The sequence below is a fragment of the Caretta caretta genome, chromosome 19, assembly GCF_965140235.1.
Source record: "Caretta caretta isolate rCarCar2 chromosome 19, rCarCar1.hap1, whole genome shotgun sequence".
Taxonomy (NCBI): domain Eukaryota; kingdom Metazoa; phylum Chordata; order Testudines; family Cheloniidae; genus Caretta; species Caretta caretta.
Window position 1 is genome coordinate 2,744,848 of NC_134224.1, and position 68,297 is coordinate 2,813,144.

At 56.6% G+C, this 68,297-nt stretch overlaps 3 protein-coding genes across 8 annotated transcripts in view; 1 reads left to right on the forward strand and 2 right to left on the reverse strand.

The window, feature by feature from the left end:
• The first annotated feature begins 2,059 nt into the window (after window positions 1-2,059).
• On the forward strand, window positions 2,060-16,192 carry EVA1B (eva-1 homolog B). 3 transcript variants are annotated; one of them, XM_075121364.1, is made up of 4 exons: window positions 4,445-4,852; window positions 11,202-11,269; window positions 12,616-12,733; window positions 13,022-16,192. In XM_075121364.1, exons 3-4 carry the CDS (start codon window positions 12,667-12,669, stop codon window positions 13,432-13,434), a joined length of 480 nt encoding a protein of 159 aa, XP_074977465.1. In that variant the 5' UTR covers window positions 4,445-4,852; window positions 11,202-11,269; window positions 12,616-12,666; the 3' UTR covers window positions 13,435-16,192. The 3 variants fall into 3 exon arrangements, with proteins under 3 accessions (XP_048681686.2, XP_074977465.1, XP_048681687.2); XM_048825729.2 differs by lacking the exons at window positions 4,445-4,852; window positions 11,202-11,269 and adding an exon at window positions 2,060-2,252; XM_048825730.2 differs by lacking the exon at window positions 11,202-11,269 and having other exon boundaries at window positions 4,449-4,852.
• Window positions 16,193-18,318: 2,126 nt separating this feature from the next.
• Window positions 18,319-42,525, reverse strand: SH3D21 (SH3 domain containing 21). 2 transcript variants are annotated; one of them, XM_048825721.2, is made up of 17 exons: window positions 42,368-42,525; window positions 41,295-41,455; window positions 39,836-39,896; window positions 37,398-37,513; window positions 36,435-36,525; window positions 35,257-35,351; window positions 34,717-34,792; window positions 34,105-34,205; window positions 33,121-33,219; window positions 32,321-32,357; window positions 29,500-29,568; window positions 28,565-28,682; window positions 28,044-28,108; window positions 27,211-27,326; window positions 21,225-21,391; window positions 20,421-20,484; window positions 18,319-19,884 (listed from the first exon to the last, which is right to left on the reverse strand). In XM_048825721.2, exons 1-17 carry the CDS (start codon window positions 42,369-42,371, stop codon window positions 19,774-19,776), a joined length of 1,551 nt encoding a protein of 516 aa, XP_048681678.2. In that variant the 5' UTR covers window positions 42,372-42,525; the 3' UTR covers window positions 18,319-19,773. The 2 variants fall into 2 exon arrangements, with proteins under 2 accessions (XP_048681678.2, XP_074977464.1); XM_075121363.1 differs by lacking the exon at window positions 29,500-29,568.
• An 8,088-nt stretch (window positions 42,526-50,613) lies between these two features.
• Window positions 50,614-68,297, reverse strand: part of THRAP3 (thyroid hormone receptor associated protein 3) — a 78,537-nt gene continuing 60,853 nt past the window's right edge. For all 3 annotated transcript variants that reach the window (XM_048825709.2, XM_048825710.2, XM_048825711.2), the window contains 9 exons: window positions 68,267-68,297; window positions 65,761-66,501; window positions 62,343-62,515; window positions 61,657-61,768; window positions 60,068-60,152; window positions 57,558-57,742; window positions 54,440-54,632; window positions 53,628-53,774; window positions 50,614-52,142 (listed from right to left, as the gene is read on the reverse strand). The exon at window positions 68,267-68,297 is cut by the window's right edge and continues 875 nt beyond it. In XM_048825709.2, the coding sequence (XP_048681666.2) occupies window positions 51,921-52,142; window positions 53,628-53,774; window positions 54,440-54,632; window positions 57,558-57,742; window positions 60,068-60,152; window positions 61,657-61,768; window positions 62,343-62,515; window positions 65,761-66,501; window positions 68,267-68,297 (1,889 nt within the window). In that variant the 3' untranslated portion in view covers window positions 50,614-51,920. The remainder of the gene's footprint in view (window positions 52,143-53,627; window positions 53,775-54,439; window positions 54,633-57,557; window positions 57,743-60,067; window positions 60,153-61,656; window positions 61,769-62,342; window positions 62,516-65,760; window positions 66,502-68,266) is intronic.

Here is a 68,297-nt window from a genome sequence, read left to right on the forward strand (position 1 = left end):
CCACACACTCCTGCTGTTATGGGGGTGTTGGCATGAGGGGGCGCACACAGCCTTGCCCCTCACTATGGTGGTGGCATGCAGAGACCCCATTGATGGATGGCTAGCAGAGCCTTCTTGATGCCTAGATTTCAAGCCGCTCCCAGGAGCTGCCTCTTACTTACTCTGTGCATTACGGTCTTGCGTAGAGGCCTCAACCGAGAGCGGGGCCTTGGTGTGCTGGGCGCTGCACAAAGCCCCAGTGAAAGCCAGGCCAGGCCCTGCCCTTCATCTGTACAGACCGGGGGATGGGGGCAGAACCAGCCTCATCCTGCCAAGGCCTTGGCTCCAGCAGGGAGATGGGGTGGGGGTGCTGTGCCAGACCCCTGCCCCCCACTGCTCTGACGCCAATCCCCTCTCTGAGGGCTGCGGCCATACGCTGGACTCCCTGGGTGGCCAGGTGCAGGCTGGCTGGCTTGGTGCCCTGCTCCCCCCAGCTCTGGCCCTGCTGTTCCTTGCCGGGCTCCTGTGCATGTTAGCGAGTGTGGGGGCTGGTGCCTCTGAGACGCTGGCAGAGCCACCAGTGCTGAGTGACTCCCCCCGAACACGAGGGGTTCCCGTGACTAGGGCCGACTCTCTGCACGGAACCAAGTGGGGCTGGAGCCCAGAGGTTCCCCAGTGGATCCATGTGGGCAGCAGGAGGGACAGAGACCGTTTTAAACGGTCACTGCTTCTCTGAGCAAGGGGCCAGCCGGTGGCCACATGGCAGGAGAGCGGGCTGGAGGAGGGAGCAGCAGGAAGGGCTGCCTTGTGTATGGACGCTGACCAGCCCTGGGACTCGCAGGAGGGGTGAGCTCGGCTTCGGGGGAGGGGGGGCGTTCAGCCCTCATTTGCCCAAGCTCTGCGCCTCGCTGTGCCATGGAAGAGTAAAGTGCCTGGCTAGGAAATCCCTTTGCTGCACCCGCGTTCCTTGCTCCCCTGCCACGACAGCCCTGAAAGAGTTAATCGAACACACTGTGCGACCCCAGGCAGGTGGCCTCGGAGGCGGGGAGGGGACGGGAGGTGTCTAAGTGACTGGGACCCTGGCTCCAGGGTCCGGATGGACAGACTTCCCACGTTCCTCATGCACATCCCGGAAGGCGCCGGACGCAGCCTCCTTCCTTGTCCAGTTTTAGAAGCTGGAGCTGAGCCAAGACCCCTTCCCTGGGCACCGCGGCCAGTCTGCGGAGAAGGGCGAAGGCCGGTGCCCGCAGCACCTTGGCTCAGGCCCAGTGACGGTGGACTAGTGTAGCCACTGTCCCAGCGAGCAGAGCCAGGCCAGCTCCTGCCTTGCTCGCCCTCTCCCAGCCCCGAGGGAGTCGCCCAGCTGGGCTCCTGGGGAGAGGTGGGGTGCTGGCTGCTCTCCCACGCAGGAGTGGTACCAGGCTAGTGCTCCCTCCGCCAGGCTGCGGCTGCTGGCCCTGACACTGTTGCTGAAGGAAGCCAGGGCAGGTGGGCCGAGCTGTGGAGCAGCCGGCTCTGCTCTCGCCTCCCGGGGCAGTACTAGACCTTAGAGGGGCCTGGGGGCTGCGAGCTCCTGAGTGGGGGAGGATGGGGCCACAAGCAGCCATTCGCTAGGGGAGAGGGGGCCGGCAGGGCTGCTCCCCTCAGACTGGGGCCTGTTAAAGGGCCTGGGGGGCTGGAACAGGGATCTGGGTTTGAGTCTCAGCAGCCCGTGTGACTCAGACCCAGTTGCGTATGGCCAGGGGTCCCAGCTCCCAACACGGCCCCGAGGCGCTGGGCCCTGGGGCATCCAGCCTGGGCTGCAGAGAACCTGGGGCGTCCCCTGGAGCAGCCAGCAGGAAAGGTAGGGGAGGTGGAGGGCTGAGGGGTCAGATGTGGGGAAGTATCAGAGCTGGTGGGGATGGCAGGGCTTTGGAGCTGGGGGTTGGTGCAGGCCCGTCTCCTGTACAGGATGATGCACAAAGCGCTGCCTTTGCAAAGTGTTTTCCTCTGGGCCCTGCCCCCAGCTCCCGCCGTCTCCAGGGAGCCAGGTTTAACCCGCTGCCCCCCCCGCCCCCCCCCCGGCTTGCGGGAGGGGGGCTGCCATGAGCTGCTCTGGGGAGCGCTGACCACCAGGCTCCTCCAAACTATTTCCTGTTGCTGCAGCATTAATGCTAAACAGATCTTTCTCTCCCACGTTCCAGCCAAAGTGCAGCCGGCTCCTGCCGCCACCGCGCAGCCCCAGATCCTGCATCAGCCAGGAGGCCCCGTGGCCCCCAGCACCCCTCGGCCCGGTGAGTACCAGCCCCACCAGCAGCTGCCTGCGCGGTCTCCCTTTTGGTCGCTCCTACTCTGGCCTCGGACGGTCCTTTGCAAAGGAAGCTGCAGGGACTAGAAAAGGCATTTGGGAGGGAGCCTTCCTGTCCCAGCGCAGGGGGGGCAGCACGGCCCCCAATGGGTCAGAGCTGGGGCCAGGTCACGGCCCCTTCTATCCTAGCCACCGCCGACAGGATGGGAGCAGATGCCCCCAGCCTCTCATCCACCGTACCACAGGCCCCCATCTTCTGTCTGCGTCCTGGACAGAGGCAGGACAGCGGGAAGGCCTGAGCATGCCCCCATCCCATGCTTCATGCTCTGGGCCATGATACGGGGCCCTTTCCACTATGTGAACGTGTCACATTTGGGGGTACTCCCGTGCACTGCCCACACCCTGGCTGGCTGGCTGGATTCCCCAGCCTGGCACTCCCTCCTATCGCCCCCATTCCCCAGCGCAAGGGGGTGCAAGAAACAGGCTCCTCCTTGGGACGTGCCAAGGAGAAGAGCCAGGAACCAGAATTCCCTGAAGACGACGGTGCCTGGGCAGCCTGGGTGCCCCCGAATGCTGTCTGCTTCGCTTTTTGCCACCTGGTATCAAAGGGCACGGGAGGAGGCTGGTGCGCAGCTCGCCTCTGCCCTGGCACTGCACCCAGCGTGCTCCCCCCTTACCCCAGACAGTCTAGCCCCCTGTGCCCCATATCCGCCTGGCTGAGCAGGTGCCCTGGCCCAGCTCCCCCTGACCTGCTGTCCTCCCTGCATTGCACACCCTGACTCAGTGTCAATCATTAACCAGGTGCTGCCCAAGGCTGGTGAGTGCCACGGCCCCTCCTCCCCAGTGGGGGCCCTGGCAGGTCCATGCTGGACCAGCTACCGGCTGGGCGAGAGCAGGCAGGGCATGTGGGCTTTGGAGAGTCCTGCAGCAGGACTGGCTCCCAATCTAGGGAACCCCTCACTGCTGCTGGTATCGAGCTAGACTTCATGTCCCACCCCAGGGGCATCGAATGCATCAGGAACCCAGGCTGGGGTTTCCAAAAGCACCTCAGTCATCTTGGAGCGCCCTTTGCAAGGGCATGCAATGTGCACGCCACAATCACCTCGGCTGCTGGAACCCCTCCAGAGACTCCAAGGGGCCCCCTACCCCACTGAGCTCCTGGGGGGCCATAGGCAGGTTCCCCATTGCAGGGTGGGGTTCCCTGGGGGCTCTCAGAGCCCTGTGCCAGGGCTGTTGTGCATTGGGAGGGGCCCTGCTGCCTGCGGGGAGCGCGAGCAATGGCCTGTCCAGGGACAGTTCTGCTGATGTGTCACATATTTGCTGCATTTCTTTCCTCATTCCTCCCTGGGTAGAGACATTTCTGGGAAATCAGCTCACCCCTGCCAGGGCCCGAGTGCAGGGAGAGTCGCTGGAGCTCTGGGGGCATCTTCTACCCACGCTCCTTCCAATTCATCCCCTTGACTCCTTCCCCCACGCGTCAGACTGCACCAGTTCTCGGTGAAAACCCTCATCCTGGCTGCAGACTGGCCCGAGGCCAGTCACATGCGACTCTGGGCCATGCCTGGCGGAGGGGGGCATTTTGGGAAGACTGGGCCATGCCTGGGGCCCCGTGTTGGGGCGACTCTGCTCCGTGGCTGGGGCCCCATGTTGGGTGCGTTTGGGCCATGCCTGGGTTCCCGTGTGGGGTGACTTTGGGCCATGCCTGGGGCCCTGTGTGGGGTGACTTTGGGCCATGCCTGGGGCCCTGTGTTGGGTGCCTTTGGACTGTGTCTGGGGCCCCGTGTTGGGATCGTTTGGGACGTGCCTGGGGCCCCATGTTATGTGTTTTTGGGCCATGCCTGGGGCCCTGTGTTGGGGGGACTTTGGGCCGTGCCTGGGGCCCTGTATTGAGTGCGTTTGGGCCGTGCCTGGGGCCCCGTGTTGGAGGGACTTTGGGCCGTGCCTGAGCCACGTTCCAAGGGAGCCAGAGGCTGGAAATTGAGCAAATATCTCAGCCTGGGGTGAGCATTTCTTTGAGGTTTTTGGCTCGTTGGCCCCCGAAGTAGAAATTAATTGGGTGGTGCTGGGCCCCAGAGGCCCCCTGTGCTTCCCCATGCAGTGCCAGGGGATTAGCTCGTCCCTGTTGTGACCCCCCCCCCCCGCCCTCCGAAAGGCCCTGTGGATCCACGGGGCAGTCTGAGCCACAGAGGGTTCCTCAGGGCCCAGCGCCCCCTTTTCCCATTGCCTTTAAATCTCCCCCCTGCTGAGCTTCCTGCCGAGGGGGGGGAGGGGCCGGCCAGGGGAGGGACAGGCTTGCCCTCCCCTCCCCTCCGACAGCGACTTTTCCCGTGGGCGCTGTAGCCCGGAGTCGAACACTTATTGCCTGTTCTCACATCTGGAAGGAAGTGAGCGGCTCTTTCCACTGGCCGCCGGCACTGGGGCGGGGGGCTGGCAGCCAGCTCCCGTCCCGCCCCAGCTGCAGAGGGCCCGGGGAGCACCAGACCGGGGCTGCTCCAGAGCCCGCGCTCGCGGACGGACCTGGGGGGAGCCGGGAGCCGGGAGCCCCAGAGCCGCAAGGCCCCTGCTGTGAGGGTGGCAGCACGCGGGGTAAGCTGGTGCCTGCGACGGGCACCCCTCCTTTCCTTGGCATAGCGCAGCGGGGGGTGTGGGGCCGGTGTGGGGGGCGGTTGGGGGCGAGACCTGCTCCTTAATGTCACGGTCCCAGGTACTTCAGCATTAACCGTTGCCCGATCCCTGGGTGAAGCGACACAGGTCTGCTTTCGCCAGGCCCGGGCAGCCGGGCTGTCAGCAGGAGGCTGGCACCCTCAGCCGCTCTCTGTGCCCGGCTCCCTGGCTGCTGGCGGGTCGCGCCGGGGGTGGCATTGTGTGCGATACCCCTCGGGCCACGGGCTGCTCTTGCTGCCCCCCCGTACCCCCCAGGGATATGGCCTCTGGCTGAGTGACTCCCGTGGCTGGGGTCTCTCACAATGTGGGGCTCTGTTGTGGGCCCCTGGACCACGCTTCCCCCTCCGGGGGCCCCAGAGCTGGGCAGCGCATGGGGCTGTGTTCCTGGAGCCTTGCACGAACCGGGCGTCTCCCTCAAATCCGCCGGCCATATCCCCCCGGGGTTCCCATGTGCAGCCAGGGGCCAGGCCCAGCTCTACTCCCCGCAGGCGGCTCTGTGGATTCCAGCCTGGGGCTTGACCCCGAGGTCCTGCCAGCGCCCCCAGCCAGGAGCCACCAAGTGCTGCCATGAGCTGCCTCCGTGCCCCGTTGTTGGGGCCTGGCAGCTGGGACTCTCCCGCCACACAGCTGGCCCCGCTGGATCGCGCTGTCATGCCGCCCCTGCTCTGGGAGCAATGGGCTGGGGTGGGAAGGGGGGTCCCGGCTGATCCAGCCCCACAGCAGCCAAGAGGCACCCCCAGCCCACCTGCCCCAGCAGCAGGGAGAGCCCGAGGTGTCTGAATTCCCCACACAGTGGAGGGGAAGGGAGCGAGGGGGCAGGGAGCAGAGCAGACAGGGCTGAAGCCACGCCAGGACCAGCTGGTTATCAAGGCCTCAAAGCAGGGGAGGGGGGTCGATTCTGCAGGCACACGGCTGGTGGAGCAGTTGCGGTGGCCCTGGCAGCCTCATGTACCGTCCATGCACCCCGTCCTGCTCTGCCATGCTGCCCGTCAGCCCCATCCCCGCCTTCACTGGCAGCGTCACTGCCCAGCGTGGGGCACCGAGCCCCGGGTGTAATTCCCTGCTCTTAGGTGCAGGAAGGGGCTGTACGGCGGGGCGGGGCCCATGCAAACCAGTGACATTACTCCACCCCACAAAGCCACCGCTGGCCTGTCCGGGGAGGAAGCCAAAGTTGCCAAGTCTCACAAGATAAATATGCCACTCGGCCTTTCAAAAACAAGCCCAGGCCGCCCCAGAACAAGCAGCTCGGGAAGAGGTGACTTGAGTCCGTCCCCCCGCCCTCCCCGGGCCGGCCAGCCACCCCCGGGTTCCTGGTTCCACTTCCTCCCTCCCTCTGTCTCTTCTCCTACACACCCTCCCCACCAGGTTCCCAACTCTGGGCTCCCTCCTCTCTCTGCTCCCTCCCACCCCCTACGCTAAGTAAACACATGGCCTGCAGATAAAGTGCTATGGTTTTAATTTAAAAGGCGAGGAGGGGGAGGGAGAAGTAAACTGGCCCCTTCTAGTTGTATTTAGAAACCTGCCAAAGGCACTCATCAGAGTTTCCCACAGATTAGGTTCCTTTGAAACAAATGGTTATTAAAGGACTAAACTTCCCCTCGTCCAGCCAAACGGGAACTCTGAGCCTTCCTCTTCCCCGCGGGGAGCCCGCCCCTCACAGCTGCTAAGGCCCAGAGAAGTTGTCAGTACAGCATCGAGGTGCCAGGCTCTTTAGAAGGGCAGCAAGACCCGGTCCCTGCCCCCAAAGAATTGACAGTAGGTAGGCACCATACCATTGTGGGCAGATGGAAAGAAGGCAATAGAAAGCCAGACATCTAAGCAGCAAAGTAAGGCGCAGTGTCTGGTTAGTTCCCTAATTTGTTTGAAGTATGTGTTGGGAGGGAAGTCAGAGGACTGGCGGGAAGATCAGGGTTTGAAGGAAGACATGCAGACTGAAGGCGGGCCTGGAGGAGAGAGTGGGTACATGGCAGCTTGGTGCTGAGAGGGGGATCATCCAAAGTGCATGGAGTAAGAGTCGGTTCTCCCACTCCCGTGCTCCTGGTTCCCTCACGCCCAGGGCTGGGGCAGCAGGGGGCTGTGGGAGGAGATTGAGAGGTAGGAGCAGATGGTGGGGGAGAATCCAGGGCTGCAACTGCTCGGGGGGCTGGAGATCAGAACTGAGGGGCCGTCCACAGAGCTGGGGGGCCTCGGAACGGGGTCGCGCTGACGGAGGGGCATGGGCTGGCTCCCGCCCTGCTGGCTCTGTGCCTGGCTCCAGCCCATGTTCCTAGCCCTATAATTGCTCAAGTGCTGAATTCATCCAAAACGTTCAGGGGAAAGAATAGAGGCGTTTCTGTGCTCGGCTGCGGCTGGTTTCTGCATCTGCAGCTCCAGAGCCCCCAGCCAAGAGCGTGTGGTCAGGAGCCCGGCGTCTGCAGATTTACTGCCATTCCACGCATTGTTGGGATCATCCTATTTACTCAGCGCAAGCCAGAAACGGTCTGGGGCAGATCTGGGCAGGGGAACAGTGGTGGCGGGGCTGAGCTGGGAGAGCTGCAGCCTGCTGGAGTATCCCAGGGAGAGCCGCTGGGGGCCTGACAGAGCCACACTTGGGACAGTGGCTTCTTAACATCTGTGTCCGGCTGCCAGCCAGCCCAGGCCAGGGATGCAGGCTGGCCATGTGGTGTCATTTCATGGCTGGGGGATGGGCAGCTGGCACCCAGAGCTCAGTGCATTGGGAAACACTAGTTAGTGGGGCGCCCTCCTGCGACACTGTCATAGCACAGGGAGACAGTTGTGCTCTCTCCCCCGAGGTGGCTGCATTTGGCTGGTGGTCTCTGCCGAGCTGTGTAACGTGCTTGGGGAGCCCTCAGGACGCTGGAGGAGTGCCAGCATGGAGCATCGCCAGCCCTGCCTTCCTGCCACAGGAGTGACCCTCTCCTTCGTTGTCCTGGAGGATGCTGGGAAGGGAAGGCTATTGACTGGGTTATTTGCCTCTGCTCCATATCCACCGAGTAGATGCATGGCGCAGTCAGCAACTGAGCAAGCTTCCCCCTCTTCTCAGCTCTCAGCGTCCCCCTACGGACGGCCCATCGCTCCCCGGCATCTCCGCTGAGAGGCCAGCAAGGGCTGCAGTCAGGGTCAGCTGTGGGGGGCGGGGAGTTGCCTGATTTCCATGGCTGTTCTCCCCCAGTCTGCTAGTGCCCAGCCTTGCCAGGCTGAGGGCTGGTGGGTGCGGTGGGATCGCCCATCAGATGAGGAGGGCAGAGGAATGAAGGCTCCAGCCAGAGCAGGACCTCCTGAGCCAGACTCCTCTGAACTGTGACGCATCATCAAGGGAGGACAGCAGTGCTCCCCCATAGCGGGCAGCCGGCCCAGCCCTGTGCCCCCAGCCAGTGCCCTGGCCAGCACTTGGTGACGAGGGCCGGGAGGCGAACAAGGGAGGAGCCTGGGTTTGCTCCCATACCTGATAGCAGCAGCAGGGTGGGATCCCACAGGGGCGTGGGACCCATTGCTCTCAGCCCACTTCTGCCCTGGGCATTAATGGCACCCTGAGCTGCAGGAAGGGATGTTGGCAGGGCTCTGGGCTTTGGACTGAGAGAGGCCATGGCTCAGCATGAGAGGGGTCCCTGGGCGCCAGCCTCAGGGAACGCACCTGCTGCCTGCTCACAGAAAGCGAAATCCCCAGTTGCTGTAGGCTTCTCGCCCAGCTGCTTCTGGACAGGTTCTCCTAGGAGCCCAGCACACACCATGCACCCAGTTCGCCATGCTCTGCTGGAAGCCTGAAAAGCCAGCCCTGTCAGCAGAGCGGTGACTGCACCGGACTCTGCAAAGCATGACCAGGCCCTTGCCCCAGAGAGCCGACAGCAGGACCTGGGCCAATGGGGAAAGGTGAGAAGTCCTTGCTGAGCTGGAGCCCATGGAGAACGTCAGTGCCCTAAGGCACCCAAGGGCCTGGATTCTCCACCATGTCCACACAGGGGCAGCTGGGAGCAAGTTAGGGTGACCTTGCACCACTCCAGGCTGGGGAGTAGCAGAGCTTGGCTCCACTGTGCCCCTCCGGCCCCCTGCTCCGGGGCTGATGGGGGCAGTGGGATCTGTGGTTCCATCTTTACAGAGTCCCTGCCCTACAGTGCAAGGTCCCCGCTGGCTGTCTCCAGCCGTAGCCTGCAGGAGGACCTGGCTCACCCAGGGAGAGCTGGGGCCAGGGCTGCCTAGGACCTCGGGCCTAGTCGAGGGTTATCTGGGTGCAGCTGGGGAGCGATGGGTCACTCCTGCCCCCGGAGCAGCTCTGCCTGGCACACGGCCCTGGCACTGAGTGGGCTATGTCTGGCGTGGTCTACGATGCTCCCTGTGGAGGAGCCGAGGCTGCCCTGGGCTAGGCCCTCCCTGCTTTCGGCCAGAGACGCCCCCCGGCTCCTCCGTGCGCAGCTCTGTCTCCTGGTAGCAGGCTCGGCGCTCCATGTGCAAACAATTCACGCCATGAGCGGGCCCTGGGTTGTCATGACAACAGCATGTCCTCGCCGTTCCGGTGGGGGGATCGTCCCCAGACACTGGCCCGGCTGAGTGGGGTGAGCGCTCGCTCCCTGTTGCACAGTCAAGAGCCGGGTGCAGTGGGCCGGGGAGGGGTTTGGCACAGCCGCGCCGGGTCATGCACCAGACAGGCCATGATGGGCTGGGCCCCAGCTGGGGTTGTAGGGCGGAGGGGGGGGGGCGGGGGGGGGTTCAGCACAGCTCCCTGAACAGAAGTCTGGGAAAGAGGAGTGGAACTGGATGGTCTAGCATGGGGGGTGGGAGGAACCAGCTCTGGGAGGGGAGTGGGGTCTAGTGGTTAGAGTGGGGGGGCGCGGCTGGGAGCTAGGATGCCTGGGTTCCATTTCTGCCATTGACTTTGGTCTTATCACCTCTGAGCTCTGTGCCTCATTGTCCCCTGTGTGACCTGGGAGCGTGCACTCCCCTGTCCCTGGGGCTAGACTAGGGCGATGCGGAGGTTTGCAGGCTCCTTACGCTGGCATGGAGCCAATCGCTGTAGTTTCGAAGCCCTTCTTAGGTGAGCCTGTAATGGAGTGTTTTCCTCGCATCGCCATCCCCCAGAGGGGCATCCCAGGCTGGGTGCTGTCCTGTCACATCCTGCGGCCTGGGCGTCTCTGCTGAGCTCAGATCCTGCCTGGAGCACTCCAGCACTCAGGTCTGGGGGCGCTGGGCTGGAGCCATGGCTGCGTGGGGCACACGCCCAGAGGGACATTCCTTTCACCAGCCCGTTTCCCGAACTGGGTGTGTGCCCGTTAGCCACCTCCTCCATCAGGGCTGCATTCCTGGAGACGATGGGCCCTGGGGGGGCCTGGAATATGGTCTCACTGTGCTGGGGGTCAGGGGGAGGGCTGGAGTGTTTCCCCTGGGGAAGGGGTGCACCGAGAGGTTCCTTGAATGGAAAACTGGGCCCTAGGCAGTAGTTGTCTCTGGCCTCTGGGCTGCAGCACTCCAGGGTGATGGGCGGCACGGGGAAGCCTTGGCTGGCTGGCAAGGGCAGCTGCTAGGGCTCCCGCTGGGCTTTCCCCTCCCTCTGGAGTCAGAGGCCCTGCAGCCTCCGGCTGTGTCTGCTCTGGATTTCCAGCCTCCCTCCACCCACCTCGCTTGCCCTCCCCCTCCAGCTGCAATGGGTTTGGCTTTGGCTCCTGCCTCTTCCTTGGCACCAGCCGCCCGTTGGGGCCTGTGTTCCGGGAGCCAAGGGGCAGGGGCAGGAGTGGTGCGAGGGGGCTGTCAGGGTCACACAGGGAGCCAGGTGCTTCCTCTCCAAACCTGCCCCCGGGGGGGTGGGTCTGCTGCTCACAGCCGAGCCCAGCGGCTCAGAACAGATGGGCAGGGCCCTGGGCGAGCCGGGGCGCTCCTGCACTAACTGGGGCGCTGGCTTCCCACAGCCCCCATATGCTCCCAGCTTGGTGGTGTTTCCTGCTGCCTCCCAGCGAGGGATCCCCTGCTCAGCGCCCAGCTGGCCCTGCTGCGCTGGACTGCGGGGAAGGCTGGGGCATGGTTGGCCCGAGCACTGGGAGCCGGCCTCTGGTGGGGCTGTGCCGGGGGGGGGCCTTGGCACCATCTGCAGGGGGCCTGCTCCCTGGGCCCAGGATCCCGGGGGGAGGGGAAGTGCTGCCCTGAGCACCCTGGCCCTTGCCTGGTCGTGGGGGCCCCCGTTCGCGGCGCAGCGTCCTGGCTAATCCCCCAGCCCAGCGCGCTGCTCCAGATGCCTGGTGTGCAGCTGCATGGACATAATGGGCAGCTCAGCCCCTCCCCGCAGGCAATAAAACGTGGGACGGCTCCGAAATCGGCTGCAGCTCCTCCAGCAGGGCCTGGCGCCCCGAGCCGGTAAGGACTCCCCCTCCCTCCCCCATGCCCGCGCCTCACTGCCTCCCCCTGTGTCTGTGTGCACCGAGGAGCCACGTGGGCGCCCAATGCCTCCAGCTAATGGGGCCTTTGGGTGCCTGCAGCGTTGGGCTGGCTTAGGCGCCCAGGTCACCTTTGGGGTGCTGCTCGAGCCCCCACGCTGTGCAGAATCCCTCCCGCTCCCCAGCCGCCGCTGCGCAAAGGACACCGACCAGCCCCTGCCTGCAGGCTCTGCTCCTGCCCGCCCCAGGAGACTAGCCCAGGCAGTGGTCTGAGCACAAAGCAGGGAGCTGCTGGGTTCCAGTCCTGGCTCTACGATCGAGGGCTAGGCACTTCCCCCTTCTGTGCCTCAGTTTCCCCATCATTGGCCCAGGGCTCGGGGAGGGCCCTGGGCAGTTGTAAAGCGCTGTGTGAGGGTTAGTTAATGGCCCTCTTGGAGTGTGTCCCGGGATAGTGCGGGTTACATGCCTCTCTGGGGCAGTGTTTCCCTGGCACGACCTATAGGGAGGGGCCTGGACCCAGAGCCCTGGGCAGTGTAGTGGGGAAAGGATTCCCTGTGGGTGTCTGGGAACGGGCGGGGCGGGGCTCGCGCCTGGCAGGAAGAGCTGGGCTGACAGTCACGGGATGGGGCTGGTGGAGATTAGTCCCAGGGTCTGTGCGCTGCCTTAGCTTGTTCCCGGGGGCTGGGGGGTTGTGGGGCTGCAGGCAAGCGCTGCCCTCTCCCGGAGCACCCCACTACAGAGGGCAGTGGGCTGGGTTCGGGGAGCCAGCATCCCAGCTGAGAGGGGTGGGCAGCAGCCGTGCCAACTACAGCCCTGCGTGGCAGCTCTCAGCCCCAGGCTGGGCCATGACCTGCGGTGGCGGTGGGGTGTGTGGACTCATGTGAAAACCCCAGAGATTTCCCACAACCACCGCCCCCCCCCCGACCCTCCGGGGGCGGGCGGCTGCCCATGAGCTGGTGCCTGGAGTGGCCTGGCGCGTACCCGCGAATCGCTCTGGCTTGGCAGGGGCACGGCTGTAGCGAGGCTCCGCTGAGCCGGGCCGGCCACCTGCCTCCCGTGAGGAGCAATCACAGGAACCCGGAGGGCAGCGGCCTGATTTCGTCCTACAACGAACATCACGGTGCCTGGCCCCCGCGGGGGGGGGGCCGATTAAATCACTGCCATCAGGCAGCCCCCACCAGGCCCCGACCTTGGGCGGATCTGCTCCTCAGAGCCAGCCATGGCCCTCCCCAGCCAGCGGCTGAGGGGCTGGAGCAGGGACAGCGGGGTGGGGGTGCCTGGGCAGCCCCATTTCAAGCCCCCCCCCCCCCCCCCCCCGTCTCCTAGGTGCAGCGAGCACGTTGCCCTTCGGCCTGGCGAGAGCCCCCGTGTGCCACGATGGAGACACGCAAGCGGGAGATGGAGCTGCTGAGCAACAGCATGGCCGCCTACGCCCACATCCGAGGTGGGTGTCTGGGGGGGGGGGGGAGATGACCGGGGGGCTGTGCTGCCCACTTGGGCACTGGATGCTCCTGGGGCAGATGGGAGGGGGAGCAGGGCAGGTGTTTAGTGCCCCCCCCACCCCATTTGGGCAGCTGCACAGGGCCATGGGAACTCAGGGCTTGGCAGGCACCAACCTCCCAGGGAGAGCCCACTGGCTGGCTGCCCCCGGGCTGGGCATGGGTGCCAGGCGTGTCGTACCCAGCATGACAGGTCCCTGCGCTCAAGCCCCTCCCCTTTGTTTCCATGCCAGACAATCCTGAGAGTTTTGGCCTCTATTTTGTCCTGGGCGTCTGCTTCGGCCTGGTGTTAACCCTCTGCTTGCTGGTGATCCGCATCTCCTGCCAGCCGCACACCCGCCGCCTCCCTGCCAAGCCCCGGCGGAGCCTCCGGGACGTCAGCGAGGAAGACGAGGAGGAGGAGGAGGAGGAGGAGGAGACGGTTGACAACGTGGCGGCGGAGTCCCCGCTGCCCATCACCGAGATCCCCCTGGAGAACCACAGCCCGGCAGATGGCACCTTGCCTGTCAACGTCTTTGCCTCGGCAGAGGAGCTAGAGCGGGCGCAATGGCTGGAGGAGCGGGAGCGCATCATCCGGGAGATCTGGCGCAACGGCCAGCCGGACATCCTGGGCACGGGCACCGTGGGCAGAGTACACTACTACTGACTGCGGGCACGGGGCCAGGCTGCCCAGCTCCCGGAGCGAGCCTGTGAGGGCAGCCCCCCCCAGCCCCGAGGGTCCCCCCGTGCACGCGCTGCTCTTGGGCACCCTTGTTTCCGGGAGTGCCTGTGAGTCTGGAGATGTGCCACAGCCCTTTGCATAGCCCCTGGGCACTGGTCTGTGTGCGAGCTGGGCGGGGCTCGGCCCCCCCTGAAACGCCCCGTTAGCTGGTGCCAGCCATGCATGGCATTTCTTACTGGCTGAGTGAGGGGCGCCAAGCTCTGCCGAGCAACAAGCTCCTTGAGGAGCTGCTCCCGTTAACTGGCTGCTCAGGACCCCGCGAACGGCGCAGGAGGGGTCGCTCTCATCGCTGACGACGGGGATCCCCCCGCTTCCTGCAGGAGCTCCCTGCCCCCACCTGATCAGGGACACCGCGCATGCCCTGCCAGACTGGCTTCCCACCCTCAGCAAACCGAGTGCATGGGACGGCAGCAAGGCGAGCGCTGACTGCCCGACAAGTCCAGGCCCTGGAAAGGCTCCTCCTGCCGGGGCATGGATGGACTGAGGCTTAGCCAAACCTGGCCACCCCCATGGACGGACACTCCCAGAGCTGGCCACCGTGGGTGGAGGCTTTGCCCCTTCCTCTGAAACACCTGGTACTGGCTGGTGTTGGAGGGACAATGCCAGGCTAGGGCCCCCCCCTCCCCAGTCCAGCCCCCCATGTAGTGCAGAGTGCTAGGTAAGGGAGAGCTTAAAGGCGAGGGGCAGCGCGATCGTTATTGGTCTGTTAGCAGTAGTTCCTGGGGTGCACGTCACTGAGTGTGGGGAGTCAGGGCCCTGCACCCCCAACTTCCTGCAATTCACTGGGACTCTCAGCCAGCCAGTAAAACAGAAGGTTTATTAGACGACAGGAACACAGTCTAAAACAGAGCTTGTAGGTACAGAAAACAGGAACACCCCCCCTTGCCCCTCCCCAGCCAGCTCCAAACTGAAACCCCCTCCAGCTGTCTCACCCAGCCACACACCCTGGCTCCTCCGCCAGCCTTTGTCCAGTTGCCCGGGCAGAAGGTGTCACCTGGCCCCGACCCCCTCCTGGGCTCAGATTATGGGGGGCTGCTGCCATCCTTTATGTGCTGAGTGTCCAGTATCAACCCTCAGTGAAGTCACACCCTTATTTCCCATCCCCATCTAGCATCATTGCAGACAGTAAACTAGTAAAACTCGCATGCAACATTACCAGGTTAATACGCCCTGCTCCGTCACAGCTCGGTTCAGCTGCCCAGCCCTGCCCATGGCTCAGGAGGCAGGCACGGGGACGGGCTGCCCATTTGCTGTGCTGTGACCAGGTTTGCCTTCCTGTGCCACAGGGTGGCGCTGCAGGGGGCCCAGGGCAGCATGGTCCTGTGTAGCCACGCACGATGGGGTCTGTGCCCATGGGGCGCTCCCAGCCCTTGCAGGAGAAGGGAACCCTGCTGACCCCAGGGGCATGCGGCTGTGATGTGACTGGACCCCTTTCCTGGCACTTTCCTGACAGTGCCTGGCCCAGCAGTCTAGCCCCTCGCCAGCCCCTCAGGCAGACAAGCCCCAGAGCTCATGGTGCTGAGCCGCCCAGGGCACGAGCAGCTCCTCTTGGCCACTGGCTCAGCATGGCCTCCTGAGGGTGGCTGGGGATGTGAAAGGAGCCAGGGGCCCAGCAGCTGCAGGGAGGGGGGTGATGAGCTGGTGCCGGTGACTGTGTCTAGCTCTGGTGCATAGGAAGGGAGGGGCAGGGGCTTGGGCCCGTGACTCTTACACTCTGGGTACCCTGTCTGTGCCAGGCCCTGGGGATGCAGCTGACGGCTGGGCTTTCCTGGGGGCTGCTGGAGGCAGAGGAAGCTGCCGTGTGTCTCTGTCACAGGACGAGTTTCCCATGCCCCAGCGGCTCTTAGACCAACTCCAGCTGGGCCATCGCAGCCCCGCCAAGCCCCCGCCTCCCCACATCTGCCTGCAGAGAGACACGCAGCCCTCCTCCCACTCCCAGCTTCACCCCTAGGGCAGCAGGGAGCCTCGCCATGGGCTGTGCCTTCCCCCCCACCCCCAGCCAGCAGTGGCTGGGAGGGGCAAGGGCCAGGGCACGTTGTTTCTCTTGGACACTAGGGTGGCACCATGCGGCGTAGGGACATTGCTGCACCTTGAGCAGTTGGTACGATTCCTTCCGCCCACCCCGTAGCCACTCCCTGGGGAGCTCCTGGAAGGGAAGTCGTACTCGTGCTGCCCCCCCCCCCACTCCAGCTTGCAGCCTGGCACCCAATCAGCCCCGTGGGAGCTCACTAGGGTGGGTGAGGTCAGTCACTGGTGCTTCCCTGGGCAGCAGGGGCGCAGCTCCCTGGTGGGACTGTGAGGCCCACGCTGCCATTCCAGCCAGCTTGGTGGGTGCCTGGCCAGCCTGCCCTCTGTCCCCAGAGCATGGGGCACATGGGGGGTTAGACCAAGCCGGCCCTGTCCCTTGGGGGTTTGCAAAGAACGTTAATTGCGGCAACATGGTGAGGGCGTTCGGCCATCTCTGCCCGGGCCAGGGGCACTGGGGTGTGCGCCCAGGAGCAAGGGGCAGCCCCAAAGCAGGGTTTTCTGCATGCAGTGCCTGGCTCTGGCCAAACGAGGGTCTCGCCGGCATGGGGCCCGTCTCTAGAGTGGCCCTAGGGCAGTGCAATGTAGGCAGAGCTCGCTGTTACCAGGTCAGAGCCCTCTGGCCCTGGAACGTGCTTTTATAAACAGCATGGAACCATTCCCGAGGCAGCAGCATGGTCTCTCGCAGCCCCCCCAGGGCTCGCCCCCCGGCTGCTCTCCCCGGGGCAGCAGCCCAGGCCGGAGCTCAGCTCTGCCTGCTGGGAGCAGGCCAGGAGAGTGCAGGGAGCCCTGCGCTCCGGAGACAGGTTCCAGCCCCTGCGGCCTCCCCACAGCTCTGCTGCCCCCACCCAGGCTTCACCCAGCGCCGAATCACTGCAGGGCAGCCCCCAGAGGCTGGCAGAGGGAGGCCTGGTGGAGGACATGCAGCACGCTGGAGACCTGGGTGACGGTGAGGTGGACCCCAGCATGGCCCTGCCTGCAACAGCAGCAGGGCCTCCAGCCCTGTCCCTGCTGTGCAGCTTGGGTCCACATCCCCCCTCTCTGCGCCTCAGTTTCCCTGGCTGCAGCCTGGGGGTGAGAATCTCTTTCAGCGGCCGCCAGGCAGTAGGTGCAAGGAGTGGTGATGGTCCAGGCATTAGAGCCTGTGCCCTTGGGGGGGGGGGGGGGGGGAAAGATGCCCCAGGGCACCTCGGAGCCCCAGCCCAGCAGAACCGGGCTATGGAGCTGCTCCTGCCCCCATCACCTTGCTCCTGAGCCCGAACCTCCCCCACCCCTGGGGGAACGGCTGTCTGGAGAAACCTTCCCAGGCTCCTTCCCCTCCCCTGGCCCCAGCATTCCTGCTAAAATTAGCTGCTGTCCCTTTCCGGCAACATCTGACCTGCCCCATCAGTCACTCGCTGCTTCCTGCATAGGGGCGGTGCGCGCACGCTACCCGCGGTTCTGGGCTGGCTGCCAGCCGGGTAGGCCAGCCTGCTGTGGTTAGTCCAGCCAGCCACAAGCCAGGGCCATGGGGTGGCTCCCAGCCCGCTGGGGTTTGGGCTGCTTTCAAAGTCCATGGCAAGTTACACCCCCCTCCCCAGCCTCGTGACCCAGGGGCTGCCCTTCGCTCTGCACCCCAGCCAGCTCTGCTGTTCGTTCAGTGCCTTGGGTAAACACCCCAGGGCATGTGGGGATGTGCTCGCTGGAGCTGGCAAGGTGCCCCCCTGGGCTGCCGCCCCCCCCTTAGCCAGTACAAAGGAGTCCCCCCCCTGGCTCTCACTTCCAGCAGCTGGCACTGATCCTGCGGCAGCCTAGAGCCACCTGCCTACGATGGTGCAGTGCCACATGGCACCAAGGGGCTGACCACTCAGCCTGCTGCATGGGAACAGCTGGCTGCCGGGCAGTGAGGGGCTAGGTCCCAGCCCAGCCCTAAGCGGGCCGAACAGCAGGAGCTGTGCTGAGCCCGGACAAGCCCAGAGCTGCCCCTACCAGGCCACAGCCTCGCTGCACGCTCCTGGGGCAGCCCTCAAGCAACATTTCGGCAGCAGCCCCCCGCCTTTGTGTGCGTGGGAGAAGAGCGAAACCTTCCCCTGCCTGAGGACACAGCCCCCGCTCCGCGCCAGCCCAATGTACAAAAATAGCTCATTCCCACCAGGGCCCCCCCGCCGCCAGCTGTAACAGGACCCAGATGTTTTCCAGATGTGCCCTGCTGGCCCCAGGGCGAGCAAGCTGCCAAGAATGCAGAGAAGCTTGTGTCAACCTGCACCGAGCTGATAAACAAGGGCAGGGGGCTGGGTGCCAGGTGGGCCCCCCCCAGGGGTGAGGTCTCAGGGGGGGCAGGGGTACCAGGCTGACAGCAAGGAGGAGATGGGCTCTGCCAAGCCAGGACCCAGGAAGCAGCTTCCTGGGGAGGCTGCCCTAGAAAGGAGGGGGGTGGAAGGGATGCCTGGAGCCTTTGTGGCAGATCCAGAGGAACAGATGTGACTGCCCAGCCAGGAGGGGCTGGCAGGAGCCGGGAAAGCACTAGGACACAGACTGCTCTTTAACCAGGCAAAGAAAACCCAAACTGGCCTCGCCTGGGTATTTCTCACCACCCCGCCCCGGACTGAGAAATACACGGCCTGGAGCTAACCTGATGAGCTGGCCGGCAGCGAGCTCCTGGCTTTCAGGCTGACCTTTCCCCAGCACTTTGCCTGTGGCTGGACTGTTCCAACTCAGCAGGTCAGGGACCGTCTCTCCCCTCAAGTTTGTACAGCGCCTTGCACGTCACAGATGCTGTCAACACTACAGCAGCCAGGCAGCAGCTAAGATTTGTATAAAAATAGTTTATTAAAATTTTACACGTATTTATAAAATAGTTTTTAAAACTTCAGGCTGTCGGCCAGCGGCTCCTGGGGGCAAGGGACATTCACAGTTGTTCCAGACCCACCCCCATGTCAGACAAGCATAGCGGGAACGAAACCACTGCAGAGAGCAGCTCCCAGAGCGAGGGAGAAACTCCCAGTTCTCAGGATTAAGAGGGTCTGGGAAGAGCCAGAGGCATCGGACAGGGCTGCTGATGGGAAGGAGGCTGGCATATATCAAGGGCCACTCCACAGACACCTATGCTCGGTCACATTTGAACATGTGCTCACTAACATGACTAGATTCTAATGCAGACAGGACACAAGTGTTGGGTAACCCTAGGGGTCCAGCCTGCATGAGTTATCACAGGTTAACCAGGATGAGGATTCCCGCCCCCACATCTGGCCCAGGGACGGCTTAGCCAACACATCTGAGCTCCCTAGTGTGGACAGGGCAGGATGCAACATGTTAGCTGGGAGCCCACTCCACAGGGCCAGCTGACCAGGACAATGCAGATGGCTGTCTGCACTAGGGCGAAGTGGTTCCAAACCCTCTTATCCTGGTCTAGTCAGACCCCAGGGTCAGGTGACCCCAGGGCTGACACGCAGCAGACAGGGCTGGGGGCAGTCAGCACAGGGCTTTTTCTCTGGGCGGGGTCAGCATCAGCAGCCCCCAGGGGGTTGTAGGGCTAGGGTCACAGGTGGGCTTTGAGAGTTGTGCTGGGCTAAGAGATGGCTATTCTCCCCACACACACAGAGGGGCTGGGAACAACATGTGGATGAGCACGGCCCAAGGCTGGGACAGGTCAGGGGGGAAGAGGGGAGCCAGGGGCTCAAGACCTGTCTCCAGAGAGGGACGGATGCTGCTTGGACATGGGGCGGCCTCTCCTGGGGCAGGGGGATGGAGGGGCCTCCTTTGGCCTATATGCAGGAAATTCAGAGCTGAGCAGGTGATGGGGCCTGAGGGGTGATGACTGCCCAGCGCTGGCAAAATCCAGGCAATGGCCAGGCCTCTGCACTGCTAGCATGAACACCCTGGTCCCGCTAGGGCATCGCTAACTCCCTTGGCGGCCCCGACTGTTTCCCAGCAGGGAGGTGCCCCGTGCTGCCCATCACAAAGCCAGCATCCCCCAGAGGGTCAGCCCAGCGGGACCCGGAGCGGACAAAAGGCTGCACCCCACCACAGTGCTCATGGGGCTGCATGGCCCAGAGCTCCTCATCGTGCTTCCCCTGAGGGCCCAGTGAGCAGACGCAGCAGGAGATGAGCTGGAGGGGCTCTGGGCCTTCTCCCCACTACCCGGGGCAGGGATCCGGCCTCGGGGTGAACGTACACCAAGGGGAATTAATAGCCAGTGATTCTCTTGCAAGTTTAACGGCGCCAGCAGAGTTTGCAGAGCGGGCCTCTTCACAGTGGACGTCACAGTGTGGCCGGCAGCTCCTCCAATTCACTGCCCAGCATAGCTGCTCCTGTTCCCGCCACGTCTGCTCCATCGAGGGCAGGCATCTGCTTCATGCTCTCGATTTCCACCTGCAAAGGAGAGACGAGTGGGAGCGAAGGGAACCAGGGCAAACCCCAGCCCCGCTCCCTGTGCTGCCCAAACAGGGCGCCTCAGGTTGCCGCTCAGAACGGGCATCCCCGAGCACTTGGTGGAGAGCAGCAAGGCACCCAGGCCCCAGGTTACCGATGGGAAAAGCAGGGTCACCGCAACCATCACTCTTCAGCCAGTGCCCATCTGCGGGGCATCTGGGCACCACACACAATGAAGACGCAGTTGCCCTGCTGCCCCCATCCACAGGCTCAGCTGTTAATCCTCCTACATCCAACTCCGAGCACCAGCTCCCACTCTGACCCACGCCCCTCCTCACGGATGGAGGCGAGTGGGATTTCACTGATGGACACGCTGCTATCGCAGAACTCCCTGCAGCAGCATGATGCAGGTTGGTTCTGGGGGGTCAGCACCCCAGTGACAAGCCTTGGGTTTGTGGGATCCCAGTGAGGGAGGGGCTGGGGCAACTCCCACCCTTGAATTTCCCATGCAGCACCGCGTCCCCAGCAGCTCTCACCTGCAGCACCATGCGCTTGGCCCGCTCCTCCTGCATTTCCATCTTGAGCTCCTCCATGTCCTTCCTGCAAAGGGTAGTTCACACAGCTGGCAGGGGCTGGCTCTCTGGGGGCCCAGGGCCGGGGACTCAGGGCCAGACCCTCAGCCAGCTCCAAGAAGTCACCCCAGGCACATGGGACCCAGGAGCACCCAGCTCTGCAGCCCACTGCTTCTCATGGGCCTGAGTTGCAGAGCCTGCCGGAGGCCAGAGTCCAGGGCCTGGGCTGGGCCCAGGAGAAGCAGGGCCTCCCATGAAGGTCAGTTCCAAACCTATCTCCCCAAGGCCAGGGGATGGTTCCCAGGGGTCACCTGATTCTGTACAAACAGGGCAGGACACTGGGACCTCATTCCCCTTCCGGCCACGGCGCCCTGAGCCGATTCACTGCTCTACCGGGTCACATGGACACGACCGGCCCGTGCTGTTCTGATACGCCGGCCACAGGGTTCTCAGCCACGGCTGGCACCAGGCCTGCCCTGGCCGGTGTTCACCGGCCCCGAGTGTGACACTGCCCACCAGGGTAGACGTGCACACAGGCTGGCAGGCCAGGCCAGGGCCAAGGCTGCTGTAGGCAGTTGCCACCAGCCCAGGAGAGAGGCAGCTCCAAGCACAGCTAGGAAGCAAAGTCTCGTGCTGTCCCCTGGGGATGGGGAACGCTGCATGCAGCTGGCAAACTCGGGGCACTCCGGCTGGCCATCTCAGCCACTGGGGTCAGCACCTGCCAGGGCTCCAACAGCTCCCACCTCCCCCCCACTCAGCCCCACTCACTGGTGCTGCACCCTCATCAGGTCCATCAGGATCTGCAGGGACCGGAGCTCGGCCATCAGCACCTCCAGGGACAGCTTCTCCTGTGCCTTGGGAGGGTCCCCCGGGCTCTCTGGGGGCTGCAGCTCCCTGGCCTGGACGCTGCTCTTGGCTGGGACCAGGGGTGCCTTCTGCAGGAGCAGAACCGATGGGAAACAATCCCAGCAGGGGCAGGGAAAGCCAGTCACCCTTTGCAACTGGGCACCCCCACCTATCAGTCCCAGAGCTACGGGCACCGGGCAGGCGTTGCCCTCGGAAGAGCTCCTCAGGGAACGCAGCAGGTCTCCAGCACCCACCTCCCCACTGGTGCTACCTGGCCTCCTCAGCTGACAGGCTGTGATGAAGTGGGCCTGTTCTTAATGTTTCCTCTGAATAGTGTGGGGGTGCCTCAGTTTCCCCTATGCAGTTCTTAAGTATCTAGGTGGTGGGGTAAGGGTGTATGATCATTGCAGAGCCCTAGAGGGCAGGTGTGTGCAGGGATCTGGACACAGAGAATGGCCGACACCCTGTTTCCTGGCAACTGATGGCCTGGGCCCTTCCCCCCCTGCAAGGTGAGAGCTGAAGGGTTGGAGAACAAAGGAATCAGGTGACCACCTGGCCCGGGAAAGGAACAAAGCCCAGAGGAGGAGGGGCTGGAGGGGTTTTCAGTTTGGGGCTGGCTGGGACATGGAGTGAAGTGCAGACGTGGTTGTCTGGCTCACTGCCCCCCAAAATGGACCCAGCTGAGGGGTCCCGTTCTCTGCGCCTGCAAGCTCTGTTTTAGACCATGTTCCTGTCGTCTAATAAACCTTCTGTTTTACTGGCTGGCTGAGAGTCACGTCTGACTGCGGAGTTGGGGTGCAGGACCCTCTGGCTTCCCCAGGAGCCCCGCCTGAGCGGACTCGCTGGGGGAAGCGCACGGAGGGGCAGAGGATGCTGAATGCTCCGAGGTCAGACCCAGGAAGGTGGAAGCTGTGTGAGCTGTGTGTCCTGCAGACAGGCTGCTCACAGAAAGGCGACTGCCCCAGAGTCCTGACTGGCTTCATGGGGAGCAGTTCCAGAGCATCGCCCAGGGACTCCGTGACAACTGGTGGCAGCGGTGGGATGTACTGCACCCCGTGGATGGTGCTTCCTGCAGTAAGTGACTGGGGAGCAGTAACACGAAGGGGGATTGCCGAGGACCAGGCCTGCTGAAGGCTCAGAGAGGAGCGGTTAACCCCTGGGAGTGTGTGACCAGCGAGAAGGATTGTGCAGTAACAGGGTTCCCCTGGGGACTGCAGCGAGCAGTCCAAGGGGCGGAGGAGTCTGCAGCTCGACCCTGGCAAAAAGGTGGTGACCTCGAGAAGGGCTGGCACACTAGGGGTTCTCCCTGGAAACCGTGGGGAGCGGGCCTGTGAGTCCACAACAACTTGGGAGGAGCGGAGTGATGGCCTGTCACCGTCTCCTTAAGAAGGACATTGTAACCCTGTGCAGAAAGAGAGGGTTGAGCGTTGGAAAGTTCACCAAAGCAGAGTTAATCGTGCAGCTGGAGGAGGATGATCGCTCTAAGGAACAGATTCCTGACCCCAACTGGGGCTATAGCAGGATCTGGGAGCAGCTGGAGCGGGAGCCAGGCATCGCCAAGACTCCTGTCCCCGACCAGACGGGGGTCTTCACGATCGGGTTCCCCATCGGGGGATCGAGACGGACGGGATTGGAGCGGAGTCTGAGAGAGCAAGAGGACCGTGGGAGACAGCGAGAGCCCGAGAAAGAGCTGCAGAAGCAGCAGCAGGATGAACTGGCGGTGGTGGGGCGGAGAGGCCGAGGGGACCTCCCCGGGGTGAGTGGGGATAGATCCCGGGGGGCCAGTTCCGCAGGGAACCTCGAGACTAAATTGCTGCCCCTAGTTAAGGGGGGGGTGTGTGGATGCCACCTCACTGCCTTTGAGCAGGCTGGAGATCTGAACCAGGGGGACCCTGCGGAAAACCCCGGTGTCTAGCTCCCTTGCTGGGTCCCAAGGCCACAGACTCCATCAGCCAGATGGGTGGGGAGGTGGACAGGCTCCCACTCCTGACCCCAACCTATATGTCTGTGTGGAGTTCCCTGGGGTCAGGCCCCTCGGACCCCCAGTGGGAGCGGAAGGGGATGGTCAATGGGGAGACATTCCTGGGGTGGCGAGATCCTGGGACAGAGAGAACTGGTGTCAGACCCTGGGTGGTGCAGCCTCAGAGGCTGAGGGCCTGTGTGAGCTGGGTGAGGGTCCCAGGGACGAAGCCCCTCGCCCTGCCTATGGCCCAGATCCCTGTGCAGACCCAGGAGGGGTGGGGCTGGCTGGCCGTTGGGGTGCCCCAGGACACCAGCTGCGAGACCCTGTTGTGGGGTGACTGTGTCTCTTTGGGACAGGATCCAGGCCCTGCTCCTGTAACTGCCGAGGGTTTGAATTTGAATCCAGGGAACCAATCGGTGGAGAGGGAAATGGTCAGTGAAAATGCAGATGACCTGGCTGGCAGCAGGGAGGAGCCGCTAGGCTCAGGCTACCTGCCTGCCTGTAACCAGACCCCTGGGACTCGGTGGGACAGAGAGATGCTCCCTGCCCCCTTGCACACCAGACTGGGGACTCTCGCTGGCTCTGATGCAGTGAGGAAAGCAGTGGCCTGCCCCCACTGGGACAGCAAGGGCAGTGCTGAGCACAGTGGGAGCTGAGACCCCAGCTGAGTGGGGGGAGACACAGGCAGGGCAGGGGATCTGTGGGGAGTGGCAAGGTGCTTGGTAAGGGAAGTTTGGATGAGCCTAGGCAGCCTTGTGAGCTGATGGCTGTGTCCAGTCAGCAGGGTGGGAAGGCGAGGAGAGTGGAAGATGAGAGTCCCTGGACCTTACCTGTTAGCTGGGTGGAGAATTGGGACAGTGAAGGAAATGGGTCTCTGTCTGTCAGGGGTATTGACTTGCCTATGGAGGGAGCTACCCTGATCTCCAAGCAGTTGTCTGTGACCAGCCTTGTGTGCTGGGACAAAGGGAATGAGATCCCAACCTGTGTGTCTGGTAAAGGAGAAAGTGTGTCCGGCTCTTCTTGGTCTGTGGAGCAGACAGAAGGGGCCTTTCAGCCTGTGATGGTTGAGGGTCATGCAGTTGTCTCAGAGCTGGTTCTGGATTCAGCTAAAGCCCAGGAAGGGAAGGGTCCTAAGTTTCTGTCTGCTCGGGAGAATGGCCCTGTAACTAGGTCGCATCCAGTTAGGGTCTATGTAAAATCCCCGAGACCAGACAATTCTGGTGCTTGTATTTTGCCTGTTGCTAGTGTGTTGTTGGAAAGGGTGTAGCAACTCTGTCTAATCAGGGTGAGATCCTAGCCAGGGCACAAGGAGAGCAGGAAGGTGATGTGATTGTGGAACCTACTGAGGGTGTGGAAACCTGTAGCAAGAAGGAAAAGATTCCTGAACTTGTGTGTGGCAAAGGGAAGGAGAATGCTTCTAACCTTTTATCTAGGAAGTCTGTAAGTTTGCATGAAAGGGGATTGTGTAGGAATCCGCCTGATGGGCCAGAGGTGATTCTGGATGTAAGGGAGACCCAGAAAGAGTCTGTAGTTGCTCAGGAAAGTGTTCCCCTAGAGCAAGCCCTAGGTAAAGAGGGTAAGAGCAGAATTTCTGGGAGGGGGTGAATTGTTGCATAGAAAAGCCCTCGGGAAAGGAATCCTCATGGAGTCTTTGCAAGCAGTTTACTGCCACTGAAGGGTGTGAAAGTGATTTAATCAAGAAAGTTTCAGTTCCTAACAGCCAGAAATTTTCTGTTGTGAATGGATCCACTGACTTTCCTGTTGAAAGATCCAGTGTGGAGAGCTTTGAGAAGGTCTCAGATGGAGTGAAAGCTATTAAGAAAGGTATACCGTCCTATAACCAAGTGGCTGTGTTTGGCCAGCTTGTTGGGGAGACAAGGTTGTTGGGAAAGGGATGTCTCCATGCTAGTTCTGTAAGTGAACAGTATGTGGCCCAGGTCAAGATGGGGGCCCTTAACCAAGAGAGCCCGAATTGCAGCCCTCCAGACTGGAGCTCTGGGAGAAAACCCAATCCCAGTTTGACCCCCTGGGGTTTTGGGGTGGCCAAAGGGCATGGGCTGCAGAAACCTTCCCACATGCAGCCTGCTAGTGCTATCGACCACCCCCGACCTAAGGGAGGGCGTGAAACTGGAAGGGCCTGGTGTAACTCCTACCAAGGAACGGGAGAGATGCTGGGGCATCCATGGGAACATTGGTGGCTTCAAACTTCCCCAGGTCACCGGGTAAAGTGACCCCGCTCAGTTCGATCTCGAAGGGGGGAGAGATGTGACGAAGTGGGCCTGTTCTTAATGTTTCCTCTGAATAGTGTGGGGGTGCCTCAGTTTCCCCTATGCAGTTCTTAAGTATCTAGGTGGTGGGGTAAGGGTGTATGATCATTGCAGAGCCCTAGAGGGCAGGTGTGTGCAGGGATCTGGACACAGAGAATGGCCGACACCCTGTTTCCTGGCAACTGATGGCCTGGGCCCTTCCCCCCCTGCAAGGTGAGAGCTGAAGGGTTGGAGAACAAAGGAATCAGGTGACCACCTGGCCCGGGAAAGGAACAAAGCCCAGAGGAGGAGGGGCTGGAGGGGTTTTCAGTTTGGGGCTGGCTGGGACATGGAGTGAAGTGCAGACGTGGTTGTCTGGCTCACTGCCCCCCAAAATGGACCCAGCTGAGGGGTCCCGTTCTCTGCGCCTGCAAGCTCTGTTTTAGACCATGTTCCTGTCGTCTAATAAACCTTCTGTTTTACTGGCTGGCTGAGAGTCACGTCTGACTGCGGAGTTGGGGTGCAGGACCCTCTGGCTTCCCCAGGAGCCCCGCCTGAGCGGACTCGCTGGGGGAAGCGCACGGAGGGGCAGAGGATGCTGAATGCTCCGAGGTCAGACCCAGGAAGGTGGAAGCTGTGTGAGCTGTGTGTCCTGCAGACAGGCTGCTCACAGAAAGGCGACTGCCCCAGAGTCCTGACTGGCTTCATGGGGAGCAGTTCCAGAGCATCGCCCAGGGACTCCGTGACACAGGCCAAGGACAGAATGGGTCCTGCCAGCGAAGCTCCCCCTTGGGTGCTCCTTGCAGGGCAAAGCCATGGCCCTGGGGCCACCCATGCTGCACCTTCTCCCCAGCTCTGAGCACCCGGCCCACATGCTGGGATCCCCAGACGGGAGGGGAGGGGAGGGGCCAGCATGGGGTCAGAAAGGTGGTTCGGGTGCAGCTCCCCCTACCCTGAGCGCAGCCGCAGCCCCAGGAAGTGGCCCTGGCCCTACCTGCCCCACACACGTGCTCCCCTCCCTGCCGTGAGCCTGGCAGCGAGGCGGCACCCTGCTCTTCAGCATCTCCTCCTCCACCACCCTCACCAGCACCCATGTGACTTGTTAACCCAGCTCCTCCTACGGGAGCTCCAGAGAGCTCCGGTGCTGCCGACCCATCCTACAGGGCTCCTGGGGCAGGGCCTGGGACCCGCCAGGAGACTGACTCCTGCTGCCCACTGCGCCCCTCTGCCTGCGTGTGGGGCGGGGGTTTTGCTGCTCTATCTGTGCACGGGGTTGGGTCTACACCCTGTGGCAGAGGGCGGGACTCGCTCGCTTCAACAGACCCTGCTCCCGTGGGCCAAGCCTGGCACTGACCCATTATTTCAGGTCCAAACTATCCAGCCAGCACCTTTAAAACCAGCCGGTGCCAAGGCCAGAGTCTCCGCCCCGGTGCTGAGCACACGCCAGGCCCTGCCGGCTCACAAGGAGCACTGGGTGGAGGTGGGACGTTCCTCCCCAGCACTGGGACGCTGCGTTTCGGGGCGGGGGGCGGGAGCAGAGTGGTGAGGGCCGCTCACTCTCCGGACAAGGCAATTGCAGCAGAGAAGCTGTGGGCAGCAAATGCGGCCCACAGAGCTGTGCCCACCCAGCCCAGCGAGTCCCACCCCTTCCACTCCTTCCCCACCGACCCCCAGCGAGGGGCACTGCCCAGGCACTCACCGGAGAGCTAGCAGGCGGCTGGCTGGGCGGCTTCCTGCCTGGCATTTTGGGACGGGTCGTGGTCGGGTGGCTCAGTTTGGCATTGGAGACCAGGATGGCATCAAAGCAATTCGCATCTGCAAAATCAAGAGGCATCAGCAGCCCCCTGCCCATCAGCAAATGCAGCTGGAGCCAGACTCCAGAGAGGCCCCAGGCGCAAGGACTCCACCGGTTCCAAGCGGTGCTGTCAGGCTGAAGAGCTCTGCACCCAGACCGATGCCCAGCCAGCGGGGCATCCACACAGCTCAGCACCCACCCGAGGCACCGAGCTCTTCGGAACACCTGGGCCTTGGGCCGGGCACAGCACGGGGCTGTATGGGGACTGAGCTGCTCCCTGCCCTCCCAAGGCAGGTCCCCCTTTCTGCTCCTGAAGGGAGGGAGAGATTTGGACAGCTGCAGCAGGGGACCAGTCGGCAGGACTCCTGGGTTCTGCACCGAGTGGATTAGTTGGGCGAGCTGGCACCGGGAGGCCTGTGATATCGTGTGGGCTCCTCACACAAACCCCAGCAGTTTCCTCACTTTCCTAGCTCAGGAGCAGCCCAGGCTAGAGTGCGCCTGCCGGGGGTGCTCAGAACCAGGGCAGGGCAGAGTCTGGAGGTGCCAGCCCTGCCCCAATGCCCTCAGTCCTGCATGTGGCAGAAGACTCCATCTTGCAGGCCTGGCTCCAGTCACAGCGACTGATGGGCAGCTCCCCCTTGGCCCAGGGCTCCGCAGCTGGACACCGGAGGGAGCGATGCTACTAGCCCACCCCGTGAAGGGGGGGATCGGAACGTGCCAGGTGGCAACAGGCTTACCTGGGTCCTTGGGCTTGCTCTTCTCCCCACTGGCTGGGGCACAGTTCATCGGGGTACCGGGGGGCCTAGCAAAGGCAGAGACATTCCTGCACATTAGGGGGCTAGCAGCCCGCAGAGCCCCGGCCCCCTTGTGCCTCTTTCCCGCCTCCCCTTCGGCTAGGTGCTGTGTCCATCCCACTCCAGTCAGTCCCTGCCCACCTGGGGGGCCAGGCAGGAGCCTAACTCAGTTGCTCTGCCCCTTGCAGAAGTTTAACAGCCACCTGCAAAGCTGGTGATGGCATTATCGGAGCTAGAGGCAGGGGGCTGAGGCAGGGGGCTGAGCCCAGGTGGGCAGGGAGGGAAGCGTCTGCCCTGAATACCAAGATCAACCCCTGGAAGGTTTGCGAGAAGAGGCCCCCACCTGACACAGCGCTACTTCCCCACCCCCTGCCAGCCTGCAACAATGGGCAGCTCATGCCTAGACCTCCCCCACCAGCTAGAGCCTGCCCTCTGCACAAGGGAAGGGGGCATGGGCCCCTCACCTGCCCATGAGGTTGGAAGCCAGTTTGGTCTTGGCAGGCACGGGAGGGGCGGGAGCCGCTTTCTTGCTGGCAGGGAGGTTCATCTTGGGCAGATCCATCTTCTTCTGCACCTTGGGCACTGGGGGCAGAGGGACGGGTGAGCAGCAGGAGCCGGGCTGTTCCCCAGAAGTTACTGCTCCCAGCCCATGACTGGCCAGTGGCTGCAACCTGGGTCCCAGGACAGTTCCCAGCCAGCAGACAAGGGCCCACAGCCCGGGCCCCATCATGGCCGGGTCCCCCTCAGAGGCACGTTCTTGGCCGAGGGCCAGGGGCGTTGGACCCCGGGGCCATGGACGTGCTGGTGTTATGCTGGTCTTTGGACGCTAGCCCTGGCCTGTGCCAGCCGCTACGGAGCGTGGCAGCCTGGGGGCCCGGCTGGGAGATCGGCAGCCTGCTGCGGCGACTCCCCTGCACGCACCAGGGAGCTGCACATGGCAGGAAATGCCTGCTGCACTCTCGCCTCTTCCCCAGCTGCCTTGGAGCCTGGCTGGCCTCAGGGGCCGGAGTCGCCCAGGGCCAGGCCAGGGCACAGACCGAAGCAGGAGGGGGCAGGCGGGCTACAGCCTAATGTGGGAAGCAGATGGCTGCAAGCTGCTGCCCTGACAGTGCCCTTCCCCTCAGCTCCCCACCTGACCAGGGGATCCTGAGCTGCCTCCCTGGGGCGAGGGGAGGGAAAGCTGCGGCCTGTCGCCCACGGGGAAGGGGGACTAGCCCCGCACACCCCACCTCTACCAGCCGGCTCCGTTTTATCCAGCTGGGTCCCACGGCATGTGCCCTCACGGGGGAGCAGCCCAGCAGTGCAGGGGAGTAACTCACAGGCACTTGCCACACCCCCCGCTACCAGGGTGGAGACTTGGCACTTCCCCCAGTGCCCATGGCCAGCCTGGCCCATTTACCTTTGGGCTCTTGGGGGGGGCGCAGCTCCGCTTTGCTGGCGCTGGACACTTTCTTCTCCGGCCTGAAGACTGGCACAGAGGAGCGAGAGGAAAAGTGACGTGCTGGTCGACTTGGTGGTGGCGGGGGGGAGCGTGCTCCCCCCTGGCACCGTCCTTGCTCCCTCAGCCCCATCTGCCCCAGGACCTTCTTTTTGTTTTTATTTTGGGGGTGGGGTGGGGGGAGGAGGAGGCTGGGCTTGGAACCCCCCCTGGCCTGAGTGGCCGCCAGGGCCCTGTGAGGGCAGCCAGCCCTGCTCCCTCCCGCGCTGGGACCGGCTCCATCCACCCGGGAGTCTCGCCTCCCCTCAGAGGCCAGGGCTGGGGCGACACCGGGCCACCTCCACCCGTTCACCTGGGTCGGGTGCACTCCGCAGTCACCCCGGGGTGACTGCGGAGTCTTGCGGACACTGGAGAGACTCCCCGGGGCTGCCCAGGGGAGAGGAGAACCCGGCCCTGCCCAGGGGGGACACTCAGGCCCCACTCCTGGCCCCTGCTCCCCTGCCTGCGGGGTTCTCTGCCCCGGCACACACAGCTCTGCCCTGTCCGCTCCAGGACAGGGGCAGAGATGGCATCTCGAGCTCGCCCCAGGCCTGTGGGCCCGGCGAGGGGAGCAGAGGTGCTCGCTCAGGGGTGTCAGAAGCTCCTGGAAGGCGAGCGAGCCAGAGGCCTGGGGCTGACACCCACGCAGCCCAGCCTGGTGCATCCGGGGAGCGACAGCGGCACCCAGCACCTGTGTGCGTGCAACGGGAGGGGGGGCAGGATGTGAACAGTCACAGGGACCTGAGCTCCCCCAGGCACAGAGCTTAGAGCAGGGCTTTGGGCTAGCTTGGACTTTGCCTGCACTGCCAGCATCACTGCCCCTGTGCCAAGGGGCACCAGGAGGGGGAGCTTGGCACTGTCCCTGGTGGTGCTCACAGCAGCTGGGATCTCAGAGCCCAGGGTGCCCCCAAAATACACCCAGAGTCTGACCCCCCCCCCGGTGGGATGAGCTCAGAGCTGGCCCATCCCCCAGACAGCTCCAAGCAGCTCCCCACAGCAGCTACAAAGCCGGCTCCGCTCGTTGTCACATGTGGCCACGGTCCCAGGCAGCGGTGGTGTCCGCAGTCTGCACTTCCTCTGCCGGCTGCTGCATCAGCACACTCCCCATGCCCCCACCCCCAACACTGCCCCCGTCCCACGCAGAGATGGGCCCCCCACTGCAGGGCAGGCTGCCCTCTGGCCGACAGCCCCAGCCGCCTCCCTCCCCTACCTGTCACCGCATCCACGCGCAGGGCCCAGCTGGGAAACCAGCCCCAGCCCCCCCCCCTCCCCCCCCGAGCTCTGGGGCGGCTGGGCCCTGGGGACAGGCTACACCACATAACAGCAGGGCAGCTCCACCCCACCACAGCCCCACTAGCTCTCACCCCAGCAGCTCTGACCCCAGCTCTGAGCAGGCAGTTGGGCTCCCAGCCAGCCCTGCCTCTGCTAAACCAAGCCCTGACCCCTGAGGGTTCACACAAACCAGAGCCACCCACTCACTGATTTCGTCCCTTTGCCAAGCCCCGAGGCTGGGGCGCCCAGGCCCCGTGCAGGAGCTTGTGCCAAAAGGGCAAGAGGGGAGGGGTGCGAGCCCCTCCTGGCAGAGCCAAGGGGAGAGCCCTGGTGATGGAAGATCTGCCCATCCTGGGGCCAGAACGATCCCAGGTGGCAGTGGGTTCAGTCTGCCACTTCCCAACGGATGCCAGCTGGCTGGACCCCTGCACCCCCCAGCAATAACCAGCCACCAGGGGACACTGAGTGGGGCTGAGGGATGGGCTGGATTGGGGGGGCGGGGGTGCCACCCTCCCTCAGCCCCTTGCCAAGCCGAAAGACGACAACACTTCAGGAGCCTGCAAAGCCCCTGGCCCAGCAAGAACCTCCATGCTGCAGACTGCCAGGGCTGCTGAATCCAGCCCCGACCCTCCCCAACCCCAGGGTGCAGCTGCTGTGTTCCCCACCCCAGAAAGGCTCCTGTACGCCCAGCCCGTTGGGATCCTCCAGGGTGCTAGAGCGGGAGGGCAAAGATTGGCACAGCGAGCGGTCGCTCATAGGAGGGACCGCTCCCCTCCATACCACTCTGCACCATGCACATGCCACAGACAGCACAGAGAGCAAAGGGGAGGCAGGTACCTGCCACCACAGCCACGCACGGGGCCTTCACAAGTGTTTGCAGGGGGACGGTCCTGGGCCCAGGCTCTGGACTCCAGCCGTCGGCTGCACTCACCAGCCGTCAGTAGGGACCTGCCTGCAGCTCCCCAGAGCTCTGCTCCGAGCCAGCCTTCCCCAGACTGCTGCTCAGCCCCTGTACCCAGGGCACGTGACACAGAGGAAACCAGCACCTTGCTGGAAAGGAAGTCACAGATGCAGAGCACCCAGGGCTTTGCCCAGCTCTGCAGGTCAGGAGCCTGCACCATCACCTCATCCCCCGCTCGCTGCCTGGCAGCGCTACCGAGAAGCCAGCTAGCCTAGCAGGGGGAGTCTTGGTGACCCCGCAGCACGGACCATGCGCAGACTGCTCTGAGCTGCACTTGGACCCACAGCTGCCCCGGTGGATGAGCCTACATCCAGCCCAGCCTCCGGGGCTGGCAGGACCCCCAATAGCTATGCTGGCTGCCTGCCTCCCCCTTGGCAACAGCCCAGGACTGGGAGCCAGGCAGCACCAGCCCACAGCCTCCATTGGGTCGGTTTCACTAGGGAGGGGCTCACAGCCAGCCCCCCCGCCCCCCGTCAGCTCTGACCCCCCCGCCGTGGGCTCCTTCCTTACTTGACTCCTGGCTCCGCGAGGGCACCACCGCCGTAACCTGCAACAGAGCAGAGCACGATGAGCAGGAACGGGCACATCCTGCGGCGGCTCCTGGCCATTCTTCGCCCCGTGTCCAGAGCGTCTGAGCCAGGCCAGCCAGCACCGCACCGGGCAGGCAGAGGGGCCATCAGCTTCCCTGCAGCTGGGAAGGATTCTCTCCCCGCCCCACCCCAGCTCACACCCCGCCAGACGCATCCTGGGCTCTCCCCTTTCAGCAGCTCCGGGGGTGGGTGCTGGCGGAGGTGAGCCCAGGGGCTGAGCAGGAGCAGGGTACCAGGCTGGATGGGCAGAGCTGAGCTAGGGATTTATTATTCCTATTGCAAGCTTGCCATGTGGATTTCCTCGTCCAGCCACAGCGCCCGCGTGCCCAGCCAGCCCCGGCCCAAGGAAGGAGAGGGACTTCTGGCCCCTGCCCGCGGCCCTGGGGGTGCCTCTCACCAGCTGAGCAAAGGGACAGGCAGGGGCCACCCCTGGGTGTTCCCTCGGGGTCACTGCGCCACCTGCTGGGGGAACACAGAACCTGGAGTGCTGCCGTTCCTGCCCCCACTGCAATGGGGCCAGGAGCCATTTGCCCAAGTGACAGGCTGCTCCCGGCGTCAGAGCCCCTGCCCCGAGGCCGGCGCCCCCCTGCCCCAGACAGGGCTGCTCACTGGGCCCCCGAGCCCCTGCCCCAAGGCTGGCGCCCCCCTGCCCCAGGGCTGCTCACTGGGCCCCCCCATGCCAGCCCGCCCAAGGTGGGGGCACCCAGCCCCAGCACTCACTTTTGGCACCAGGGACTGCAGCAGCATCACGAAGTTATCAGGGAAGAGGCCTCTCTTGCCATCACATTCCCCTTCCCACCAGCCCTCATCCTCCGTCTCCTGCAAGGCAAGCAGGGAATGCCCAGCTCAGGCCGGGGTGCTACCCCCCGAGCCCCCCCGCACGGCCCAGCACCCCGGCCACAGGCTTGGACACCGCGGAGTACAGGGGGGTGAACACCAGGACAAAGCCCAAGGAGGTGGCACCCGGTCCAACCTGCCCTGCTCCCTCATGGCACCCAGCACTGCCAGCAGATCCCACCCGGGGCCAGACCCCTTTAGCAGGAGGGGCTCAGAGTGCCCTGGAGGTCCCTGGCATTCGGGATGCGGCCGGGAGGGGCAGTGAAAGAAAGACACTGGGGGTGCATGGTGGTGCCCACAGCTCCCTCCATGCCGGGAGGGGATCAGAGCCCTGTGTCCCATGCCTTCCTGGCACACGGGGATGGTGCACTGCCAGGGGCCCCTGCAGGGCACGAGGGCTGACAAAGGAACTTGCCCCCAGAAGCTGCAGCCCGTGGTGCTGATGGGACTGGCAGCAAGAGCATCTCAGCTGGGCTCCCAGAGCCGGGAAGCCAGCCGGAGGATTTGGAGCCCCTCTGGGACAAGACGGGGTGTCTTGGGATCAGAGGGCAGTGGAGCTGGGGGCCGAGACCCAGAGACTCACGTCCTCCAGTGCCAGGCTCCACCATTTGGGGTTTCCCCATCTGGTTGGTGGAGCAGAGGGGCCAGAGCTGTCGGTGTCCCCTGTATCATGGCCAGAGGCCACAGTGATGGACCCATGACACAATAATGAGCTGCTCCCTGGCTGGGGGGCAGGCAGCTGCGAAAGCTGGCTTCCCCACCAGTGAGATGGGCAGATCAGCACCCCCTCCCCAGCGGGTTCACAGCTTGCCCTGGCAGCCCCCCCACCGTCCCCAGCTCCCCTTGGCTCACTCCCCATGCTCCCACCTTGCAGAGAACTAAAATGACGTCTCCTCTCTTCAGCTGCAGCTCATCCTGGAGCTCTGGCTCATAGTCGAACATGGCCTTGCAGTACTCGGCTTTGCAGGCTGGGCGGGAGGGGAGGGACTCAGAGGAAAGCCCAACACAGTCACTAATGGGGGACGCTGTGCTGCTCACAGGGAAAGGACCCCCTCTCCCAGGTGCGCTCGAGGAACCAGCCCAGTGAACCCAGCCCGTGCATTGCACTTGCAGAAGCAGGACAGGACTCAGACCCTGCTCGAGTGGGGGCGGGGAAGGGTCCATGCTCCTGTCCTGCAGATGCTGCAGGAGCCAGCAGGAGCACAGGCCTGGGGGCCTGGACTCCAATCCCAGATCCCAGCCCCACCACTGCCTAGGCCAGAGGCCCTGGGGCAAGCGGCTTCCCTGGGCTGTGGGGACCCATCCTTCCCCAGGGCAATAGCTGGGAATCACTCCTTGAGGACTGTTGGGTTCTCCCTTCCCATCCACTACAGCCCCAGGGATGGCCCCTCCCCAGCTAGGGCCCCCACAGGGGACACGGCTACTCAGCAGAAGCAGCAGACTCCATGGGGCAGGGGAGCGCAGGCAGGCCTCACTCACATGGCTGCGGGGGCTGGTTTGGCGGGGAGCTCTGGGCTGCGGGGATGGGCTTCTCCAACTTCTTGGGGGGCTCTGGCTGCAGAGGAGACACGAGGCTCGTTAGCACTCAGGGAGTGGGTGTCTCAGGAGGGAGGGGGTGCTCAGAGCATGAGCTTCCACCCCTCCACACCCCAAGAGCACCCCAGAGTGGGGGCAGACACCTCCACTGACTCCCTTCCTAGAGCCAGATCAAGCTGGGCCCACGTGAGCCTGGGGTAGCCAGCAGTGCCAGGAAGGGCCTGGGCGAGCTCCCCTTGGTCCCAGCTCAACTGGCCACGCCTGGGTGGGGCTTTATGGCCTGGGCCCAGGAGCAGCCAGGCGGGTTCACCTGCTGGGTCAGGCCACCAGCTAGCCTGTCTCTGGGGCTGCTCTGGCGGGGGGTTGGGGGGTGGGGACAGGACAGGACATAGCATGGAAGGTGAATCCCAGGACGGTCCTTCCCCCCTGCCCTCTGCCTACAGTGCCAGGGGCCGCTCCCCCCCGCCCCCCAAACACACTCACCTGCTCTGCCTCCTTTACGATGAAGGTCTCATCAGTCAGCTTCGGCCTCTGCTTCCCAGCCCCATTCTTTGGGAGGGGCTCCGGGGCCACTAGCCCTGCACACACCATGGTTGGAGCGGGTTATCTCAGGGCACCTGGGATGGGACAGCCCCTCTGCGGGGGGCACAGATGCTGCTCTGACCCAGAGCACCAGCAACCTGCCAGCTCTCAGGGCGCGCAGACCCTGCCCGCCCCCCCCACACACATCCCCCCCCAGCTTGTGGGGACGCAGCACTGAGGGCGCTCACGCTTCATGCCTTGGGGTCTTCCCAGATCAGCCCCGCCACATGCCATGGGTTGCTGTAGCCTAGGGTCTCTCCTAAGGGGAGGATCAGGGCAGCGGAAGAGAAGGGAGCCAGGCCCTGCTACCTCGTGTGACGAAGTGGGACTGTTCTTAATGTTTCCTCTGAATAGTGTGGGGGTGCCTCAGTTTCCCCTAGGCAGTTTTTAAGTATCTAGGGGGTGGAGTAAGGGTGTATGATCATTGCAGAGCCCTAGAGGGCATGTGTGTGCAGGAGTCTGGACACAGAGAATGGCCAACGCCCTGTTTCCTGGCAACTGATGGCCTGGGCCCTTCCCCCCTGCAAGGTGAGAGCTAAAGGGTTGGAGAACAAAGGAATCAGGTGACCACCTGGCCCGGGAAAGGAACAAAGCCCAGAGGAGGAGGGGCTGGAGGGGGTTTTCAGTTTGGGGCTGGCTGGGACATGGAGTGAAGTGCAGACGTGGTTGTCTGGCTCACTGCCCCCCAGAATGGACCCAGCTGAGGGGTCCGGTTCTCTGCACCTGCAAACTCTGTTTTAGACCATGTTCCTGTCGTCTAATAAACCTTCTGTTTTACTGGCTGGCTGAGAGTCACGTCTGACTGCGGAGTTGGGGGGCAGGACCCTCTGGCTTCCCCAGGAGCCCCGCCTGAGTGGACTCGCTGGGGGGGAAGCGCACGGAGGGGCAGAGGAGGCTGAATGCTCCGAGGTCAGGCCCAGGCAGGTGGAAGCTGTGTGAGCTGTGTGTCCTGAAGACAGGCTGCTCACAGAAAGGCGACTGCCCCAGAGTCCTGACTGGCTTCATGGGGAGCAGTTCCAGAGCATCACCCAGGGACTCCGTGACACCTCGCCCCATTGCTGCTCCCCGCTCCTTCCTACCTGGGGGCAGCCTGTCCAGCTCCTGGACGAAGTTGGAGGGGAAAGCACCAACCTGGCCATTCTTCCTGCCTAGCCACCAGCCATCTTCAATCTGCAGGGGAAGAGAAAGGCTCAGAGCTGAGCCCTGCCAGCCGCTGATCCAGTGTGCCCAGAGCATCTCCAGCAGCCAGGCTTGGAGGGTGCCACTGTACCGATCCCTGCCTTCGGGCCAGCCCCCCACTATGGCATTTCTCTTGGCTGTTGGGAGACAGCCCGGGTATCCCAGCCAAACACCAACCTCCTGAAAGCGCTCCCTGCAACAGCCATTGGATACAGAGAGCCTCCCCAGGTCCCGACCCCCAGCATTGCTGTGTGCTGTTATGCCGCGGCCAGACCCCACCCCAGACATGGCTGCTCACTAATGCCGGGCGACGCGACCCTTGTAGCTTGAACAGGAGATCCAGAGGGGCTCGAACAGGGCCAGGCTGCCCCCCTGAGGTCTCCCATCACCTGCCCAGCTCCCCACCTGCCTCTGGTCTTTCCCCACCCTGCTTGCCTATCCCATGGCCCTCCCAACTTTGGGGCACTTGCCTGCCCCTGGCTCCCTGCTGCCACACCTCTCCGGTGGAGCTGGGAAGTGGATCTTGCCCTGCCTGCTTGGCCTCGCTGCTACCCTCATGGCACGGAGGGGAGGGGGAGGCTGGAATGGGGCAGGCTTTGGCAGCACACAGGCTGGCCTTGGCCCTCTGCTGCTGGGCCGTATCTAGAGTGCCTGCAGACAGCACCACGACCCAGACACAGGCATACCGCAGGTGCCAGGGGCTGGAAACAACCCTCCAGCCACCTTCCACTGCTCCAGCCTTCCTGCCCCCCAGGAAGGAACAACGCACCTGCATCCCAGCCCCCCACCCCCAGCCATTCCCAGGCACATGGGCCTGGGTCTCCTCTCCCTGGCTCCGTCAGGTGCCCCCCAGCCCTGCTCACCTCCTGCAGGATCTGCACCAGCTCCCCGGCCTTTAGCTGCAGCTCATCCGCCTTCTCCGGGGTGTAGCTGAAGTTCGCCTTGCACCAGCGCTGCCCTGGCACCGGTGGCTTCTTCGCTGGCGTGGAAACAGCATGAGACACACGTCACTCAGAGAGGGGAGGCTGGGGGACAGGCTGCACTGTGCCTGCCGGGAAGAGCTCAGAGACTGTACCCCACCCCTTGGTCTGATGCACGAGGGGCAAGCTGGGGTCCCAGCTTCACGGCTCAGCTTATAAGGGGCCACCAGACTTCGCCTGCACTGGGATTCCCCCTCCTCTGACTGTCCTCCTGCAAACCCTGGTAACCCCAGGAATGGGGCTGACTCCCAGCAGCCTGTGAAACCACCCTTCTCCCCCAGAGGCTGCTGCCCTGCGCGCCACCGTCTCAGCTCTCGCTAAACAGTCAGGGCTTCAGCCCTTAAGGGGGCGAAGCAATGCTTGAAAACGTGAAACCTGTGGGAAGCGAGGCAGCCAGCCTGCCTGAGTCTGCAGACAGCCGGAAACGAGAACTCAGAGGTGGAGAACTGCCCTGTGCATCTAGAAGGGATGTTGACTCTGAAACCTAATGAGGGCATTTCTGGTCTCAGCCCTGATAACCATTGCACTGCTGATTAAAGCAGAGGACAAAGAAGGGTGATGGTGTGGTGCGCGGGAACCTCGTTTTGCTGCTTTGTGGGAATGGAGCTTAGGAAACGATCACCACTTCCACCTCCCACCCTAGTTCGAGCTCCCCACCCACCCTTTGGGAGCTCAAGCCCTGCTCCCTTACAGGAGAGGACTCGTCCGTAGCGCACTGCTTTGCTAGTGTAGGGCAGGCGCCTCCCAGGCCAGTCTTGCTGGAGGGAGGCCAGGCCGCGGGGGTGGGAGAAGGAGAGAGGGACTGAGAGCCAGAGAGTTGCCAGTGTCTGGCATAGCTAGGCCCAACTCGCTCTCCCTACACACTGACCCCACACCCCAGGCAGACCCCTCTCAGCTCAACACCGGCTGCGGCCTGGCCGGCAAACCCGGAGCCTTTGGGGGTAAGAGGCAGGAAGCCCATTTCCCCATCTCCCCCCAGCAGGAAACCTGGCTGCTTCCCTACTGCTGGAACCGCCCCACCCCCAGCCAACCCCCCACTCCCTTCCCTCTCACAGCCTGCCCTGAACCCCCGTGGGCTCGGTCAGGCTCCAGGCTGCCCCCCATGCCGGTTCCTGGCCCAAGCAGGGGACTGAGGCCTTGGCAAGGGGTCCTATCAGGCCCTAGCACACAGCAGTGGCGGGGCAGGAAGAACGGAGCTGCACCACCCCCCAAGTCAGGAGGCAGCCACACCCCCCCCCAGCATGGTACCCCCTAGCGGCTCCCGCTCCTGCCCCCAGCCTCAGGCAGTGGTTCAGCAAGCGGATCCTGAGCTGACGGCAGCGGGCACAGGTCCAGACCCTTACGGGGAAGGCAGCCGAGGCTGCCCACAGCTGAGGTACTAGGAGCTGTTGCTGCCAATCTGTGGTGGGCAGCACCGCAGGGAGCCCAGGCAGGGCAGGGGGCAGTGGCATGGCTCCTTCCCTCCCCAGCCCTAGTGCAGCAGAGATGCTGCTACTCCACCAGACCCATTGTGATCTGCTGGGTTCCCATTGGCTTGGAGAACAGGCCCATTGTGTACATCAGCCAATCAGAGGCCAGCGTGTCAACAACAGGTCTGCCTGGCAGGCAGTGAAAATGCCACAGCTGGGCCCTGCGCAGAGCCACGGGTTGACGAGCGAAGGGTCCTGAGCTGACAGCTGCCACCATGGCCCAGAGCCCTATGGGGACCGTATGGGGGTCCCACCCCCAGCTCTGGGGAAGGGAGTGGTCCTTGGCAGGCAGGACAGAGGGAGCAGGGGGTCTTGTCCCCCAGGCTCAGCGCACCCAGTCGTGAGGGGAGGAGAGGAGAAGGAGACACGGTCAGGGCACCTGGGTGTGCCAGCTGGGGGACCCAGATGGCCAAGGCACAGAGACTGGGGATGCAGCTCGCCTCCGGCCGGACGAGGACCCAGTGGGTCTGGGACAGGCAGGTGATGCCGCACCAGTGAAAAGGGCAGTGCGACACCCTGGCTGCGTGCATGGGTGCTCCCCCCAACAGAAGCACCTAGGGACCCTGGAGACTCCTTGCAGAGATGGCAACAGAACCCAGGAGTCCTGGCACCCACTGCTGTGCCCAGCCCCCAGCTCTCCAGCTACCAGCCCATTTTCAGGTGCGTCTCCAGGCCAATCTCAAACCCCGGGTCCCCAGATGCCTCCTTCTCCCCGGTTACTATGGCACCCACCACTTGCACGCCCACCCGACAGTTCGTGCCACGGCATCCTGCAGAGTGAGGGAGCCTGGAAACCGTGCTCTGCACGCCCTGCCCGAGGGGCCCAGCCAGCGCACTGAGCCAGCCACTCACCAAAGCGGGTCGAGCGGGGGCACCTCTGACCTCCGTCAGCCATGAGCGATGCTGGGATTTCCTGGGGCAGACAGAGAACAGGCAGGGTAAGGAGCCGACGCGCTGAGGGGGGGGTGGGAAATGTGAAACCCGCTGCAGCTCATTGCACCTCAGCTCCTCGGAAGTGAAACTCCCGCGGCCACGGGGACGTAGCAACCTTGGAGATCTGCTCCCAGGTAAAGGGGGAAGCTCAGGGTTCACGAGGCGCCTGGCCTAGATGGAGGAGGAGGAGGGTAGCACCAGTCCCAGCCCCAAGGGCCAGCTTGGGGGCACTCAGGTGGGCCTACTGCACCCCACACTGGCTAGTGTCTAGCACAGCCTGGACATCTGAGAGGAAGGGCTCCCCAAGAGTTAACCCCTCACTCTCGCTAGTCCTCCCTGGCCTGCCACACAACAACCCAGGACACAGAGCACAGTCCCTGCGGGACAGACAGACACGGATGGGGCTGGGGGGCACTGAGCTCACACAGCAGCCTGGGTAGAGCAGGATTAGAAGCCCGGTGTCCTGACTCCCAGCCCTGTGCCCGAGTCACAAAAGAAAACCCCAGGATCCCCAGCCACAAGCACCCCATAATGGGCAGAAAGCAACCAGTGCAGGGGGGACCCAGCCCCACCCCAGGCAGGGCCAATACCAGCATCAGCCCTCACTCATTTCCAGGTGCACCCCCCTGGGATTATCCAGAGAGGAAACACCACAGAAGGCCCCGCCCAAGGGAAGGGGGTGGGCTCAGTGCTGGGGCAACCTCCAGTCAGGGGCTGCAGAAGGAGCCGGCTCCCCCCAGCTCACCCGTCTCACACAGCAGCCCCCCCACCCACAGCAGCCCCTGAGCAGTGGTGGCAAGGGAAAGCAGCTGCCTGTCCTGCTTATATAAGTGACTGGGGAGGGTGTGGCCCAGGGACACCACCCCTTTGCCCTGCCCCCCAGAGAGAAGGCAGGCCCAGGGGAATGCTGGGACACTGGAGGAGCTGGGGCCTGTTTTGCATTGCGTGATTTGCAGCTCCACACTGACGGCCAGTGCTGCTGAGCATCCCCCGACCCATGAGCTCAGCACCCCTGAACGTCAGGCCGTAGGTCACGCTGGAGGCCTGAGGTGTGTATTGGTGGACACGCCTTCCAGATGGCTGCAGGGCATGGGCGTGCGCACCTGTGGGGGTTGCTGCGCACGGTCCCTCACCCGCCCAGGTCAGGTTTGCTTTGGGAAGCTGCCAAGCCACCTGCAGAACCCGGCCTGCCAGGCTGCATGGGTAACTCATGCAAGAAGTGGCTCCAGCAGGCCGCAGTGAGATGAGCCGGGGCTGAGGGCAGGAGCATGTGGAAGATGGTCCGGTCCCCTGGGCAGAGCAGGGGAAGTGCTCCGGCTTCTGCACGGCAGCGTGTCCCCCCGTAACCCGGCAGGGGCTCTTCCCCCGCCCCGCTCACCTGCACAAACTGCCGGGGGAAGAGCCCCGTCTTGCCAGCCAGCTCCCCCTGCAGCCACCCCTCCTCCGGGCCCGACTCCACCTTCCGCACGATGTCCCCAGCTTTCAGCCGCAGCTCATCATCCCGCTGCCCGGCAAAGTCCACCAGAACCAGGACCTCCCCTGGCACCGGGAGAGAGTGAGGCAGAGACGGGAGTTCTGCTCAGCAGAGCCGCCACCCCCCACCCGTGGGGGCAGGAGCGGAGCTTCCTGGACGAGGCTGGGCCCATGGGCCGCCCTCAGTTTGCCCCGCCTGGTGCAAGGGCAGCACCCCAGCCAGAGCCCCGGCTCTCTCTCGCGGGGCCGGGGGCCATCGCTCTGGGCTGCCCACGGGGGCGCGAGCGTCAGGGCTGGGGCTCACCTGGAGGGTGCCTCCCTCCCTCGGTTAGACTGTGAGCCCGCTGGGGCCGGGACTGGCTGTGTCTGGGCAGCACCTGCCAGTGGGACCCTGGGCGCTTCTGCAGCCAACTGTTAACGGTAGCAGGGGCTGGAGCGCAGGTGTTCAGTGGGGCAGGGCCTTGAGCCGGAGAGCAACGCCAAGGGCCGGGCGCTGCAGGTGGGGACAACTCGGGCAGGCCCCAGGGGGAAGGGGGGCGTGCAGTCCCCAGGCTGGGAGGCTACTGAGCATTTTGGGGCAGGTGCCTGGCTTCTCCCCCCTCAGCGTGTGGACAGGGAGCAAGCTCTAGGAGCCAGCCCGGCAGGGGGTCCCCACAGAAGCCAAAGCCTTAAGCTCAGGTCGTTGGCTAGCCCCAGTGACACGCGGAGAGCAGCTGGGCTGTGGCCCCTCTGCTGAAGGGGCTGCTCCGCCGAGGCCCAGCCCCTGAGCCTGTGTAACTCAGGGCCACTCCACGGCGGTCGCAGGCAGCATGGCTCGCTCCCGCCTGCCCTGAAGGGGTTAAGATTGCCGCGTGTCTGTGGGGTGAGGTGGGCAGCACCCAATGTCTCCAGGCACGTCTCCTGCCCCCCGCCCCTGACCAGATGGCCCCCGTGAACCCCGCCCTGGGCAGCCCAGCCCCAGCGCTCTGGGCTACATACCCATGGTGGTTCCCGCAGCCTCTGGCTTGAGAGCGTGTGGGCAGGCCCCAGCGCGGAGCAGGGAGAAGCGACTCACGGAGCTGGGAGGGGAAGGCCGGTTATGACAAGCCTGGCATGGGGGCCGGGCTCTGGGAGGCAAACAGGCGAGGCCGGTTCTGATAAGTGCAGGCGATGGGGCTTTTTACAGCCTGGAGGAGCTGGGAGCGGAGCTGGAGCCGCAGGACCTTGGAGAAAGGCAGCAGCATGAGAGGACCGGCTCTGCCAGAGCTGCAGGCCAGGCAGCAGGACCGGGGCCTTGCCCCACTCTCCAGGGTCCCAGCCCAGGCTGCAGCAGTGACCGGTGGGAGCCTCTGCCACGCAGGCCGGGCGAAGGGGGCTGTGCCCCTAGCAGGAAGCCCAAACACCACGGCAAGGAGAAGGCGAGGGCCAGGGGCTCCCAGCAGGGCCAGGGGCGTGTGTGTGTCAGGGGGGAGCAGCAGGGAAGTGTCTAGTGTCCCCCTGAGCCTCCCAGGCCTAGACAGAGCAGAGCCTCTGTGCACCGCTGAGCTCAGACCCGGCGAGGCGTTCCGAGTCTCGGCCCCGGGTTAGAGGCAAAGGGCCTTGCCCAGGGTGGCACAGAGCAGGGAACGGAACCCAGGAGCCCCTGGCTCTAACCCCGCGGCCCCGGCAAGACCCCTCCGCTGTGCTGGCTGCTTCCCCAGCGCCTCTGCATCTGCTAGGTGCAAACGAACGCCCCAGCAGGGCCTGACAGGCTGCAGCCCAGAGACGTGGCTGGGAGGAGCCCGTCAGACCTGGTGACGGCTGTGGCAGACGGGTGGCCCAGCTGCTGTGCGGGGATCCCAGCATGCTGGGCTCCAGGCAGGCAGCCGCCCGCTGAGTCAGGGCGGTGTTCTGCTCTGTGCGGGTTAACAGCACCCAGCCCTGGGCCACTGGAGCTGTGATGGGCTGCTGCCCCCCAGGGCTGTTAGAGAAGGACAGGCACAGCGACTGGCTCTGGAGCATAGCCATGAGCCCCGGAGCCCCTTCTTGCTTCTCCCCCTGGGGTCCAGCCATGGTGCGGTGCCTAACTGGGAGCTTGTGCGTCAGCCTGGCCCGGTAATTCCCCCAGTGGCTCTGGTGGCAACGTCCCGGGGCGGCTGGTTCAACAGCACGGGGTGTATTTTGTGAAAAGTCCCTGAGGGGACCCCCAGACCCACCGGCTAGCATGTGAGGAAATGCACTCCATTGCAGTAGCTGGCTGGAGCCGGGGAAGGGTGGAGGAGGTGCGCTGACAGGGCAGGATTTAGGGGCTCTGTCTTGGGAACAACTTGACGACTTCAGCTGACACTGCTCGCTGTCACCATGCATGCATGCTAGCCTTTGCTGCATTGCCTCTTTCCGTTCCCATGCTGGGCTGGGGCAGGGAGCCCTGCTGAACCCCGGGTCACCGAGAGCTCACTCGGGTTAGGCCAGAGGCTGCTGTCAGAGTTTGATCCAATACATAGGGACTATCCGCTGCACCTGCTTCTTCGCCTGGGGAGGGAACCACCCCACCAGACGGGTTGGTTGTTGTGACGAAGTGGGACTGTTCTTAATGTTTCCTCTGAATAGTGTGGGGGTGCCTCAGTTTCCCCTAGGCAGTTCTTAAGTATCTAGGGGGTGGAGTAAGGGTGTATGATCATTGCAGAGCCCTAGAGGGCAGGTGTGTGCAGGAGTCTGGACACAGAGAATGGCCGACACCCTGTTTCCTGGCAACTGATGGCCTGGGCCCTTTCCCCCCTGCAAGGTGAGAGCTGAAGGGTTGGAGAACAAAGGAATCAGGTGACCACCTGGCCCGGAAAAGGAACAAAGCCCAGAGGAGGAGGGGCTGGAGGGGGTTTTCAGTTTGGGGCTGGCTGGGACATGGAGTGAAGTGCAGACGTGGTTGTCTGGCTCACTGCCCCCCAAAATGGACCCAGCTGAGGGGTCCCGTTCTCTGCACCTGCAAGCTCTGTTTTAGACCATGTTCCTGTCATCTAATAAACCTTCTGTTTTACTGGCTGGCTGAGAGTCACATCTGACTGCGAAGTTGGGGTGCAGGACCCTCTGGCTTCCCCAGGAGCCCCGCCTGAGCGGACTCGCTGTGGGAAGCGCACGGAGGGGCAGAGGATGCTGAATGCTCCGAGGTCAGACCCAGGAAGGTGGAAGCTGTGTGAGCTGTGTGTCCTGAAGACAGGCTGCTCGCAGAAAGGCGACTGCCCCAGAGTCCTGACTGGCTTCATGGGGAGCAGTTCCAGAGCATCGCCCAGGGACTCCGTGACAACTGGTGGCAGCGGTGGGATGTACTGCACCCCGTGGATGGTGCTTCCTGCAGTAAGTGACTGGGGAGCAGTAACACGAAGGGGGATTGCCGAGGACCAGGCCTGCTGAAGGCTCAGAGAGGAGCGGTTTCGGGAGGCGGTTAACCCCTGGGAGTGTGTGACCAGCGAGAAGGACTGTGCAGTAGCAGGGTTCCCCTGGGGATTGCAGCGAGCAGTCCAAGGGGCGGAGGAGTCTGCAGCTCGACCCTGGCAAAGAGGTGGTGACCTCGAGAAGGGCTGGCACACTAGGGGTTCTCCCTGGAAACCGTGGGGAGCTGAGAACACACGGGCCTGTGAGTCCACAACAACTTGGGAGGAGCGGAGTGATGGCCTGTCACCGTCTCCTTAAGAAGGACATTGTAACCCTGTGCAAAAAGAGAGGGTTGAGCGTTGGAAAGTTCACCAAAGCAGAGTTAATCGTGCAGCTGGAGGAGGATGACTGCTCTAAGGAACAGATTCCTGACCCCAACTGGGGCTATAGCAGGATCTGGGAGCAGCTGAAGCGGGAGCCAGGCATCGCCAAGACTCCTGTCCCCGACCAGACGGGGGTCTTCACGATCGGGTTCCCCATCGGGGGATCGAGACGGACGGGACTGGAGCTGAGTCTGAGAGAGCAAGAGGACCGTGGGAGACAGCGAGAGCCCGAGAAAGAGCTGCAGAAACAGCAGCAGCATGAACTGGCGGTGGTGGGGCGGAGAGGCCTAGGGGACCTCCCCGGGGTGAGTGGGGATAGACCCCGGGGGGCCAGTTCCGCAGGGAACCTCGAGACTAAATTGCTGCCCCTGGTTAAGGGGGGGGTGTGTGTGGATGCCCACCTCACTGCCTTTGAGCAGGCTGGCGATTTGAACCAAGGGGACCCTGCGGAAAAGCCCCGGTGTCTAGCTCCCTTGCTGGGTCCCAAGGCCATAGACTCCGTCAGCCAGATGGTTGGGGATGTGGACGGGCTCCCACTCCTGACCCCAACCTATATGTCTGTGTGGAGTTTCCTGGGGCCAGGCCCCCCAGACCTCCAATGGGAGCAGAAGGTGATGGTCAATGGGGAGACATTCTTGGGGTGGCCAAAGGGCATGGGCTGCATAAACCTTCCCACATGCGGCCTGCGAGTGCTATCGACCACCCCTGACCTAAGGGAGGGCGTGAAACTGGAAGGGCCTGGTGTAACTCCTACCAAGGAATGGGAGAGATGCTGGGGCATCCATGGGAACGTTGGTAGCTTCGAACTTCCCCAGGTCACCGGCTAAAGTGACCCCGCTCAGTTCGATGTCGAAGGGGGGAGAGATGTGACGAAGTGGGACTGTTCTTAATGTTTCCTCTGAATAGTGTGGGGGTGCCTCAGTTTCCCCTAGGCAGTTCTTAAGTATCTAGGGGGTGGAGTAAGGGTGTATGATCATTGCAGAGCCCTAGAGGGCAGGTGTGTGCAGGAGTCTGGACACAGAGAATGGCCGACACCCTGTTTCCTGGCAACTGATGGCCTGGGCCCTTTCCCCCCTGCAAGGTGAGAGCTGAAGGGTTGGAGAACAAAGGAATCAGGTGACCACCTGGCCCGGAAAAGGAACAAAGCCCAGAGGAGGAGGGGCTGGAGGGGGTTTTCAGTTTGGGGCTGGCTGGGACATGGAGTGAAGTGCAGACGTGGTTGTCTGGCTCACTGCCCCCCAAAATGGACCCAGCTGAGGGGTCCCGTTCTCTGCACCTGCAAGCTCTGTTTTAGACCATGTTCCTGTCATCTAATAAACCTTCTGTTTTACTGGCTGGCTGAGAGTCACATCTGACTGCGAAGTTGGGGTGCAGGACCCTCTGGCTTCCCCAGGAGCCCCGCCTGAGCGGACTCGCTGTGGGAAGCGCACGGAGGGGCAGAGGATGCTGAATGCTCCGAGGTCAGACCCAGGAAGGTGGAAGCTGTGTGAGCTGTGTGTCCTGAAGACAGGCTGCTCACAGAAAGGCGACTGCCCCAGAGTCCTGACTGGCTTCATGGGGAGCAGTTCCAGAGCATCGCCCAGGGACTCCGTGACAGTTGTGCACTGGCGGAAGGCGCTCAGCTCCTGGTGAGGAGCACGCCATAAGAACCTCTCCATCTGCAGGGCTGGGCTCAGCTGCCTAACAGGGTTAGCAGGAGTGTGACCTCAGCTAAGGTGAGACCGTTTCAGGCCAGGTGCCTGCAGCCTTATAGAGCAGGGCTGGGGTTTGTTCCCGAGCACCCAAGATTGAGAGCTGCCCCCCTACCCCCCCAATTGGTGGAGTCCTGCCAAGAGCCCAGAGGGGATCAATCCTGCTTAAAAGACAGCCGAGTTGCCTACGGCGGGGGGTCCTGATGGAGGTCACTGGCGAGAGCTGCCAGGGATGTCTGCATCCACAGCCCAAGACTCCCGTTTCCTGTCCCTCTGCTATCTCCATTGGAAATGGAGTCCGGGGACAGATGAGAGAGACCCCTCCACATGCCTCTAGATCTCTGCTGCCCATTTAGGCACCGAAAGTAGTGCCCAAATCTTCAGACGAGCCCAGCCCCTTGGCTGCTGAGCCCTTGGATTCTGTCCCTCGAGGGGGCACGTAGCTGACAGTCAGGGGCTCGCAGAGCGCTGAGCTGGGACTCTGGGATGTGTAGCCCTCGGCTCTGCGGTTTAGTTTGAAAAGCCCCTAGGGGCCATGAGCCACCTCACAATCACGGAGTGCGGGGCCCAGGCCCACTCACACACCATGTTACCTCTGAGCCATGTTGTTCTCAGGGTTATTTACATTGGTTCATTTATTTGTGTTGGTTTGTTTATTAAAGAAACTTTATATGAGCCCATCCCCCCTCTGCATTTATTTCCCCGCAGCGTGGTCCCACGAGTTTGGGGTGGGTACAACTGGAGAGGGTGGAGCAGGAAGCACCCGCCCATCGGCAAGGGAGACATTTACTTTGGATAAGAGTAGCAGAGCAAACAGGAAGGAAATACAGGAAAATAAACAGCACCTGATGACATACGTCCGTGGGTTGATTAAACCTCACTCTGGCAAAGGGACAAGGAACAGGAGAGCCCCTTCTCCACCATCTCTGCACCCTGCCTAACTCCTGCATCTTACCCCGTTTGCATGACCTATTAGATAAGTGGTAGAGGAGGGGTTGGTCCCCTCCCTGCGCCAAGATCACCTAATTGCCTTCCAGACTGTCTTAGGGAAGTTCCAGGATGTCAGCTCAGACACCGAACCCTCTCCCCGCAGGCAGGTGCCTCGGACTGAGGATTCAGCATTGACCCGGCCTTTGCAACTGATCCATGCTGTCGTCTCAGGGGACATGGCTCATTGGCTGCAGGTTGAAACTATAGAGCTTGTACCTTCACGCTGCTCTCCAGCAACCCTGGATTTCTCAGGGTGGGCCCTCTCCCCCCCGTGGCTGCATACACATGGGTAAGTAATCTTGATCGGTGCAGTCACGGTCCCTATGTTCCTCTCCAGAGCTTTGGCCACTGGCCTGTCCTAAAAGCAGAAGTGTCCTTAATGTGAATCATTCCGGTTCTCCCCTGACTTCACTGCCCTGGCACCCCTCAGAGCTGCGATCACTACTGCCATGCCGGAATCTGCCTGGCAGAGCAGCAGGAGAAGGGGTGTGCACAACACGTATTGATTGACTGCAGGGTGATGTCAGACGAGAAGGGGCAGTAACTGTCCTCAGCTGTGACAGAAGATCCTGGAGGCAGGATCACTTGGCGATTCCCCATGTACAGCTGCATTTTGAGGGCAATCAGTTAACCAGCTTTTGACCCATTTTTCTGATTCTATTTTTCCCAGCTGATTGGGCTCAATTGTTTTCAGGCTTGTGAAACTGGCCCTTGAAAGCACCAAGTGGGTGTGCACATGCATGTGCGTGTATTATTCTGTTTGCACAGAAAGGTAATTAGATAGTTGTAACATTAGGTTTCTGGCACCTTCCTCTGAAGCAGCTGGTTTCTGGCCAGCCTCAGTAAGAGGACACTGGGCCAACAGGTTTCAGAGGAGCAGCCGTGTTAGTCTGTATTCGCAAAAAGAAAAGGAGAACTTGTGGCACCTCAGAGACTAACCAATTTATTTGAGCATAAGCTTTCGTGAGCTACAGCCCACTTCATCGGATGCATTCAGTGGAAAATACAGTGGGGAGATGAATGCATCTGATGAAGTGAGCTGTAGCTCACGAAAGCTCATGCTCAAATAAATTGGTTAGTCCTAAGGTGCCACAAGTCCTCCTTTTCTTACTGGGCCAATAGTTGATCTGGGACAAAAATTGTTACTTTCCTATTTAGGTGTTACAATACCCAGGTTCTGCGAGGTGACAGGTTTCCGATCTGGGTTTTGTGGGCACGTTTAACAGCTTTTCACATGACTGCACCCCATAGTTTTGAGGGTAACCACATTTTCATGTTTAAATTTGTAACTTTCAGAGACATTACAGTTCTAAGTTCGCCACGAATGCTGTTGTTGAGCACACCTATCACCACATCACTCTGGTTCAAGTACCCAGGGGTTAAATTAGTGACATCAGTGAGAATATTTCAACTTTGATACCAGTGAAATGGAATTACCAATTCATTCTCTGCCAGTTTATGGAGCTATAGATTTGCACTGTTCGTTTTATTGATGGGAAACTGAATTGGTGACTGTGGGGCCCAATTATAGCTTCAGTCTCTCTCTACCAAGGAAGCTCACTTTTGGAGCATGCTGGTGGGTGGTTTCTCCTCCACCTGTCCCAGTCGTAAGTCTCTCTCATCAGACAGTATCACAATACTCTGAGTGCTTTTTAAAGCTGCTGAGCTTTTTACTACTCCTAGCAAGTCAAAGAGAGAAGCTCTGCAGCCTGAAAAAAGCCTTTGAACTTTTACACCCCTCAGCCTGTAGCTCTAATAACCTCATCACTCCAATAAAACCCAGGAGACAAGAACTGGACTGGTGAGATGCTGCTGCAGACAAACTAGCTGACAGGTGACGGATGCAGGAGACCCTCCCTCTGGATGCATACACTAATATTCTAACGTCATTGCTCTGAATTTAAGTGTTAGAGTGGAGCTGCCCTCCCAGTGCTATGTGATCCAGAATGGGCAAGAACCGTATTTCAAGAAAAAGCAGGGTGTGTGCTGTGAATGTGGTTCGCTACAACCATACCTGCCAGTGCTGCTCCCGCCCTAAAGCAAGAACAACCTGCCCCAGTTCTTGAGAATTTCATTTGCTTAAGAAACAAAGTCTTTGTGAAAGACAAGGCTTGCTGTGCGTGAAAGTCAGCAGCATCCTGGCCAGGACTGTGCAGTGAACAATTCCCAGTGGGCAAATCCATAATCATTTAGGCAGAGGCATGTTTTAACTGATCACCATTAAGTACAGCACTCAAGGTACAAATAACCACTTAGTGCCCGATTACTGTATCTAATCTCTACTGTACAATCTATGGGGTAAATAATCCCTTACTAGATGATGTGTTAGTATAGTACTGCGGCAAAGTAACATCTGAAATAATACAGGCAACAGTGAGTGCATGGAGAAGGCTTGTATTCCTCAGAGCCAGTCTCTTGTTTCTACACTACAGAATGAAATAAGGAACGCTGTTAATCTTCTTGTCTCTCTTTAAGTACAGCCCTCCACACCTAGCTAACCATGTGACCTAGAACTTTCTTGTTCTGTACTTTATTTAAACCTGCAGTCAGTGCAAACAGTTGAACAATGGAGACAACCACAAATGCATCAGTTCAGAATTCCCTCCCCACTTTGTGTCACTGTGGCTGATTCCAGTTTGTCTCTTCCAGATCAGTCAGCACTTTTTAAAGCCTCCATTTCCAACAGCACATAAATTGCTCTAGGAGTCTACCCTGTTGCTGGACACAGCATTTACTACTTTTGGCTTCCCCTCTCCACTTGGAAGGCAAAGGTCTGGTGCAAGGGGAGGCCCCGTACTCAGCATGAGAAACAAACTGGAGTTACACCTACGGCTTATTTTATTGTATTTTTATTTGCATGAGGAGTTGAAACAAACTTTAGGGGTTTACTAAACAGGAACTGTTCAAGTCAAACAAACTATAATTAGCAGGTGATAGGGGGAGGCCCAGCAATCCTGGGGAAGGCAGAGATGGAGGGGGGCAGAGGCTGATGTCTTTTTACAACATGTGCACACACTATACCTGTGCATGAATACGCCTCTCCTCCCTACAGGCTCACCAACCACTGAGCTATTTGCTAAACCTCTTCAGAACACTGTAAATGTAAAGCTGAAGGTAAATGAAACCACAACTTTCCTCAGCCAGCACAGGAGGAATTTGCTTTTTTGTTTTAGAAAAAGATTAATAAAAATATTGAAAAAATTCTTCTCCTTTTATATATTTTAACCTAGTAGAATTCAGAAGTTTTTTAGAAAACTATGTTACCCTGGAAAGAACATTCAAGTTCACAACCAGCTGCAAAGAGGATACACACAATGCCTACAAGCAGCTTGGGATTCCAGCACACAAGAACCAGGTCTACCGGCACACACACTAAAATGGGTGAAGAGCAGGGTGCATTTTTGCCATGCTAACTTTAACTTTCAGCATAAAAGAAAAAAATAAGGTGGTTTTAAAAAGGCTCTAAACTCAACTTATACATACAAAAATTAGTTTTTAAAAATAATCATAGCAGTTTGGTCCCAACTCCAAGTTAACATTTAGATGTTTATTCACGTGCTTCATTGTTTTCTTATGAGAACCAAAAATAGTTTCCAAAATTAGCCATCTTTAATTGGTGTTACTACATACGCAAAGGCCTAAAATAAGTAGAATATGAATTTAAAAAACAAAATACACAAGAGGGGAGAAGAAAAATAAGCAGGTGAGTTAATCCCCACCTTTATCATCTCTAATTATAAGAGAAACAAAAAATGTCAAGATACTGGGTTAAGCTGGGCACAAACTGAAATCCATATAGTCTTCAAAGACTGTTGCCAAAAAATATCTGACCATCTAATAAGGTCACAAACAAGAGACAAAATTTAGGATCACACTTGATATTGGACCGTATTCAGTCCAGCAGGTAAAGTCTTTGGGAAGAAAGATATACTCCAAGAGTGGATCCGAATGTAAGTGATCAGTCCCAGTCCACATGTATGGAGGCTGAATTTAAAAATGCAGTTAACTTAAGATAATTTCAAAGCTCTTTGGCAGAGCTCGGTTCAGCACATCAGCATTACCCTGGCAGAGACTCCAACACTGCCTTGCCGGATCCTCTTCCTCCTTGCCAGGGTGTTCAGGGACATGCAGACTCCCTGGCTAGTCAGCAGCTGACTGTAGGTTGTCCTTTTCCTCTCGATTCTCCGTTCCACTTTCATCATCCTCGATTTCTCCCTCCTCTCCACTAAATTTGTCGTGGGCCCACTTGGGGCTAGTGCTCGATTTTCTGAACATGAAACGACCTCTCCCTCGGGGGAAGGCACCCCGGCCTCTGCCTCTGTTCACCCACTTCTCACCACCTTCACCCTCCCGGTCATCATGCTGCACAGGGAAGAAATCAGCCAGGTCAGACAATACTCACAAATCACTTTCATCAGTAAAAACGTAAATAGGCACAATATCATCCCCTAAAATAACCCCGACTTAAGCTGTGCAATACTGCAGCACAAATCAGATCCCCTTATAGTTTGGGCAATGTGTGTCAAATCAGATGACTAGTGAATTCAATACATAAAAGGCGTACAAGTACATGTTTGTGTTTGAGAATAGCAGCCCACTGGTTGAGGTTGGAAGGGCATTGCTCACTAAGCATTCTTTACTTTCCCCTCTGTTTTTGTGCATGTGTGTTTCTTTTTCTGGCACAAAGCTTTTAGCAGTTTTCTGGACCAGGAAGGACACTGGTGGCACCAACACACTCCAGACTCAGTGGGCCTGCAGCTGATTCTGTGCTTACAGCTAGGAAGTTATTTTATGGAGGATTTTACATGCAGTTATATTCGTCCCACCTAACTAACTCTTCTGAAAAAGCTTTGCACACATTTTCAGATGCTCTTTTGACCATGAATGTTATATGTACAATACATTTTTAAAAACTTTTGGGAACATTTTCCATAAGAGAAAGATGTTATTGGGACAGCTAATTTTGATTAGGTTTATGGACTGATTACATGACCCAGAATATTGTATCTAGGAGAGTGAAGTAGAGACCAACACAATATATAATAAAGATTATGTCTTCAACAGCAATCAGAAGACAGGGAAGAAGAAGGGACAGCAAGAGTGATTTAGGGCTAAGCCACATACGACCTTTATAATAACTCTGAAGAAAGATTAGAGGGATCTCAAATATCCAACAGAATGGGGGGGGAGGGTTGGTGAAAATAAGCTATAAAGCTGACACTAACTCAAAAGTGAAGCCCTAAGAGAAATCCATGCAGGATTTTGCCAGACTAGCCGATAGAAAATGAAAGAATGCTACAGCCAGCAATAAAAGTGAATCGCATTAGCCAATCCCAGAAGAAGCAGGCACTGTAGAGAGTGTTGAGATGCACAGCTCAGTGGTTTGAGCATTGGTCTGCTGAACCCAGGGTTGTGAGTTCAATCCTTGAGGGGGCCATTTAGGGATCTGGGGCAAAAATAAGGGACGGTACTTGGTCCTGCTGTGAAGGCAGGGGACTGGACTTGATGACCTTTCAAGGTCCCTTCCAGTTCTATGAGATAGGTATATATCCACATTCAAGTTTCCATACTGCCCATGGAGGACATGTTCTTTTACTGGGCCCTCCAGATTTTGGTTAGTGGCAAACAGTTCTACAACAGTCAGAGCCGACTGCTCCCTAGATGCAAGTAAAGATTTCTAGAGGCCTCTTGTGGGGGACAGTGATTTGAGAACCCCAGAACTGGTATTTTAGATGGCTTGATGGTTGCTGGTTCTCTCTCCCCTGAAGACTACACGTAACCTGTAAAAAGCAGATAGAATGCACAGCAAGGCATGTTCATACATACCCTGGTTCTTCAGAAACATACCAGATAATACTTCTTGCTCTTGGGTGTGTATTCTGGGTCCCACTCCTCATCCCTGTTTCGCTTCTGGAAGTCATTGCCGCTGCTGTTGTTGTTGTTATTGTTTCCCGAAAAGGTACCTCTGCTCCACCCTCTGCCTCTTGCTCTGAACTGGAGTAGCAGTGAACAGAAGAGGAAAAGAAGAGGGGTAGAGAGAACAGGGCTTAGAGAAATGGCATTAGGTCTTGTCTTTTCTGTAGCTCTAGCTGTTCCCAAGAACACCTTTAGCCTAGCCACAAGAAGACTGTCAAACACCTATACTCTCATTACCTATTAATATTTTTGACCGTATCTGATCATATAGCTACCCCTGGAAATACACAGCTATCTATCGGTTTATATGCACGTGCAGGGAGTGCAAGGGAAGGCATTTCACACATACAGTGTGCAAACACAGCAGGGCTATTTAATTAAAACATGAGCTATTTCTAAAGGAACCAGTGCAATTGCAGCCAGAAGAGTCATTAAAATGGCTTCATCGTAAGTTCTCTGACACAAGCTCGTCTTTACTCCTGTCAGTGCCGCTGAGCAAATACTGACACACTAGAGCCTACTGGACTGGATACAGTCTCAAACATCATCAGCAAGACTGCCAATTTCAAGCTCCAGAATTTATGCTGGGCTGGTGATTGGGAGCCACCATAGAGTGTAGAATCACCACCAGACTAGTGTACTTCCAGTCCCCTTAAAGATCACATTACCTGGTAAAAGCAGCAATTTGCACAAAGTCTTATGCAAAGGTTTTATACTCTTGTTTTTTTTAGGGGGTAACTTACGAAGGTCCCTCTAGCTCTTCCTCTCTCATTTGGGCCAGCAAACTCTTTTGTCCCAAGCCGGGACTTGTCAAACCCTGTGGTACTCTCCTCCCTCTCCTCGCTCTCCTCTGGGTAGTCCTCCCCTTTGTACGAACGAGAAGACTGTGAAGATGAAGAAGTGGACCTGGATCGCTCACGCACTCTCCTGTGTTTCCTGTACCAGGGATTGAGAGGGGGAAAGGGGAAGAGAAAATCACCAATACAGTCACTAGCTTGGTACGGTCCTGTCTCTGCTGTGAAGTCACGCTATCACTCCTCCGCCCTCCCTTATTATGTCCGTGCACAGCCAAAATCACAGTTAGTTAACGGCTCAGAATCAGCTACAGTGTGCAGCTCTGAGAGGTCACAGGACAGCTCCTTTCCCAGGATTCGTTCTTAAAACCATACACAAATTGTAAGGAGGCATCTGACCCTTTTCAGCTTACACTGTTTGTAATAAGGTAGCAAACTGAAGCCCAGCTGAGAACAGAGCCACATTGTGCTAGACGCTGTACAAACACAGACAGTACCTGCCCTAGAGCTTACAGACAAAACAGATGAGACAGAGGAAGAGGAGATGGGAAGTGACTTCCTTAAGGTCACAAAGCAGGTCAGTAACAGAGCTGGGAACAGGACAACCCAGGTCTTCTGACCCCCAGAGTCCAGGGCCCTGTCCACCAGGCTGTGCTCTCTGATCACAGAGGTCTTTAAACCTATTGTACAGCTATGCAGCCGGGACTAATTTATTCCTCCTACTGGCCTCCTTTCTCCAGTAGGTATCTCGACCTGCATCATTACAGGAGAAAAAAATCCACTCAGTTGAAGAGGCTCTTTTTGTTAAGAGTTTCCAGTTATGACACACGTTTGTAAAAGAAATCCAGCTGCATTCTGTTATAGGAGAAATTTCAATTTAAGGTAACATCACTCCATGACATGACCAGATTTGCAAACTGTATCTTTATAGAAGGAAATAAAATGGTCAGCAATTGCATGGTAGAAGAACGTTACAGAACAATTCCATGAGGCTGAGCTGTTGCTCTAAGCCCGATCCAGCGAAGCACTTAAGCGTGTGTTTAACTTGAAGCACGTGAATAGTCACAAACTTTAATGGGAAAACTCATAATTCATGGTAAACACAAGTTTTGATGGATCAGGGCCCAGCCTGCCAGTTCAGTCTGAATTTATGAATGTGCACTAAAAGGCTATTTCTTTGCCAACTTTGACAGACATGGTGTCATTCAAAAGCCAGCAGCTTATAGATAAGCAGTAAAGATATTTTATTTAAAAATTAAGTCACCCATTGGTCCAGTGAACTCAAAAACACATCACAAGGTTTCTCCTGGGTTACAAATTAGTCACAGTGCTAAGTGTGCATCAGTTAAAAGGAAAATGGAACCAATGGGAAAGTATTAAAATGAACCTAAGAGCAAATCAGTGGAGTCACTGACAGCATTTCTCCATTCTGTGTGAAGCGAAGGCAGTAACAAAACAAAAAGGTAATTTGCTCATCCTGGCACAAGCAGCCACTTTTAGTTTGTTTCCCCTGATTATTCAACACGTACGATAGCTGCACTTCCCCTTTGTAGTTCTGCATCTAATCACAGAAGACAAGCACAGCTCAGCTCTACTAGTTACAGCAGCAGGCATACTACTAGGGTTGTCAAGCAATTAATCGTGATTAATCGCGCTGTTAAACAATAGAATACCAATTATTTTGAATATTTTTGGATGTTTACTACATTTTAAAATATATTAATTTCAAACAACAGAGAATACAAAGTTTTAATTTATTTTTGAATTAAAATATTTGTACTGTAAAAAAAGATAAGTACTGTAGTGCAATCTCTTTAACATGAAAGTCGAATTTACAAATGTAGAATTATGTACCAAAAAATCCTGCATTCAAAAATAAAACAATGTACAACTTAAGAGTCTACAAGTCTAATCAGTCCTACTTCTTGTTCAGCCAATCACTAAGACAAACAAGTTTGTTTACACTTGCAGGAGATAAGGCTGCCTGCTTCTCCTTTACAATGTCACCTGAAAGTGAGAACATTCACATGTCACTGTTGTAACTGGCGTCACAAGATATTTACAGATGTTTTTGAGTGCAGTTATAGAATAAAAAACTACATTTGTAAATCGCACTTTCATGATAGATAGATTGCACTACAGTACTTGTATGAGATGAACTGAAAAATACTATTTATTTTGTTTATCATTTTTACAATGCAAATATTTTGTAATATAAAGTGAGCACTGTACACTTTGTATTCTGTGTTGTAATTGAAATAGATATATTTGAAAATGTAGAAAACATCCACAAATATTTAAAAAGAACAGAAGTATTTGCAGCACCTTACAGACTAACAAATTTATTAGAGCATAAGCTTTTGTGAGCTACAGCTCACTTCATCGGATGCATGCAGTGGAAAATATAGTCTGCAGTCTGACAAGTCTGCAGTCAATCAGGAAGTAAGGGGGGGAAATGGGAATCGTGTTTTGCTAAGAAGGGGGAAAATGGGAACAGGGACACAGGTAAGGCTCTGTGGTGTCAGAGCTGGGAAGGGGGACACTAAGGAAGGAAACTGGAATCATGCTTGCCGGAAGTTCACCCCAATAAACATTGAATTGTTTGCACCTTTGGACTTCGGGTATTGTTGCTCTCTGTTCATGCGAGAAGGACCAGGGAAGCGAGTGGGTGAAGGAATAAGCCTCCTAACATCTTCCACTGTATTTTCCACTGAATGCATCCCATGAAGTGAGCTGTAGCTCACGAAAGCTTATGCTCAAATAAATTTGTTAGTCTCTAAGGTGCCACAGGTAATCCTTTTCTTTTTACGGATACAGACTAACACGGCTGCTACTCTGAAACAAATATTTAATACATTTCAGTTGGTATTCTATTGTTTAACAGTGCTATTAATCGCAATTGATTTTTTTAACTGCGATTCATTTTTTTTGTTAATCGTGTGAGTTAACTGCAATTAATCAACAGCCCTACATACTACCAATTCCATAATGCAAGGTCTTGTTTCCAATTACAATAGAAGTGGCAGGGATCATGCAATAAAGAAGTGAAGATTAGCCTTCTACATACTTCTTTTTTGACCCTTTGTGACTTCTCTCTGGTTTCTCAGTTGATCTTTCCCTTGAATGGCTTGAATCTCTTGAGTCCACGGATTCTCTCGACTTCTCTCGTTTAAGATCTCTTTCTTTATGTTTTTTACGACGTTCGATATCAAGGCGCAGGTCAACTGGGTCGTCTTTATATTTCCCTTCAGTCTGCAAAAGCAAGGAATGGGTGAAAGTTTAACAGAAAGGTTTAGCAGCTTATCAAAGACTTCAGCACCATTACTTTGCTACTGTCTGCAGAGACTTCTGGAGGGCATGAGTTTATAAACCAACCATTCAAAAATGCAGAATGATTCACTACAAGAATATAAAATCTTCATTTGAAGTCTTCAGTTTTCCTACATATTGTATTATATATACACTTTTCCCCTTTAAAATATTATAAACATAGCTTGATAATACAGGGGTGGGGAGTAAAGAGGAGAGGAGAGAAGGGGAGAGAGCATATCAGGAGACCAAAGACTAACTTGGGTTATGTATCACAGCCAGTGAAAATTGAGAACGTTAGTGGTTAACGGTCCTCTAATGGGAAGTCAAGTCCAACTGATTTTGTATAACTCAACTGGGGCACATATGCAACCCTAGCTCTTTATGTTTCTTGTGCCCCCAGGGGATTGCCACTGAATAACAGAATTCCTCTCACTCCTCAGAGGGACCAGACCCATCTCCCTAAATGTCAGATGAAATTTTAAAGTGCTAGATCTGAAGGCAGCACTGAAAGAGAGAGGGGCAATAGCTATTTGCCACTTGGAAGATGTGATGCTAACATCACGGTTACTGAGTCAAGTGGTGGAGTTACACAGAGGCCAGAGAAAAGCAGCTGTTGAATTTATTCTGGGAACTATGAATATTCTCGGAATCTTGTTTTAATTGCTGTCAAATCGAAACCAAACATCCTTACTAGTAATGATCTTCACAATGAATGACACACCAGTTGCACTTTATTTCACAGAACCAGGGGACATTCTACAGAAGATTTTCCCCTCCATGTGTCTGTCTAGCAGGTCTATTAATGTAAGGTACATTATGAAGAGAAGACAAAATAGCCAATAACCAGAAAAGGTACAGTCGAGAATAGTACAGTCAATTGTATGCAGAAAAATCTTCAGCACTAGGCACAATCTTTTAAATTTAGTTAACCAGAGGAAATTTTCTGGGTGTGTAACACTTGTCTTAATATCATTTTCCAATTAAGAAATTCTCCTTTGAAAAAGGAAAATAGTTATTGGGTTAACTGAGCAGGCTCTAGAGTATTTGCACACAGTGCTATGCTTGGGAACTGCACGACTGGATTTGCAACATACACCAAATGATTAGATTTATCTTGAATTAAATAAAGAGAGAGATTAGTAATTCTCTAGCTATTAAATTTTTACTTACATGAATTTCTAAACACTTTTTTGTTTAAAAAAAGATTAATTTCAATTAGCAGCAGGAGTGGGAGCTGGTGCTTTGTTTGTACTGTTTGCTCTTCTGCTTTCCCCAGGCAAAGGGCTTTAACTGTTACTCAGAGCAAAAATGCTCCCAACACGATGGCTGATAGGTAAGTGACAAAATCAGCAGCAGCAACCTTATGTAGCGCAGCAGACACCTATTTGCATTTGTGAGGGCACATCTGTTTCATGAAGGGCTGGAGAGCTGTTTGAAAACCATGTTTTTTATACACACTGCCAAGCTGGCGCTCAGAGATCAGGCCCATCAAATTCATCTCACCATCGTCCATGTCAAGCCACAAGTGTGTTTGGAAAAAATCAAAAACAAATATATGAAACAAGTAAGGTTTCAGCAGGACTGTTTAAATCTCTTCACTGTAAATATGTATGAAGTTGAACACACAAAGGTTAAAAACCCCAAAATATAACATTTTAGGTTAAACCATTTTTATGATTGCTTATAGACTGTACAATGGCTTAACATTGTTCTACTCATAATAGCTAATATACTGGATTCCCAGGGGCCTGGTCTATCAAAACAGGTGCTGAGTGTTAAAGCAACAGCAATCAACAGAAATGATACAGTAAAAGTGTTAGAACAAGATTTATTATCTGCTTAGTAATAGTGTATTTGGTTTAGATATGGATTTATTTTTACTTTCCTTTTTGACATGCATGTCTTTTGAAAACATGGTTGGAAATATCGCATGTATACAATTGATTTAATAATACTTACAAGCAGAAAAATATCACAAAAAGTCTCTTCTCTCATCATGGGCACTTGTTCCAAATATCCTCTCTTTTTTTCTCAAGCTCACCTCAATTGACTTTGGGGTCATTTACCATATTCTAACCACTTCACAAAGGTTGATGATACATTTTTAATAAAAATTAACCCTTTGTAGTTCATTTTTAGAATTATGCCCATCCTTAAAAGAAAAACACAAACTTAAGTAGAGAGTAATTTAAACAAAAACATCACTGTTAAGTTCATGCCCAATGCACTCATTTTGTTCAATTATTGATCAGATCAACAGTTCACCTTGTTGCCAGGCTCTCTGGAGCTCTTCATTTCCTCTTGAGTGAATCCATGTTTTCTGAAAGTACTGGGAGAAATATCTATCCTCCTAAAAATAAAGCAGAGAATGAAGCTATTACAGCCTTCCCATAAACAGTACTCCAAGATCTCCTAATCCTAATTCTATTTTAAAACAGGTAGTTTCTCCATTATAAATATACATTCTATGCTGCTTTTTAAAGTAAAGTTGAGCAGGCAATTATACCCTGAAAGTGAGATGCTGTGCATACAGAGTAACACACAATCCTGATACTCAGACCATAACAGGTGCATTATGTTAATGAACTGACCATTAATGTGTTAAAAGTCCTCGTAATATGGTTTTCTTACCCATGACTGACTGGGCAGCTGATGAGCACGCATTACTGTGCTGGCCCCCACAAATCACAGGTCTCTTGTACAATATTTCATTGCCTACTTCAATGGCAAAGCCCAATAGCTCCAAAGAAATAGTTATCTAGCAGATTGCAAATATGGTAAAGAGGTTATATTTATTTACAAAAAAGAGATCGGCAAATTTAAACTGGGTTTGGGCTGAAAATCTAGAGTGATACTTCTCTGTGTCTAGATAATAGCATGGATGATCACACAGTGCAAACAACAATCCTTAGGCAGAAACACAAGTAGGGGATATTTTAAAAAGATAAATTCATATAATTTGGGAATAGCCATGTCATAGAGGCACCGTTGTCACTTACTTTTGTGGGTTTAAAATTGTGTGCGTGACAAGACCAAACAAGAACAAGAGGCCATTCAATAAAATGGAAAGAGACAAAATGTAAAGGTGAAAGGAGTAAAAATTTGTGGGTGATGATTTTTTTTTTTTTAAAGGACTAATCAACCTGTGGAATTCACTTCTTCAAACTAGGAGCCAGGAGCTAGCACGATTCAAAGGCAATTAGGCATTTCTGTGACATGAACATGCAATTACATTAGACATCATCAAAACAATTTGATAAGGGATATAAGCCTTCATGCTTCAGAGCTTTCAGCCATCCAACAAGGACTAAGGACAACCTTTTCTGAGTCAGATTATTCCATAGTTGTCCTTGTAGGGTTTTTTAAACCTTCCTCTCAATCAGCTGGGACTATCAGAGAATGGAAATCAAACTAGAGCAGGGTTTCTCAAACTTCATTGCACCGCAGCCCCCTTTTAACAACAAAAATTACGACAAGACCGGACCGATGCCTGAACCCTCACCCTGGGGGGTAACGAAACTTGAGGGCTTCAGCCCTGGGCGGTGGGGCTTGGACTTTGGCTTCAGCTCCAGGACCCAGCAAGTTTAATGACAGCCCTGGCGACGCCATTAAAATGGGATCATGACCCACTTTGGGGTCCTGACCCATAGTTTGAGAACCACTGAACTAGACAATTCACTGACCTGGCCCAAGACCCAGTATGGCAATTACTATGTTCTTAACTACATGACTGATAAGTTTTGTTTACTGTTGGCTCCTCTCTTGTATTTTTGATTTATGCCCCATAGTTAACTATTAATATTTTAAAAATACCCCTGGAACTTTAGAAAAAACATTAAAACAATACCCCCCACCTGTGGATTTCAGGGCTCTTCTTGTTTTTAGCTTGATCTTGCTCCATTCCTCTCTTTAGGTATTTTGTAAAGCGTTCATTCAGTGTCATTCCTGAAGACCCAAAGTGATGCTCTGTCGGGGTTTTCAGTGAAGAAACATCACATAATTAATACAAGTCAGATTTTAGGAAAAGGCATGTGAGCTCTAACACCATGTCTGCAATGGCTTCAGAAAGTAAAAATGTGTAGCCAGGTGACAAACGGATGAGAGTCAATGGCTCTAGCAAAAGTGGAGGCCACCCACTTGAAATCAGAAAATGGCACATGCCTGTGTCAGTGGTGAATTCTGCCTCAGTTGTGTTTAACAATGAACATATTTTTAAAACAAAAACTAAATTTATGCAAATCCATTAGACTACCCCAAATATCTGCAGATCCCACGCCAGTCTACTGCAAGAGTGTTACTTTTTGCAGTTTTGAGGGTAGGCAAGACGGCCTCTCCCCTCTCCTCCTACAGCTAAATGCAAGAAGTTGGGGGAAAACATCCCACATGGTTGCTATTTTACTCTATCACTTGTCCTGTTGGTCAGCAATTCTCTTGGGTAATTAACTAGCATGAATGGAACACCGTTCCAAGGAACGGATATAGTGGGGTGGAGAAGCAAGGGGTGAACTTTCAACCAAGAATGTGTGGACACTTGACTCACCTTTTACATGATGGACTATAGTCACTATGTGCTGAGCAAACAATTCAGAAGGACTTCGCTGAGACTGAGCTGACTGTATATGGTGGAAAATGGAGCGGAACTCCTGCTCTTTTTTGTTGCTGTGTACTAAGTCACGACATAGCTTCCGCTCCTGCGCCAATAAACCACTTGGACTAGAAAAGAACACATATTTTAAAAATATAACCATCATAAAACCACGCTAAACAGAAGCAGCTTTCAAACTGCAAGTTGACAACCTTCAAAGCAATAAACTGGACTTATTCCAGCTACTGCATTTCATATACTACTAGAAAGTCCTCTGTAATACAATTTTCAATGGTTCTGTGTTTGCCCCCTTATATGGCTTCTGAATTACAGGTTCCTCTTTTCTGCAAGGTTCATCACAAACTTCCCTATTTATAGCCAGATCTTGTTACAATATGCAGGTGATGGGCTGTCTGATTCAGCCTTATATAGGAAGAGGTATATTTTACCTTCCCCCTCCCACCGCCAACATCTGGGGCTAGATTTTAATCTCAGAAGCAGTAGAGAGAACTGGATAGGACCAGGCCCAGAAGCTCATCTCAGCCATCATTTATCTGATGCCCAGGGGTGTTAAATATCCCAAAACCAGTGGAGGCAACCACAGAAGATGGAAGAAGGATCTTCAAAGCCCTGAAAAGGTTGGGTAAGACCTTAATATTGCCCTAGAATAAATCTAAGGAAAGCTGAATCTGTTAATAATAAATGTGCCTCACCACAATGGGCCATCAGACCCACACAGAGGATGAGAGAGTAGCATTAACAAAAGGTTGCTCAGAAACAGGAGAGCTAACTGTCCAGTATTGCTCAACCAGCATCCCAGTTCTTGTATGTACGTCAAACCCTTCCCAGCACATCATGGATCCCACCCAGCCCTACATCCCTGGGGAAGAATAGCAGTCACCATCACCCTGCTGCAGCACAGAGAAGACTGATTTAAACAGAAGTGATTTAAAGCACCGAGCAGGAACTTTAAACTTTGATTTTAATCTTGTTTTACATTTGTACTTTAGTATAACCTTTCTTTAGGAAAATAACTCACCAATGAGAATGGACATTTAAAACATGTTGATCTACCATTAAATGTAGCCTTGACACTAAATTTGGTACCATTTGCGAACCAGGAGGATACACTGTATCTATACACATTTATTTAAGCAATTATATAGCATTACTTACTTTTGTTCAGATTCTTACATTATTACATTATAAAATGGTGACTGATGCATTTCTTACACACTAGATGCTAATTTTTTTACGTGTGATTTGTATCAAGCTGCATTCAGATGAAAACTGAAATTCAATTAAAAATGCAGAAAAACAGCATTTTAGAATTTTTTTATTAAATAAAGCTCCCTTAAATGTGCCAGATACATAAGAAAAAACTGACTGACTAAGCAAAGGAAGTCTGAATTGCAGTGAGTGAATGGACTGCTTATGGTCACAATGGGCCAGATTTTCAAAAGGTACCTAAAGATGCAGATAAGTGTCTAGTGGGATTACAAAAGCATGGGAGTTAAGCACCTGACTCTCACTGAAGTTAATGAGAGTTAGGTACTGTGGGTGCTTAAATGCTTTTGTAAACCCAGTAGGCACCTACATATCTTTGAAACTCTGGCCCCATGTTCTTCACATTCTTAGAACTAGTAGATCTTATTCTCTCCCACTCAGTTATTATTCATAGACAAGAAGAGGAAAACAAGTTTTCCTACTTTTTTGGCTCTTAATGGATTTTTCATCTTTGAATGAACTAGTCCAACAGAAGACAATCACCTCGCTACACCTTCTAGCTACACTGAATAATTAAAGTAAATGCTTTCTGGCCCAACAGAAACTGAAAGCACTCGCTGAAAGCATTCTCTCCAGACTAAAAATAATGAAAATATAGATCCTTAATGCAGTACACAACATTGTTTCCCCCCAATTCTGTATAAAAAAGCAACACCCTGATTGAGTTGGGGATTTGTCCTGTGTTGAGCAGGGGGTTGGATTAGATGACCTCCTGAGGTCCCTTCCAACCCTGATATTCTATGAACTCATTAAAACTGAAGAGACTCACTGATGCAGTATTTATTTACATTATTTTAACAGATTATGGTAAATCTAGGCCTTAACATAGGTTATCATAATTTCAAATTTAATTTTAAACTGATTTTTAAAAAGAAAAGTGTATTTAATATAAAGTCTGATTTTTTTAAAGTGAGGGTCTTTCATCCGCTTTGCTGCAGCAGAATATAATCCACCATCTCCACAGCACACGTCCCATGTATAGAATTGCTTCAGTAAAAAGCAAATCCTGTGGCTCAGAAAAGACTGTTTTTTAAAGCACATCCAAACTGCATTATAACGCTGTAATGGTAATTCTGATCACTTATTGTTTGCATGTTCAAAGTGCTGTTCAGATATTAATCCCTAAAACCCATGTTGCATGTCCTCACATGTGACTCACATGCCATTAGCAGCCATCTTAGTTCCTTTCTCTTCATTCCTGCTGAGTTTTAGCACTCCCTCCAGTGTTCCACAGAGCAAACTGACATTTATTGACTAGTTTCAGAGTAGCAGCCGTGTTAGTCTGTATCCGCAAAAAGAAAAGGAGTACTTGTGGCACCTTAGAGACTAACAAATTTATCTGAGCATAACCATTGCATTTGAGCATAAGCATTGCATCCGATGAAGTGAGCTGTAGCTCACGAAAGCTTATGCTCAAATAAATTTGTTAGTCTCGAAGGGGCCACAAATATTCCTTTTCTATTTATTGACTAGTAGCTCTTCCCTGTAGCAGAACTAACTTTATTGAGCATCCCCTAGTGGTCTCCTGAAGCACCAGAGCCTTACAGAAAATTTTAAGTGGCTTTTGGGGCTTCTAGGAGGATTTCACTAGCAATGTTACCATACATTGAGAAGAGAACAAAGTGCCTTGCAAACATACATTTTTTAAGCTGTAACGCTGACATTGCAACATTCTGAGTAGCTCTGGACAGTGGAGAGCAGAATTTGATTACTTTTGAACACGGAATGGTGTGGCTTGAATGAAGGACTGGGATCCAGAATCTCCCAAGTTCTAAACTAGTGTCTTTGCACTGACTTCCTGGGTAGCTCAGGGAAAGTCACTCAAACTTTAAGCTTCACTTTCTCCATCTGCAAAATGGGAATAACATGATTCACCTTCCACACAGGAGAGTCATATTGGTGTGTTAACATTTAGAGATTCATGTGCTCTCTGTGACAAATGACGTGTTGGTAGCTGATTGTACAATATTCTTTATTTAACCTGCCTATGTTTTAGAGAGATCCACAAGGGGTTGGGGGGTGGGGGAGAAGGGGAAATAGGCTAGTGAAGCCACTACCTAGATTTAACTTAAAGGCAAATCCTTACCGTGCAAGATCTTCATCAAAGGAATCCATTCGGACATTGACCTGGGCCTCCCGGGTAATGGAAAAGGAGGATTTGCCAGTGGCTAAACCATCTCCTCTGGTTCCTGGCTTCTCCCGACTCTCAGAGGCCTTTCTCAGAGGTGGTGATGTACTTTTTTCCTGACTTGCTTTGTAAGCAGTTACTCTAAAATTCTTTTCAGGAACAAACCCCCTGTGACCAGCTTCTGCTCTCTTGGATGCTAGCTTGTCTTCCTTTTTAGATCTTTCAGAATAGGGATCCTCCTCCATTTCCTCAGCTTTCCTTTGCTTCTCCTTTGCAGATGGTAAGAACACTATGCCTTCCCATTTACCTGGCCTATCCTCATCCTGAATTTTGCTGGAGGTTGCTACCACTTTAGACATGAATTTGGGCTCATCATCAAACTCCGAATCCTTTCGGCCCTTTGCCTTGTCTTTCTTATCCTGTTCATCCATCTCGTCTTTGCCATAATGACCTTCCTTGTGGAACTCTGCCATCTTCAGCTTCTCAAAGTCATCTCGAAACTTATAGCGTTTAGGAGACTGGCTACTGCGATAAGGCTTTTCAGGGTCAGTTTTGGAGGTGTACAGGTCTGATTTCATCTTTCCATCTCCTAAACCCAATTCAGAGAAGCCTCCCTTCTCTTTCATTTTTTCCTTTTCAACATTTGTTAGTTTCTGTTCCTTGTCTTTCCCATTCTCAGTCTTCTGTTCTTCCAAATACCTATTTAAAAAACAAACAAACAAACAAACACACATACACACACACACACACACACACATTTAAGCAATTCTCTTATTAAAGTATAGACAAGAGTCTTTAATTCCTAAAATTCAAAGCAAGCAAACAAGTCTTAAAAATTCCAAGACATAAAAACATAGAAGTCTCTCTCTGGTCCCTGATAAATAAGGTAAAATGTAAAGCTACCCAAATGTTTACTTTAGAAGACATGAATATGGTCTTAATATATTCAGCAAACGTGCTGGAAGATGGGTACGCAAAATGGATGATGTGAGGTTCAAGAGCAAAGTGGAACAGCAAAAAGCTCTTCTTGAGCAAATAAAAAGAGAACCAACTTAGCTATATTTTCTAAGGAAAATATTAAGGTCTTACCCAATCTGTTTAGTCACTTACAAACCTGGTTCAGAAGAATTAACACATCAAAACTTTCAACTTGGACTGTTCTGCTTTAAACAACACACTGGAAATAAATGCCTCAAAAGCTACGTCACATTTTGGATGCAAGTTTCCTAGGAAAGCTAAACATTTCATATACTGTAAACACAAATAAAAGCAAAAATAAAAAGGTTAATGGGAAAAAGATTTCTTCTCTTGGGAGGACAGACAGGCACTTTATTCTAGAACTGGGAATGACAATCCCCCAAACCAATTTAAAGTTTAACACATGCTGGTGAAAGATTATCAGCACATATTTCAATGCGATAGTGGTGGGTTAAGTCTAAAGCACCTCACACTATTTTAAAAGTCAAGAGTGGAGCAAGACCTAGTTCTGCTATCATCATCATCAGAGGTATTTGATAATTAATAGAACTTGCTCCAAATAATCTTAAATTAACAGAGAGAAATGAAAATGATTAACGAGCATTTGAGAACACAATAGTACCTTTCGAGTGAGGAGGTCCTTTAAAATGAAATTAATTAGAGGGACACTTGTCAGGGGCTTTGGGCTGCTGACTGGACCATATCAGAAAGATACTCCTATACTGAAGATCTTTTTTTTCCTGATTCCAATCATACATAAAATGTATCCCAATGCATGTGCACCCTGGCTCTCACCGTGTTTGTATTGGTTTGTTTCTATTAGGATACACAGTTAGTTGTGTGTTTAAGTTTTTTAAACAAAATTTTTCCCTTTGCAAACCTATAACATTTGCTGGAGTCCAAGAGCCACAAGCCTACTCACTCTGGGATAGATTTCAAGAGGGAATCAATATTTTGTCTGTTAAATTTGACAGTGCCCAAAAGCAAGCAAACAAGCCTTCTGCAAGTGAAGGTTTCAGTTGCATCAGCACCTCTTCTCCCAAAATCAGCAAGTCTGGCATCAGCAGCACCAACCAAATTTTTGATGCTCCAACATCCATTTAAAATTGAGAAATGCCCCAAAATAAGTAATTAACCATATGTGAGCTAGGGAATATACAACCACAAATATATATGTTATATGTAGTGATTCAGGAATGTGACAATTTTTAGACTAATAAAAAAAATAAAATTTCTGGAAAGCTCCTTGAGCACTTTAAAAATTTATAAAAATAACCTTCAAGTTTAAAAGGGAATTCTGAGGTATCTATGTCATCTTTACAACACTAACAAAGTTATGATGTTAAGAAAACAAAACTAGAGAACTACTTCCTATAATGCAGAATCAGGCCTACGACTCAATGAGAGTTACACACACCTCCTCAATTCCCCCACCCCAGAGTACCCGGCACGTGAATTGAACACAAAGGAAAAATGCACAACTTGCCTCTTTGAGAAGGCTGCCCCACCAGGAGTTG

Excerpts from the sequence above, each read along its gene's own strand:
- SH3D21 (XM_048825721.2), bottom strand. Across the intron at positions 34,793-35,256 it reads TCGTAAAGGAGGCAGAGCAG|CCAGAGCCCCCCAAGAAGTT; the intron begins GTGAGTGTGTTT and ends TCTCCTCTGCAG. Across the intron at positions 28,109-28,564 it reads GCTTCCAACCTCATGGGCAG|GCCCCCCGGTACCCCGATGA; the intron begins GTGAGGGGCCCA and ends TGCCTTTGCTAG.
- EVA1B (XM_048825729.2), top strand. The coding sequence starts at position 2,130 with ATGCTAAACAGATCTTTCTCTCCCACGTTCCAGCCAAAGTGCAGCCGG. Across the intron at positions 2,253-12,615 it reads CCCCAGCACCCCTCGGCCCG|GTGCAGCGAGCACGTTGCCC; the intron begins GTGAGTACCAGC and ends CCCGTCTCCTAG. Across the intron at positions 12,734-13,021 it reads CGCCTACGCCCACATCCGAG|ACAATCCTGAGAGTTTTGGC; the intron begins GTGGGTGTCTGG and ends TTTCCATGCCAG.